This window comes from Myxocyprinus asiaticus, chromosome 1, assembly GCF_019703515.2.
Source record: "Myxocyprinus asiaticus isolate MX2 ecotype Aquarium Trade chromosome 1, UBuf_Myxa_2, whole genome shotgun sequence".
Classification (NCBI taxonomy): domain Eukaryota; kingdom Metazoa; phylum Chordata; class Actinopteri; order Cypriniformes; family Catostomidae; genus Myxocyprinus; species Myxocyprinus asiaticus.
The window spans coordinates 31,472,588-31,544,676 of NC_059344.1; positions in this window are offsets into that span (position 1 = coordinate 31,472,588).

The window sequence follows — 72,089 nt, forward strand, 5'->3', positions numbered from 1 at the left end:
TTTTTCCCACTGTAACTATTAACTCAGGAAGTCCCATCAGTCACATGATTAACGACCTCCTGCTGATAGAAGCTAATGTGTGCTCCGTTTCTCACCTACTGGCCAGTGATTATGTAAATGAAGCTCAAACCAAAAAATCAGTGCAAAAATCGGCTATTGTGGTGCCGGCTTAAATGATTAGTTCACCCAAAAATGAAAATTCTCTCATCATTTACTCACCCTCATGCCATCCCAGATGTGTATAACTTTCTTTCTTCAGAAGAACATAAATGAAAATTTTTAGAAGAATATCTCAGCTCTGTACAATACAAGTAAATGGGTGCAAAAATCTTGAATCTCCAAAAAGCACATTTTGTCATAAAAGTAATCCAAATGACTCCAGTGGATTAAATAATGTCTTCTGAAGTGAAACGCTAGGTGTGTGTGAGAAAAAGATGAATATTTAAAACTTTTTTAACAATAAAATTTGTGTGGCATGCACGTTCACGAGGGTGGAGGTCAGTGTTGGGCAAGTTACTGTAAAAAATTAATTCATTACTTACTTAACTACTAATTACATCTACAGTGTAATTAGATTACTGTACTAATTACTAAAAGTAATTGCATTACTTATTACTAATTACTTTCTAAAACCCTTATCAACCTCGACCAGATGAAAAATACAAGGATAGACATGAAACTGTTCTTTTAATTCTTTTAAATAAATCATATAAAATCAAATAAATTATTCATGAACTGGCCAAAGAATTTAAGGGGGGTGCATTAAATTAGAAAACATATATTTTAACATTAGACGTTAAATTTTGATTTTAAATTCACTATTGCTTTATATAGAATTGTTCTATAGTCTATACAGTATTGAACACAATTACATCAGAAGTAACTGTAATTAAATTATTGAAAAATTAAGAGCAATCCCTTACTTTACTTTTTTCAATGAAAAAGTAATTTAATTACAGTAATTAATTACTTAGTAATGCATTACACCCAACACTGGTGGAGGTCACCCAGCCTCTCGCATGATGCAAGCGCATTGGCAAGTTCAAGCAAGAACTGGCGCATGAAACACAGCAAATACAGAAGCGCAGTTTTGTTTACAAAAGAGGAGGAGGAATGTTATACAGAAGCTGAATTGGCCTTTAATACATTAACTGATATAATTTAATTATGGTTATTGATGTTAAATTTATCCTGGTCATCTAGATTTATCATTTTCTAGTGGGATCATGCTTTAATAAAGACAGGTTGTAAAACTTTCAGATTTTATAATATACTGCATATCAAAATGAAAACTAAAATGTTTTTTTTTTTTTTTTTTACTTAGTTTTTGAAAATGTATATTAGTTTCAGTTTTTTCCAATTATGTTAGTTTTTTTTTTTGTTGTTGTTATTTTCTTTCTTTTTTTTTTTTTTCAGGTACCAGAAATTTTTTCATTTTGTATTTATTTTAGTGAATGAGTTTACATGCACAATCTTTTACAGTTTTCCTTTATCGAGGTAAGGTCATAAACAGTTTAAGTATACACCAAACAACACAGGTACATTTTTGTCCATTACCCCGATTTGCGTTGCATGTAAATACCTTTACTGACTTATTGGCTTCTTATTGGCTTATCCAATTGTTACAAGTGTTGAGGGCTTGACTTTTTATGTTTTGACGTCAAAAGCAGAGAATAACCTGATGATTTCAAGTAAACTTGGTTTTCTTGAATGTCAGATTTTTTTTGAATACACACATTTTTGGTAGTTATCAGCGTATTGGTGTGCTTGTAAACACACTTACTGTTCTTTAAAAGGTTAGTTCAATCAAACATTTAAATTCTTTCATTATTAACTCACCCTCATGCCATGCCGTATGACTTTCTTTATTTATCAGAACACATCTGAAGAAAAATAGAAAAATATCTCAGCTCAGTAGGTCCTTAAAATGCAAGTGGATGGTGCTCAGACTTTTGAAGCTCCAAAAATCACAGACAGTCAGCATAACATCCATACGATTAAATTAATGTCTTCTAAAGTGACATGATCATTTTTGGGGCAGAAAAGATCAATATTTAAGTACTTTTTACCTATAAATCAATGCTTCCTGTCATCAGCAGCATGCGCGTTCAGGAGAGCATTGAGTTCATGCGGTCTCTCGTGTGACGTATTTGCATTGGCATGTTATGGATGTAACCTCACGTTCTTCTCTCGGTTGAGACATCCAGGATAAGCACAAAAACGCACCATTGTGAAAAACATGCAGATACAAATACAGATCTAAACCTAAAGTTGAGTTCTCACATGTCTCACGTGACTACGTCACATGTGCATACTGCTGCTGACAGAAAGCGTAAATTTATAGATAAAAAGTACTTAATTATTGATCTTTTTCGCACCAAAAGTGACGCAAAAAAGGACATTCATTTAACCGCTGGAGTCATATGGATGACATTTATGCTGACTGTCTGTGATTTTTGAAGCTTCAAAAGTCAAATCACTATCGAAATGCATTTTAAGGAACTACTGAGCTGAAATATTTTTCTATTTTTCTTCAAATGTGTTCTGGTGAAGAAAGAAAGTCATAAACACCTGGGATATCATGAGGGGGAGTAAATGTTTTTATTTGGGTGAACTATCCTTTTATCAATTATTAAATTAAAGGATTCCTACACATTCATTGACGCAATAACAGTCATCACTAATCACTCTTAATTCCAGAGGTTTATTGCAGTTTATTTCACAGCAGAAAGATGTTTGTCTGAACACAAAGCACAATTCTGAGAGGACTCTGTTTACATTGGCCTTATTCTGGATCGCTCTGCTTTTAAACACTAGCTATCCACATTTCGTCCTCCAGTGAGCAGAGGAAGTCATGAAAATGTCAGTGGTTTTGCTTGATTAATGAAGACCCAACCAGATTTCTGACATAGCGCTGACAGTCTCAGTGGCTTAATGCAGATACATGAATCTTTTCATCGGACCATTTAATAATTCTCTGGCTCGTATTGCCACTGGCTTGCTCCTTTAATTGCAGCTTGAAACCTTCTGACAATTTCTGACATTATTCATGTCACCGAGCAAGCTCTCCTAAAACTAAACGGTCAAAGTCAGGTATAGGGGGAATGAGCATGTCAGGTTGGTGAGAGTTAGCTACAACTGATCCGTTCTGCATAGGGGAATTGCTATAATTTGAGGGGGAAATTGAAGCTGTGAGCGTGAAATTGCCCCTCATTAATCATGTAGAGCCTTTTGAGGAGGAAATTTGTAAATTAATTCCCAGTCCCCAAAATATCTCTTGGTCTACAGGCACAAGCTGCCTAAGGAAATAGATCCTTAAATGTTTCCGTGTTCACTATGATTTTTGTAATACAGGGGTTGCCTGACCACCCTGTCAGGAATAAATCCAATTCCACCCAAAGAACTAATTTTGGTAAAAGCTGTACCACTGGTAATATATGTTCTTTATAGGGGAAACCGGGGCTAGTTGTCACATGGAGAAGTTGTTACAAAGGCTATATCTTGGGAGGTGTGTCCCACCTTAATGTTCACATGAAACCTATGCCACTGGTTTCATGGCAGGTTCTATTGTGACAACAGTATTCACAAAAGGTTAATGTGTATTCAATGAACTGTATATATTCAACATCTAGTTGAATTCATATTGGACTTTCATCCACACCACAAGAGCTCTAATCCAATGACATAATCAAAATGATTTCACATTATGGAAGTGAAATATATAAGGAAACTTTGATTAACACTACCAACTCCCTCCTTGCCTTTAAGACAGCTTACAGAAAACGTCATGGTTACTTGTGTAACCTCCGTTCCCTGATGGAGGGAACGAGACATTGTGTCGATGTAGTGACACTAGGGGTCACTCTTGGGAGCCCGAGACACCTCTGGTCTTTGATAAAAGGCCAATGAAAATTGGCGAGTGGTATTTGCATGCCACTCCCCCGGACATACGGGTATAAAAGGAGCTGGTATGCAACCACTCATTCAGGTTTTATGCTGAGGAGCCGTTATAAGGTCCGGCCATTTCAGCGGGTAGTTCAGCATTGTGGCAGGAGGGACACAAAGTCTCGTTTCCTCCATCAGGGAACGGAGGTTTCACAAGTAAACATGACGTTCCCTATCTGTCACTCACTCAACATTGTGTCGATGTAGTGACACTAGGGGTCCCTATAGGAAATGCCACAATTGGCTGAACTGTGTTACGTGAACTGGCAGTGTGTGGTGGGCAGACTACTGTGTGCCTCATAGCCAGCACACCAAGTCGACACGTAAACTCCCCCAACATAGTTATGAGTGTCGAACGGCCCTTTGGGGACAAGTCGACTACCCAAAAGATAGAGACAGGCTTAACCCAGTCGTTTTCCACTCCCTAAGAAAGAAGGGGGATTATCCGACTGGGCCGCCATGTCTAGTCAGGGGGTGTCCCTCCCAAGGGGAAGACACCGCGGAGACCACACCTCGCCCAAAGAGGGGGGGGGTATTTAAGTGGAAAAATATGTCACATGGTTTTTCTGACCATGTGGAGAGTCTTCAAGGTAGATCCTTCCCAACGGGGAAGGAGTTACTACAAACATGGAGACTGGGGCAGAGGGGCTCTGCCCTAAGAAGATGCAGTTTGCCAACAGGGAAACGAACTAGCAGAAGATATATATCACATGGGGTTAGCCTTACAGGGAACCGCCACATGTGGAGCACCTACCCCAGAACAGGACTCTTAGTTAGCATGTGTACTGGGTCGGCAGCGAGTCTCTCCAAAAACTCGACTGCCACTCGGAGGAAGTCAACCAGGGAACAAAGTTTGTGAACACTACTGGGAATTAATGGCGCACATCTTCAGCTCAAAAGGAGGTGGAAGGCACTATGTGCAAGTGATACACCCGGCCAGCTATCCCGGGCTTATCCGCTTGTGTTGCGTGCTGCTACCTGGGACGAAACCGGTTCCACCCGGAGGTTGTAGAACCTTGCAAAGGTGTTGGGTGTTGCCCAGCCCACTGCTCTGCAAATGTCTGTTAGAGAGGCATCTCTGGCCAGGGCCCAGGAGGCCACTACACCCCTGTAAGAATGGGCTCGTAGCCCTACCGGGGGCGGCATGTCCTGGGCGAGATATGCCATAGTTATGGCGTCAATGAGCCAGTGGGCAATCCTCTGCTTGGAGACAGCACTTCCTTTCCGCTGTGCACCAAAGCAGACAAAGAGCTGCTCAGAGATTCTAAAGCTCTGCGTGCGATCCAAATAGATGCGCTTGCAGGTCACCTACCCTCTTAATGGAAGTGAGTGCAGTCAGGAGGGCAGTCTTCAAGTGCCTTAAGCTCGGCTGAATGCAAAGGCTCAAAGGGGGCTCTCTGTAGACCCTGAAGAACTACAGAGAGGTCCCATGAGGGAACGAGGCACGGTCTGGAGGGCTTCAGCCTCCTGGCGCCTCTTAGGTACCTGATGATCAGGTCGTGCTTCCCTAAGGACTTATCATCAACTGTGTCGTGGTGTGCTGCTATGGCAGCAACGTACACCTTCAAGGTGGAAGGGGACAGCCTCCCTTACAACCTCTCCTGCAGGAAGGAAAGCACTGATCCGACTGCGCATCTCTGGGGGTCTTCGCGTCGGGAAGAACACCACTTAGTGAACAGATGCCACTTAAAGGCATACAGGCGCCTCGTAGAGGGGGACCTAGCCTGAGTGATCGGCGGTGGTAGACCGCTTAGGTCTTCCACGTTCTGTCCAGGGGCCAGACATGGAGATTCCAGAGGTCTGGGCATGGGTGCCAGAGGGTGCCCCATCCTTGAGAAAGAAGGTCCTTCCTCAGGGGAATTCGCCAGGGGGGAGCTGTCGCGAGGAGCATGAGGTCCAAGAACCATGTCTAGGTAGGCCAGAAGGGTGCTACCAGGACGACCTGCTCCTCGTCCTCCCTGACCTTGCACAGGGTCTGTGCAAGCAGGCTTACTGGGGGAACGCATATTTGCATAGGCCAGGGGGCCAGCTGTGTGCCAGCGCGTCTATGATGAGGGGAGCCTCGGTGAGGGCATACCAGAGCGGGCAGTGGGAGGATTCTTGGGAGGCGAACAGGTCCACCTGTGCCCGTCCGAATTGACTCCAAATCAGCTGGACCACCTGAGGGTGGAGTCTCCACTCTCCCCTGAGGGTAACTTCCGTGATAGCGCATCCGCTTTAGTGTTGAGGTTGCCTGGGACGTGAGTGGCTCGCAGCGACTTGAAGTGCTGCTGAGTCCAGAGGAGGAGACGGCGGGCGAGTTGTGACATATAACGAGAGCGCTGACCGCCTTGGCGTTTGACATATGCTACTGTTGCCGTGTTGTCTGTCCGAACTAACACGTGCTTGCCCTGGATCAATGGCCAGAACATCAGCAGGGTGAGCAAAATTGCCAACAACTCGAGGCAGTTGATGTGCCAATGCAGTCGCGAACCTGTCCAGACGCCGGCGGCTGCATGCCCATTGCAAACAGCGCCCCAGCCTGTTTTGGAGGTGTCTGTCATGACCACAACATGCCTGGAGACCAGTTCTAAAGGAACACCTGCCCATAGAAACGAGAGGTCGGTCCAAGGGCTGAAAAGACGGTGACAGACCGGTGTGATGGCCACGCGATGTGTCCCGTGGCGCCATGCCCATCTCGGGACTCGAGTCTGGAGCCAGTGCTGAAGCAGCCTCATCTATACCTGAAGCCCTAGAAGCTCTATGGTGTGAGAGCACCAGGTCCCTGTGTGCGCACAATATGTCTCGAGAGTGAGCTAGGTTTAGCCAGTCGTCGAGATAGTTGAGAATGCGAATGCCCACCTCCCTTAACGGGGCAAGGGCAGCCTCTGCGATCTTCGTAAAGATGCGAGGAGACAGGGACAGGCCGAAAGGGAGGACCTTGTACTGATACGCCTGACCCTCGAATGCAAACCGCAGGAAGGGACTGTGTCAAGGAAGGATCGAAACGTGGAAGTACGCATCCTTCAGGTCTACCGCCGCGAACCAATCTTGATGCCGGATGCTCGCCAGAATGCATTTTTGCGTCAGCATCTTGAACGGGAGTCTGTGTAAAGCCTGGATCAGTACTCGTAGGTCCAAGATTGGCCGCAACCCACCGCCTTTTTTCGGTACGATGGAGTAGGGGCTGTAAAACCCTTTCTTCATCTCGGCTGGAGGGACAGTTTCTATCGCGCCCTTCCGTAGGAGGGTAGCGATCTCCGTGTGCAAGGTGGCAGCATTTTCACTCTTGACCAAGGTGAAGTGAATACCACTGAACCTGGGCGGGCACCTGGCGAACTGAATCACATAGCCGAGTCAGATGGTCTGGATCAGCCATCGCGACAGATTGGAAAGAGCGAGCCACGCGTCCAAGTTCCGCACGCGGGGGACCAAGGGGAAAACGTCATTGGACGTACCGGCAGATTGGGCCTCGCGCCGGGGCGGAGCTTGAGGTGCCACACCACATCGTAGCCATGCTGAGTCTAGGGACATCGAAGCACTTACCTGGCTTCTTGTGACCACCCCCGGAACAGCATGGGATGGGGGAGGAAGAGGCCTGTCCTCGTAACCCGTGGAGACTGCCACATTGGGGGCGGCTGTGTGCCACAGCTGGGTGCTCAGGGGCGGAAAGGCCACCGCTGGAGCGCCAATCCTGCAAGAAAAAACCCATGGACGGGAGTTGTGGTGACGGCCGTGCACACCGGGTATGTGACCCAGGGAGGAAAGAAGCCGTTCTTTTGCTGAACTGTTGGGTACCGCAGCCACTTGGGCATGCGCCGAAATCAAACATATAGGCAACAAAAGATTTTCCGCCCAGCCCTCCACCGGTGGATGGAGTGGTCTTTTTACCAGCTCCATGTGAGTGGTTTCCCTCGTCGCTGGGTCGCCCATCTCAGGGGCGGGCTGCGGAGGAGCCGGTGCAGTCGCCGCAGGGGGAGGCCCTTGGCGATGAGCAGACGGGGTGCGGGATCTTGAGCCGCGCCAGGGCAGGATGTGCCGGATTGCCTCCATCTGCTGCTTCACCGCCGAGAACTGCTGGGCAAAGTCCTCGACAGTGTCGCCGAATAGGCCTGCCTGGGAAATGGGGCAGCAAGGAATCTTGTCGGCCTCGCCATCTGGACCAGGTTGAGCCAAAGGTGGTGCTCCTGGACCACTAGTGTGGCCATCGTCCGCCCGAGAGACTGATGCAGTTCCTGCATCAAATCTGGGGCAGAACTACCCTCGTGCAGTTCTTTCAACGCCTTGGCTTGGTGGACCTGCAGGAGAGCCATGGCGTGCAGGGCAGAGGCGGCTTGTCCAGCAGCGCTGTAGGCTTTAGCCATCAGGGACGACGTGAGCCTACAGGGCTCGGACGGGAGCTTAGGGCGTCCGCGCCAGGTGGTGGCGCTCTGCGGGCATAGGTGCACTGCGAGTGCCTTATCCACCATGGGAATCGCCGTATAGCCCCTGGCCGCCCCGCCATCGAGGGTAGTGAGAGCGGGGGAACTGCGGAATTGGGGCCGGGCAGTAAAAGGTGCCTCCCACGACTTCGTCAGCTCCTCATGCACTTCCAGGAAGAATGGCACTGGAGCGGGGCGTGGCTGCTTTGAGCGGCGCCGCGAGCCCAGGAACCAATCATCAAAACGCGAGGGTTCAGGGGAGAGCAGAGGGTTCCACTCTTACCCGACGCTCGCGGCCGCCCGGGAAAGCATGTCTGTCATTTCGGCATCGGCCTGTGACTGGGCAATCGTCCCCGAAGGGGGAAGCCCAGCTGAGGCTTCTGCGTCTGACTGAACAAGCCCGCTCTCCGATGCTGTGCTCGAGAGCTCATCATCTTCGCGGGCTCCGAACAAGAAGCCAGACTCGCTGTGAGACGAGCCGGCGAACTCATCTGGAAGCCCGTTTGGGGCAGACGAGCGTGCTGGGGAATGGGAGGTCTGCGGGGGGATACCCGGCAGAGACAATCCCCTTGGGGTCCCCAAATCGCCCCCACTGCTAGCCACGCTGGCCTCATACCCGTAGGTAGAAGGACCGAGGCGGGGAGCCGCTGGGGTGGCTTGCTTTCTTACGAAAGCAAGCCGCGACCGCAACGTTGCCATGGTCATGTTCTCGCAGTGAGAACATGAACCATCCACAAATGCTGCCTCCGTGTGGGTCGCGCCCAGACACGACAGACTGCGATCATGACCATCCGAAGTTGAGAGATAACAACCGCAACCAGGAATAACACACAATCGGAAAGGCATCTTTAAAAAGACGCGTCTTTAAAAAGACGTTCCGTGTGTGCCGCTCTTTTAGAGAAATATATACTCTTTTAGAGGAGGAAAAGCTCTTTCAGAAAATATACTCTCTTGTTTTTCTGCCGAAGCGCCCAGGGGCGTTCTCTGCAGTGCACCAGTGCAGAGGAGGGAGAAGCCGCTGAAATGCGCCGTCAGATCCAGCAGAGGTGAATGAACAGTAGTATTCAGCTCAACGAGCATGACCGTTCGGCTCCGAAGAGAAAATCTGAATGAGTGGTTGCATACCAGCTCCTTTTATACCCATATGTCCGGGGGAGTGGCATGCAAATACCACTCGCCAATTTTCATTGGCCTTTTATCAAAGACCAGAGGTGTCTCGGACTACCAAGAGTGACCCATAGTGTCACTACATCGACAAAACGTCGAGTGAGTGACAGATAGGGAACATGGTAACATTTTACAATAAGATTGTATTATTAATATTAGTTAACATGAGCATTAGTTAACATGAAACAACAATAAACAATACTTTTACAGCACTTATTTCTCTTGGTTTATGTTAATTTCAACATAAACTACATTTTTTAAATTAAAAGTTGCATATGTTAACAAAAGTTAATGGATTCTGAACTAACATGAACTAATTCATATTTTTATATATTAACATTAACCACTGGTTGTTAGTTCATGATACACAATGCATTAAATGCTACCAAAGATAACCTTACTAAGTGTTACCAAAAACATTATATAAAAGAAACAAAGAGAGAGCATAAGAAACAAATGACACCGGGACAATCAATTATGCAACACTGACATGCAATGAAAGTAGTGTGCAAAGTAGTGCACTGGCAGCCTGACACCACAGATATGTGAAGAGAGTGTATGTGTTTAGTTAAACCACGCTGCTGCCCAGACCATGTATAAGTGATGAGAATGTAGGCCTCACAGACCTTACATCCCCTCGGCCAAACTGTCAATCAAAGCTTCCTGACAGCCTGTGGGAATTACACAAGCTACATTTTCCAGCGCTATCTACAGCATCTGGTAATGCTACTACGAATATATATTGAACTTATTATGGCAGTGTACAAGTGTGTGTGTGTGTGTGATGGAGGTGTGTGTGAGAGAAAAGAGCCTAAGGCAGTGAAGCATACTTTGTACAAATTAAAGCACAATACTCAGCATGTAATTTCTGGAATGTAGAAAGGACAAAAAGGTGTGAAGGTTCAGAGAAAGAGAGAGAGAGAAAGAGAGAGACAGAGAGAGAGAGAGAGAGAGAGAGTGGCAATAAGTGAGTGAGAAAAGTAATGCGATGAAACATTAATGATGATTTTGTTTGTGTTCATATGCGGGCGAGAGAGTATGGGTAGGGGTTTGTGTAATCAGCACATTTTAATCTATTGAAAAGGTTTAAACTGGTATGTCACACACAGAAACCACACCTTGCTATTTAAATCTATACTATATTAGTGGAAATACTAGTAGTGTGATGTTTCAAGGTGAGTTTAGTATGTGGTGATCATGTGTGTTCCTTAACAAACAATAAAATGAGAGCACAATGACCCGTACCTCTATTCCACTGTGTGTGTGTGTGTGCGTGCGTGTGTGTGTGTGTGTGTGTGTGTGTGTGTGTGTGTGTGTGTGTGTGTGTGTGTGTGTTTGTGTGTGTGCGCGCAAGGGTATGTCTGTCAAGACAACTGAACTGACACAATCTCAGGAGGTGGATGGTTTCACAGGATAAGGGTGACAGTTTCTTGTTTCAGCCAAGTTAGATCGGTGTCACACTAAATTAAGTCTGGCAAAGACTCGCACGCCACTAAATCAGAACATAAAATTTCTGAGTTGCCAAATGTCGTTCCAGCACCTCTTGAATGACATAATGTGATAGGTGGCCTACATTTCTGTTCTCCTGAATTTAGCTGGAGGGAGAATAAATAGCAAAACATAATGGGATACCATGTTAGTTGCTGTTTGCAAGACTGTCACAGCAATCGATACTTAAAATACTTTCTCAATTTAATGCAGAGATAACAACGAATAAGCCAACAAAGGGAGTTGGAGTGTTTGGAAAACCTGTTTGGAAATGGTCACTGACCATGTTTAAATGCACTAAAGAAAAGGGTTTTTGCAGAAAGTGGCGTTCTGAATCATCATGTAAATGAGAACGGCATTTAAGGGATTAAGAGAGAATGGTTGAACACACCTAGGTTTCTCCCGGAGAACACGGCTTTAATGTGGTCATGTAAGCTCATGCGCAGCGTTGTTACAGGTTTTGAGGAGTGCGCATGTGCGTGAACAGAGCGGATAACAAACATCATAGGATAATAAGTCAATAAGCCCAACAATAAGTCAATACAGTGGAAATAATTCACTTTAAACTATACCCATTTATACACACCAATGTAAAATATCGACTGTCCCTCACTTTCGCGTATATGCGCTCATACATTGGAAGAATCCCGGAGATTTACATAAGAGGGAAACCCCACTACTGCAGTGCAATTCCGCTGCAGGTATCGATGGAAAGTTAAGGAAACAAACACAAAAATAACTAAATAAATAAAGCGATGCAACAAAGAATAAAATAATGAAGTCTTCCTCGGATGCTATGTTTGTTATTTACACAAGCGTTGCATGGAAATTACATTGCTGTGGAGAAAGCTGCTTACTGACCAAGCCGCATGTACAGTTGCAATCAAAATTATTCAACCCCCCCTGACCAGCAATACATTCTGGTGATGTGAATTAAAACACTTTAACTAAAACCTCAGTAAACAGCCAAAGTAAGTTTTTAATACACATTTGAGTGATTTTGAGAAAAAAGAGTTCAGTTTACCCAAATTTAAAAATTAAAAATAACTAATTCTCTCCACAAATGTCATGTCAAAAATATTCAACCCCCAAAGTCAATCATTTGAGGAGCATCCTTTCTCCTTAATAACAGCAAATAAATGTTTCAGGTAAGTGTTCTCAGGCTTCGGACACCTCTCTATTAGAATTTTTACACATTTCTCATGAGAAAAAGCTTCCAGCTCATTGACATTCTTTGGTTTCTGTGCTGCCACTGCTTCCTTGAAATCCCAACAAAGGTTTGCAATGGGATTTTAATGATGGACTGAAAGGGCCATTTAAGGACATTCCACGACCTATCTCTGAACCAGATTTTGGACATCTTGTTTGTATCCTTGGTGTTATTGTCTTGCTGGAAAGTCCAGTGATCAACAAGTTTCAATTTACACACTGAAGGCATCACATTTTTCATGCCAAAATGGCCTGATACCTGAAAGAATCCATGGTGTCAGTCACATAGTCAGGATAGCCATTTCCTGCAGCTGCAAAACACACCCATAACAGGAATGACCCACCTCCATGCTTGACTGTGGGGATGGTGTCGTTCTTGTCATCGCCTTGTCATCTTACTCCAGACGGGTCTAAAACTCATTTTCAGTTTAGTGTCATACGTCTATAAAACCTTCTTCCAGGACTCCACAGGTCTTTCCTAATTACTTCTTGAATATTCAAGTCAACATTTCCCTTGGTGAAGTTTTGCTTTCTTCCACACCCCAAGAAGGTTGCTGTTGTACCATATTTAAAAAAATTTATGAATGGTGCTGCCAACTTTGTCTATTGGAAATTGAAGTGCCTTGAAAATGTACTTTTAGCCATGGCCTTTCTTGTGTAATAAAATAATCTCCTCTATTAGCTTTTGAGACAGCTTATTTTTAATTGCGTTTGTTGCATAGAAATACATTTTTGCTTACAATGCTAAACTTACATTTTAAAACATAAAATACATTTAAAATACAGTATCTTCTTTTGTGTTCTGCAGAAAAAAAGCAAGTCAAATGGGTTTCTAATGACATGAGGATGAGTGAATAATGACAGAATCTGTTCTCTCTGTTCCAGCTTGTTCCTTTCTCCTTCAGGACTCGCTACTTTGTTTGCCTTATGTGTTGTGTGGTGGTATGAGATGTGTGTGTATGTGTTCAATTGTGTGGTTACTGCCTCATCCCACACCTGTTCTTCTCTCTTGACCTCTAAATGACCTTTATGTTTTCAACCAACTTCCCCTCAACCAGCAAAAGGCTCAAATGCTCTCTCCAGCTCTTTAGCAGTTCTGCAGCTGCTACAAAAACAAACAGCAGTAGGGGAGCAGGAGCAGGTGCTGAAGGTTATGTGGGCTAAAATTCTGAACTGAGCGAGAGGAAGCCCAGTGTAGAAATGTACCCACACAGTGGGAATAAAAGCCAGGCTAACAGTCACACAGTAGAGTTCACCTCTAAATATCACAGGTCACTGAATGCATGGCAAGCTGTGTTTGTTTTCACCGAAATCCTCGTGCAAATCACACATAAACACTGGCACCAGCACTCTGTTAGAAGGCAGCTCTCTGGTGACGGACAGGAGTTTTGATTTGAAGTGAACCGTTTCATGACTGTGTACATGCGGGTATGAGACTTTCCAAGCAGACTGACCTTTATCATGAAAAACAAGATAAGCATCTCCAACCCTTTCCTTCCCTTCATAGTGTTTTGATTACAGTGGTTAAATTAGAGTGACTTTTGTATGGGTCGGACACGGCTGCTAAAGCACTACAGCATTATCTGAGTGCCAATCAGCGAGCAGTCTGGGCAGGAGAGGAGAAATGATGGTAGACACATGTCCCATACAACAAACATACTTCATTACAGGACACACTTACAGTACCAGGAAGTGAGTCACTTTCATTGAATGGTGTTGAATTAAAATTCACTCATACATATTTTCAGAATGCTAAGGTTAAATGGAAGCAATAAATCTGTAGAAGAATTGCAAGCAAGACATTTTCATAATGTAAAATATATGTATAGAATGTTTGTTCCATTTATGATTGCTTATTTTGTTTACAACATTTAGTGAGGAATGATGCTTGCTCAGATCTAATCATCTCTGATCAGACAAACACCAAGGACACTCAATAAGCACAAAAATGTCTGTTGACTTTCAGTCTCACAAAAACTATACGGGCTGCCTGTACAAACCCCCACATTCAAAAGACTTCAAGCATCATTGTATCGTTTTCATCTGTGAGCTCACTTTAAACCTGCAAAGATAATGTCCCTGCACTGATGTTGAAACATTAGAGTTGGGAAAGAGATTGCTGGGCTCTGGGAAAGTGAAGCATCTGTTTAGATTCCAGACCAAAGGAAGAAATAGAAAAGAGAAAGATGTGAACAAGAAACAGACTGGTATAATCAGCTGTCAAACTATTGTCCTTTAAAATAAAAATAATAATATTGTTATTATAAAAAAGTATAAAAAGGTATACATTCATTTTTCTTATTTAGACATATTTAGTTTCTCCATTTTAATATTTAATGCAAATAAAAACGTCCTGGTTACTTTCGTAACCTCCGTTCCCTGATGGAGGGAACGAGACATTGTGTCGATGTAGTGACACTAGGGGTCACTCTTGGGAGCCCGAAAAACCTCTGGTCTTTGAAAAAAGGCCAATGAAAATATGGGCGAGTGGTATTTGCATACCACTCCCCCGAACATATGGGTATAAAAGGAGCTGGTATGCAACCACTCATTCAGGTTTTGTGCTGAGGAGCCGAGACAAGATCCTGGCCATTTCAGCGGGTAGTCCAGCTTTGTGGCAGGAGGGACACAATGTCTCATTCCCTCCATCAGGGAACGGAGGTTACGAAAGTAACCAGGATGTTCCCTATCTGTCACTCACTCGAAGTTGTGTCGATGTAGTGACACTAGGGGTCCCTATACGAAACGCCACAACTAGCTGAACTGTGTTACGTGAACTGGCAGTGTGTGACGGGCAGACCACTGTGTGCCTCATAGCCAGCGCATCAGGCCAACACGTAACCTCCCCCAACGCTGTTCTGAGTGTCGAACAGCCCTTCGATAACAAGTCGACTGCCCAAAAGATAGAGACAGGCTAGCCCAGTCATGGCCTCTTATCCTCTTTTTTTCTCTCCCCAAAAAAAGAGTGAAATTTGTTAACAAACTGGGGCCACCAGGTCTACATCGGGGGGGTGTCACTCCCAAGGGGAAGACACTGTGGAGACCACAACCCACCCAGGGGGGGGGTTATTTTGAGTGGAAATACGGAGCACCTACCCCAGTACAGGGCTTAGTTAGCACATGTCCACCCGGAGATTGTAGAACCTTGCAAAGGTGTTGGGTGTTGTCCAGCCCGCTGCTCTACAAATGTCAATTAGAGAGGCGCCCCTGGTCAAGGCCCAGGAGGTGGCATGTCCTGAGCATGATATGCCATTGCTATGGCGTCAATGACCCAGTGGGCGATCCTCTGCTTGGAGACAGAACTTCCTTTCCGCTGTCCACCAAAGCAGACAAAGAGCTGCTCAGAGACTCTAAAGCTCTGCGTGCGATCCAAATAGATGTGTAAAGCGCGCACCGGACACAGCAATGTCAGGGCTGGGTCTGCCTCCTCCTGGGGCAGCGCTTGCAGGTTCACCGTCTGATCCCTAAATGGGGTCGTGGGAACCTTGGTCACATAGCCCGGTCGGGGTCTCAGGATCACGTGAGAGTAGCCTGGACCGAACTCCAGGCATGTTTCGCTGACAGAGAATGCTTGCAGGTCTCCTACCCTCTTGATGGAAGTGAGCGTAGTCAGGAAGGAACTCTTTAAAGAGAGTGCCTTAAGCTCAGCTGACTGCAGGGGCTCAAAGGGGGCTCCCCGTAGACCCTGAAGAACTACAGAGAGGTCCCATGAGGGAATGAGGCACAGTCTGGAGGGATTCAACCTCCTGGCGCCTCTCAGGAACCTGATGATCAGGTCATGCTTCCCTAAGGACTTACCGTCCACTGTGTCGTGGTGTGCTGCTATAGCGGCTACATACACCTTTAAGGTGGAGGGGGACAGCCGCCCCTCCAACCTCTCCTGCAGGAAGGAAAGCACCGATCCGACTGTGCATCTCTGGGGTATTCGTGTCGGAAAGAGCACCACTTAGCACACAGATGCCACTTCAAGGCATACATGCACCTCGTAGAGGGGGCCCTAGCCTGAGTGATTGTGTCTACCACTGCGGGTGGTAGGCCACTTAAGTCTTCCATGTCCCGTCCAGGGGCCAGACATGGAGATTCCAGAGGGCTGGTCGCGGGTGCCAGATGGTGCCCCGTCCCTGAGAAAGAATGTCCTTCCTCAGGGGAATTCGCCGGGGGGGGGGGCTGTTGCGAGGAGCGTGAGGTCCGAGAACCACGTCTGGGTGGGCCAGTAGGGTGCTACTAGGACAACCTGCTCCTTGTCCTCCCTGTCCTTGCATAGGCTCTGTGCAAGTAGGCTCGTCTATACCGAGAAGTGCCTCGGTCAGGGCGTACCAGAGTGGGCAGTGGGAGGATTCTCGGGGAGCAAACAGGTCTACCTGTGCCTGCCCAAATCGACTCCAAATCAGCTGGACCACCTGAGGGTGGAGTCTCCACTCTCCCCTGAGGGTTACCTGTCATGACAGTGCATCCGCTGCAGTGTTGAGGTCGCCCGGGATGTGAGTGGCTTGCAGCGACTTGAGGTGCTGCTGACTCCAGAGGAGGAGACGGCTGGCAAGTTGTGACATACAACGGGAGCGTAAAATGCCTTGACGGTTGATGTGTGCCACCGTTGCTGTGTTGTCTGTCCGAGGTAACACTTGCTTGCCCTGGATCAATGGCTGAAACCTCCGCAGGGCGAGCAGAACTGCCAACAACTTGAGACAGTTGATGTGCCAACGTAGCCGCGGGCCATCCAGGAGGCAGTGGCTGTGTGCCCATTGCATACAGTGCCACAGCCCATTTTGGAGGCGTCTTTCATAACCACGATGCACCTGGAGACCTGCTCTAGGGGAATGCCTGCCCGTAGAAATGTGAGGTTGAGCTGAAGGCCTGAAGAGGTGGTGGCAGGCCACGCGATGTGTCTCGTGGCACCATGCCCATCTCGGGACTCGAGTCTGGAGCCAGTGCTGAAGCGGTCTCATATGCATCAACCCGAGCAGAGTGGTCACTGCTGAGGATGCCATATGCCCCAGAAGCCTCTGAAACAGTTTCAGTGGAGCTGCTGTCTTCTGTCTGAATGCCTTCAAACAGGTCAGAACCGACTGTGCACGCTCGTTCGTGAGGTGCGCCGTCATCAAGACTGAGTCCAACTCCAAGCCAAGAAAAGAGATGCTCTGAACCGGGAGGAGCTTGCTCTTTTCCCAGTTGACCCGAAGCCCTAGTGGGCTGAGGTGCAAGAGCACCAGGTCCCTGTGCGCAAACAACACAACCCGAGAGTGAGCTAGGATTAGCCAGTCATCAAGATAGTTGGGGATGCGAATGCCCACTTCCCTTAACAGAGCAAGGGTTGCCTCTGCAACCTTTGTGAAGACGTGAGGGGACAAGGACAGGCCGAAAGGGAGGACCTTGTACTGATACACCCGACCCTCGGATGCAAACCGCAGGAAGGGTCTGTATCGAGGTATAATCGAGACGTGGAAGTACGCGTCCTTCGGGTCTACCACTGTGACCCAATCTTGATGCCAGACGCTCGCTAGAATACGTTTTTGCGTCAGCATGTTGAACGGGAGTCTGTGTAAAGCCCAGTTCAGTACTCGTAGGTCCAAGATTGGCTGCAACCCACTGCCTTTCTTCGGTACAATGAAGTAGGGGCGGAAAACCCCTTCTTCATCTTGGTCGGAGGGACAGGCTCTATCGCACCCTTCCGTAGGAGGGTAGCAATTTCCACGCACAAGGTAGCGGGGTTCTCGCTCTTCACCGAGGTGAAGTGGACGGCGCTGAAGCCTGAGGTGCCACGTCGTGCCGTGGCTGTGCTGAGTTCAGGGACATCGAAGCACTTACCTTGCTCCTTGTGACCACCCCGGAACACCCTAGGACGGGGGAGGAAGAGGCCTGTCCTTGTGACCCGTGGAGACCGTCACATCAGGGGCGGATTTGTGCCACAGCTAGGCGTGCAGGGGCGGGGAGACCACCGCTGGAGCGCCAATCCTGCCGAAATGGAATGGTGGACGGTGGTCGTGATGACGGCCGTGCACACTGGGTATGTGACCCAGGGAACAAGGAAACCATTCTTTTGCTGAACTCTTGGGTACCGCAGCCACTTGGGCATGCGGCAAAATTAAATGAAAAGGTAACAAAAGATTCTTCTCCCGCCCTCCACCGGGGGATGGAGTGGTATGTTTACCAGCTCCAGAGCAGCGGGTTTCCTTGCCCCTGTGTCACCCATCTCAGGGGTGCTGCGAAGCCTTTCTCGGGTTCTTGGCCGCTGGCCGTGAGACAGGTGGCGTCTGCTTCCTGTGGCAGGCTCCACGCCAGGGCCGGGCCATGGGGGCGGGCTGCGGCAGAGCCGGTGCAGTCACCGCAGGGAGACGCCCTTGGCGACGAACAGACGGGGTGCGGAATCTTGAGCCGCGCCGGAGCAGGATGTGTTGGATAGCTTCCAATTGCTGCTTCACCGCTGAGAATTGCTGGGCAAAGTTCTCGACACTGTCACCGAACAGGCCAACCTGGGAAATGGGGGAACCAAGGAACCGTGCCTTGTCGGCCTCTCCCATCTTGACCAGGTTGAGCCAAAGGTGGCGCTCCTGGACCACCAAGGTGGACATCGCCCGGCCGAGAGACCGCGCCGTGACCTTCGTTGCCCGGAGGGCAAGGTCGGTCGCTGAGTGCAGTTCCTGCATCAATCCCGGGGCGGAACTACCCTCGTGCAGTTCCTTTAGCGCCTTGACTTGGTGGACTTGCAGGAGAGCCATGGCGTGCAGGGCAGAGGTGGCTTGTCCAGCGGCATCGTAGGCCTTGGCCGTCAGGGACGACGTAAACCTACAGGCCTTGGATGGGAGCTTCGGGCACCCGCGCCAGGTGGCGGCGCTCTGCGGGCATAGGTGCACCGCAAGCACCTTATCCACCAGGGGGATCGCCAAATACCCCTTGGCCGCCCCCCCATCGAGGGTAGTGAGGGCGGGGGAGCTGAAAAGTAAATTTTACGGTAAAATGAGTGACCCCTAGTGTCACTACATCGACACAATGTCAAGTGAGTGACAGATAGGGAACTCAATATCTAGAGGGTAAATTGTGCTTTGTTTATAATGAAATTGAAAAGCGTTCTCTCAGATTTTTATTTCAGCAAAAACAACACATTCATGAAAAGTATATCTGTACCCATCTGCAGTAATAATCCTACTAATAATACTGATAATCGCAGTATTACAATACCTGTCAAAACATTTTGTTTCACGCAGGCAACAAAATGTTATTTTATTTCTAAATGTTTGCCTCAAATTTAATATAAAATATAAAAGTTAAAAAAAAAGTACAAATTAAATTATTATTTTTATCTTGAAGTCTGTCATTTCTGCACCACTAGCGTCACCAAACAGAATTGCAAAAATAAACATTGTTGTCAAACCGCTTTTTCGAACACCACCCCAATCAGCCATTGATCAAACAAACAGCTAGTCTCACAACTCACACCATTGGTTGAGTCAGTGTTGTTGTGTCGTGCTGGCTGGGCTGCTCAAAACTAACAGATACTGATACACTGATACAAAGTGTTTACAGTTTTCGAGGAAGTCAACCTACAAATGGCTTAATTATAGTTGTCTCTGCACCATAAGCTTCAGCTTTAACCCTAAAATGCATGGCCGTTTTGCCAAACATAATTACACACCTTGGGACTTTAGCGACCCGACACTTACATCTATCACAAATGGATCTACAAAATGTCCAGATACTTTAAAGTTTTCAAAGCATTTTTATGACAATTAGAAAATAAAATAAAATGCATTCTGGTTTATTTTGGTGTTTCATTTTTCATATTTCAAAGAGATGCAACAACTGATAGATCAGGATTTATTCCTTCCAGGCTGAAATTTTATTAGACTCAACTGGCTGTCAAACGCATAATAAGCTACACATAACACATAAACTACACATAAGTTACACATTTGTATTTTCTCAGGCACTTATTGAGTCTAAATAGATGCACAACTTACATAATTTCTTACAGAACTTACACAACATACAAATACATCAAAATGACAATAGAAATATCATACTGTTCAAGTGTTGTACTTGCTATAGTTTACTTCCATGATGCTTCTTTTTCAAATTGCAATGTCAAATGTAAATCAAGTCAATTATTGAAACAACAGCACCACCTTGAGGAACAAATAACATGTATCATATGTATGTGTACATGCGTATGGGATACTACTGTATTTTCTGGAATATAAGTTGTGTTTTTTTTTTTCATCATCTGCAAGGTCCTACGATTTATAGTCCGAGGCGACTCGTATACTCAATTTATTAATGTCGGTCGTTCAAATGCACCCACACCAAAACACATATGCTTCCACTCAAACAGATGAAAACATCAGTCATAGAGATGGTGGAATCATGCTGTGGGTGTTTTTCAGCAGCAGGGGCTGGTGACTGGTCAGGATTGCAGGAAAGCTGAATGCAGCAAAATACAGAGATATACTTAATGAAAACCTGGTCCAGAGCACTCAGGACCTCAGACTGGGCCGAAGGTTCACCTTTCAACAGGACAATGACCCTAAGCACGTCGCATCATACCCAAAAAGACTGTAAGAGGCTGTAATTGCTGCCAAAGGTACTTCAACTAAGTACTGAGTTAAGGGTCTGAATACTTATGTCAATGTGATATTTCAGTTTTTTCTTTTTAATAAATTTGCAAAGTTTTTTTTTTTTTTTGCTTTGTCATTATGGGGTATGGAGTGTTGATTGATGTGGGAAAAAATTATTGAAAGCATTTCAGCATAAGGCTGAAACATAACAAAATGTGAAAAAAAGGGGTCTGAATACTTTATGAATACACTGTATATATATATATATATATATATATAGTATACAGTTTTTTTTTGTTTTTTTTTTTTTGGTGTTAGACAATTCATAAGAGAAAGGTTGAGGAATACTAAAGAAGAGGGGGCACAATGCCAAAAAATGGATAATGTAAAAGAGATGGAATGAGGTCCCTCAAGACCCAATGTATGCATTAAAGGGTTAATTAATTTTTAAAGTATGTTTCACACAGGCTTTTAGTCATTTATCATTACAGTCATTCACAGAATTGTCTTTCCTGACAGATAGAGATGTAAAGAATTTCCTTCATTTTTCATTTCCTGTTGGACAACTCAAATTTGAGAGCATTTGTATGTGTGTGTGTGTGTGTGTGTGTGTGTGTGTATGTGTGTGTGTGGGGGGGGGGGGGGGGGGTTCAATAATTACTGTGCAGGCAGTGCTGACACTTACTGATTGGACAGGAGTGCCTGTACAGGAGATTGCAACAAATTCACCCTGACAGCTCTGCTTCTATTACTTACAGTAAGCTGCCAAAATACTGTAATTGGAGTAATGGACAAACTCATATGCAGACTCATCTCTCTCAAAATTACTCACACACATAGTATACATACTGAATGTGCAGTACACATATGTTAAGTGATGCACAAACTATGATCAGTATTTACTTAGATGTCCAATTGAGTAATACCTTAAATGTATGTGCTGCACACTTGGAAAAAAAAGCTACCTTTTAAGTTACAAGGGCCAATAGTTGGGTGGTACACTCAATGGGACCTTTTTTGTACCTAAAAATGTATAACTCGTTTTGAAAAACATAATTCTACACTAAGGACCTATTGTTTACCTTTAAATGTACATTAATATGTTTTATTCCTCTGGTATCCATTTTTTTCTCCTTAAGGGTACAAATACGTATCCAAAACAACAGTACCATCCCAGTTACGGCTTTGTACCTTAAACTGTACCTTTTTCATGAAAGTGTAAATGTATACACAATTTCAACATAATCTTGGGCTGACAGAGATTCGGGGGGCTCGTTCATTGTCGGGCTTGAAACCAGCAACCTTCTGCTTTCTGGCCCTGATCTGTAGTCACAATAGAACCATACACACTCATAAAACACCACAGTGTAAATATATTTATTTATTTAACTATATTGTCATTGTAGTTTATCACCACTAAGTTTTGCTCACTGTTATCACATATCTAATATTCTCTGTGGTTTGAATCTTAAATAGTTCAAGGACAGGCTGTGATATGTTGATGCTAATGAATGTAAGAAAAGATAAGACTTGACAGAGAAAAGGATGAAGTGTTTGGCTTGACGGCTTGACATTAGAGATGTATAAAGCAATGACCACTGCCTGTCAAATAATCCTGAGCAAAAGCAATATTTGCACCTTCATCCTGTATCCCGCAGTCTTTTACCTCCAGACACCTCGTCTGTGTTTGAATTGCTAATGCGCTCACAGTCTTCTGAGCTAAGGCTCCCTCAGAATTCCCTATTCCGTTAAAAGGGCTGCCAGGCTACAAGCAAGCTAGATTCCATCAAAACATACAGGCTGGTTAATACAACCTGAAAAAAGGGTATGGTACACAAGATAAGCCAAAATTCCCAGAGAAAAGGTGATGGCTGTGATGAGCTTCAACAAATACATAAAAAAGATACTGAGAAAGCCCAGGAGGGCACTAACATCACCACCGCACTATCAAAGTGTAAGCATTTTCAAAACTGATATGTCAGAATGCTTAAGCACACCGTGGATAAAGTTAGTCCATGAATGACCTTATTGTTAACAATATTTAGTACAGCGTTCACATGATGTGCCACAGAGCTCTTCAACCCCAAAAGATTTACTGTGTTTTGATTCACTCCCTCTGTCTCATAAAAGCTGAAAATATTCCAACATGAGTGTACTGCAGTATACTGTAAGACTAGCAGCACTGGCACTTGTCCAGAAGTACAACAGCTGTTGATAACAAAGGATGAAATAAGTTCTTACTCTTTGTCTTTGGGTGTCTACCTGTGTTCATTTAAGTCAAGTTAAACCAAGTATTTCCAGATAGTATATTGTCAGTCAAGGAGAATGTTACACTTTAAAAAGAGACACAGAATGTGACCAATATTCAAGATTATGCGGATTACAAAAGGAAAAACTTTAATGAATATCCCAGTCCATCTATTCAGTAACATTAAATTGGTAGTGCCTCACTTTAAAGCTTAAAAAAGGACCCAAAAGTATCATAAAAGTAGTCCATGTGGCTTTTAAAGCTGTTAAAAAAGCACAGTTTTCTTAATTTGTATTTTTTGTTCTGTTATTTTTTATTTATTTCATTGCTGTTTTTATTGTTATTACTGACTGTTTACTAGTCTTGAATAATTAATTGAGAACTTTAAACAATTCTTACATAAATAACAAATTAGTTAGTGTTATTGTTTGTTGAGGAATGGAAACTGGTATCAAGAATCGTCAAATTTCACTACCGACTACATACATTTTAGTATTATGATGACAATGTACAGATTGTGCATGGTAGATCTTGCTGGAATAACATGATGAAAAAGTAGATCTCATTCCACAGAACTGTGACCCCGCTGCTGTAAATGATTGCGATGGAGGCTTTTCTTTGTTTGACTACCGTACGTAACATAATATAACTACCATATGACAATAGCCTTATCCTTTTCTCAGCGCAGTTTACATTTTTGTTGCAGAGAATCGAGTTGACTGCATAGTATTAGGTTGGACATCTGCCGTAATTTTAGAAAATATACAACAGAAACTTTTACGTTATTTGAGCATGTAACTATTACTTAAATGTCTTTTTTTCTCTCTTGACAAGTATTTTTTTTACTTGGACAAGTGAATGACCAATGTACTTGTCCAAAGGACAAGCACATGACATTGCTTAATGTCAAGCCCTGGACCGTCCCCCAGCATGACAAAAAAGATATCTGAAAAAGCGTCACATTTTCATCAAGATTATTTTAAGGTCTATGCATCATCTCCACTGATCAGTGATCGTGTCCCATTGTATTTTGACTCCTTTCGGGGTTTTTTTTTTTTTTTTGTGAGCATCTGCTGTTTTTATATATTTTAAAATATTTTATATATCTGTATTTTATAATTGGTATGTGAGTGAAACAATATTTGTTGTATTATTATCAAGACTTTCCAATCTGTTTGATGTTTTGACCTTATGTTTGACAGTATGGTGTACAGTAAATAATCATATTTCATGAATTATGAAAATTTTAATTTGTTAGCACCTCTTAAACGGCTATATGCAGTGTAAAGGTTCTAAGCTTTAACACAACACCCATTGTGTGTTTGTCAAGCAAGCAATTATTTAATTATTTATATTATTAAGCTATTTATTTACTTATTTATTCATGGTGCATCAAAGTAAGCCACAATCTTTATTTATTATTATTTAGTGTCTCAAAAGCAAGCATACTGTAACGATGCTGCTGACGCTGGCAATGACAAAGATGATGATGTAGGAACCCAAGTGCAGTTTATTTCCCAAGTGCAGTTTATTTCCAAACGTGATAACCAGTAACCCTAACTATAAATGTGAACAAAACAAAACATGAATGACATAACTAAACTTAACTTGCCATGACATGATTTGACTATAAACATAACATGGCATGGCATGGCATGGCATGGCATGGCATGGCATGGCATGGCATGGCATGGCATGGCATGGCATGGCATGGCATGGCATGAACTATCCAACAATGTTACAATCACAATACCTGACAAAGCACAATGGGAAAACATGAGGGCTTAAATACATGGACATGGGGGAACACATGACAAAGATAACCAATGAACAAACAGAACTGATAACAGTATAACAAGACAATAAACCAATGAAAACAAGACACATGAACATGGAGGGAAAACAGGACATCACATGACTAGGGACACATGACATGAAACAGAAAATAAACTTTTCAAAATAAAAGACATGAATCAACAAAATACACATGACACATACAGTCTATGCCTGATTTATATGATTTGTCTCTCTGCATGACAGGCAACATGTATAATAAACAATATGCATCTAAATACTACAGACTTTGATTAACTTGTTTTTAATGCTACAATAGTTTAACAAATACTTTTGAATGAAATGTACAGTTATTTCAATAATTAAGGCACTTTATCTCAATACAATAGCATTTCGGCTGTGTACTTGCAGACGCACCAACGCAGAACTATAAATGCTAACCACCGAGTTGGCCACTATATGCAGAGCCTACGCTGTAGGTTTGACGCAGAAGTATAAACCTGCCTTAACTCCAATCCACATTTCTCTATCACTGTTGCAGCTTGTCCTGTTTTCAAATCACTTCCAGGGTCTGCTTGTCATCCATCGCTACAATGCTCACTAATGACACACCAGGTCGCTGACATGCCTTATCAGTTTTACCGGCATGCGTTACAGGCCTCTGCATGTAATCAGGGCAGTTTTTCTCTCTCCTTCATCAGACAGAGCGTGACTGTCAACAAGAGGGGAGAGCAAGCAAAGGCACGGACCCTCATCACTGCAAAACTAGCATAAAACTGCCTTCTGTTACAGATTTGCCAACACTTTTCATTACCTGCCATTCAAAGAGCCGTATTTATGACGACAGAGGGTCAGAATGTGTGTACAGGCTTTGTGTATGATTGTATGTGTGGGTGCACATGTTTGTGAGCATATTACTTTGTTGGTTTCAGGAACCAGGAAGGACACCTGATTTAAAGGGATACCATAAATGAACAGTCTGTAACCATGAAAGTACTTACCATCATGTTGTTCCAAACCTTTCTTCTGTGGAACATAAAAGGTGATGTTAGGCAGAACATTTTGGGAATGACAGCCTCAGTCACCATTCAATTTCACTGGAAACCGGTGAATGGAAAATGGCAAACGATGCAACAAAAGTAAATGCTGACTGAGCAACATGATCACACAGAGGTCAGTGTGTTGTTCCCGATACTTCCAGTACTCTAGGATCTGCCACATTATACCGACTCACTGACAAGTGCCATCTCCTACCAGACATGTTTGCATCGGCTCCAGCGTGTTTACCTTTCCCCGACAGGATGCATGTCATGTTTGCAGTGTGGGAAACCCCGGTTCGTATACCGTGTTGAAACCAGGAAGTAATCACATTCGCATAATCAGTGACAAGTGCAATTCGGAGGTTTAATTTTTCCCTCTAACATTACATTTTTACACCACTGATGGTTAGGTTTAGGTTTGGCTTTTGGGTTGGGGGATACAGCATATAAAACATGCATTCCTCTTCACTGTATTACTGCCTGCAGGCTACACTTGAAAACAGCTCGCTTCACAATTTGCTTTTGGCGCCCCTCCGTGGGATTTACACCTGGGAAATGGAGCTCACATGTGCCCATATGCCCAACAACACTTATCGCTCTGGCCACTGGGGGCAGTGTTCTGCATTTCGGTAAGCTCAGACCAATTTTAGCTAAAGAAAAGTCAACCTTCTGTTTTCGATTTCACTGTTAGATCAATCTGGACTAATGCCATCATTCTGCCTCACATCTCATTTTGTGTTGCATGGAGGAAAGAAAGTCATACAGGTTTGAAACAACATGAGGCTGAGTAAATGATTAACAAATTTTCATTTTTTGGGTGTACTATCCTTATAAGACTATGGGACAGATGCTCTAAATAGAGCATTATGTGAATTACTGTATCTCTCATTTGCATCATGTGTATTAGCCTACCTGTTGTTTAACGTGATTGACATGGATAACAGGTGCTAAATGAACAGATTACTCAACAATAAAGAAATGTTTTTCACTTTCCAGATGGTCCATAGCATTGAAATAATGAGCCACAATTGACTGATTACACATTTCACACACCTTTAACAAGCACACCCTAATTTCTGACAACACCTAAAATCGTATTCCTAATATTTCCATTACTCTATTGATAGTACTATAATTATATTTATGCTGTGTTCTTTTGTAATGTTTAATGTGTGTGTTCATGTATATCATGTCTTTTATTTTGTATTCTAGTTTCTGTTTCATGTCACGCGTTCCCTAGTCATGTGATGTCCTGTTTTCCCTCCATGTTCATGTGTCTTGTTTTCATTGGTTTATTGTCTTGTTATCCTGTTATCAGTTCTGTTTGTTCATTGGTTATCTTTGTCATGTGTTCTCCCATGTCCATGTATTTAAGCCCTCATGTTTTCCCATTATGCTTTGTCAGGTATTGTGATTGGTAACGTTGTCACATGTTCATGTCAAGCTATTTTTATGTCAAGTCAAGTTTTAAGTCAAGTCAAGTTAAGTTCATGTTTATGTTTCACATTTGTAATTAGGTTTTCTTTTTGTGGATATCACATTTGTCAATAAAATTGCACTTGGGTTCATGCAAATTGCACCATCGTTACAGAATACCTGACCTACAATGAACCCAGCAATCCAGCTCCTCCGCCTACGTCAGGGGAATCGTCCCCTGGAGGACTATGTGGAGGACTTCTGCGCTCTGGCCTGCTGGGTGGACTTTAATGAGGTAGCCCTCGAGGACATTTTCCGGGCAGGTCTGTGTGAGCCAGCTTCCTCCCTGATGCCTGACAGTCAGAGCACCTACAGCCTGACTCGGTATATCGACCTTGCCCTTCTAATGAGTGGTTCACCATTCACTGTGGGGGAGGCGGACCACGAGCCAGCATCCCACGACATGGCCGCCGAGCCAGAGTTCCTCGTCATGGTCACTGAGCTAATGGCATCTTTTGCCCCGGATCCTCAGCCTGCTCCATGCCACGTCACAGCAACACCTCAGCCTGCTCCATGGCACGTCACAGCAACGCCTCGGCCTGCTCCATGGCACGTCACAGCAACGCCTCGGCCTGCTCCATGGCACGTCACAGCAACGCCTCGGCCTGCTCCATGGCACGTCACAGCAACGCCTCGGCCTGCTCCATGGCACGTCACAGCAACGCCTCGGCCTGCTCCATGGCACGTCACAGCCACGCCTGGGCCTGCTCCATGCCACGTCACGGCCACGCCTGGGCCTGCTCCATGCCATGTCACGGCCACGCATGAGTCTGCTCCATGCCATGTCATGGCCACATCTGAGCAGTTGGACCTGGAGATGGTTCCCGCCCTTGCACCCACCCTTAGTTCTCCTGAGCAAGCATGGGGAACTTTCAACCCTCCGACCCCGCCTGGACCCTCCGAGCCCTGGACTCCGCCTTAGCCTGTTGGTCCCTCAACATTGCCTTGGCTCTGCGTTCCCTCAGCTCCACTGCGGTCCTTCAGCCTGTCGGCTTTGCCAGGGTCCCTTGTCCCTCCGGCTCCTCCTTGGTCTGTCAGTCACCTGGCTCCGCCTTGGCTCTTCAATCCTCTGGCTGCGCCTCGTCCCTCCGATCTATCAGCTCCACCGGGGACCTCCTTCCCTACGGCTCTGCCTTTGTCCTCAGCCCCACCGGCTCCACCTGTCTTCCGATCCCCCAGCTCCACCTTGCTCCTCCCAGCCATCAGCTCCACCCTGGCCCTTCGAGTCTTCGGCAACTCTCTGGGCACCAAGTTCCATGGTGTCGCCCTTCAAGTCTCTCACAGCTCCACTTTCCATGGCTCCGCCCCTCAAGTCTCTCACAACCCCACCTTCCACAGCTCCAACCCTCAAGCCTCTCAGGGCCCCTCCTTCCATTGACACTGCCCTGGTCCCATGCCCCACGCCCTGTCTCGCCAGGCCACGCCCCATGCCTCAAGACCCCCCCCCCAGCTCCTTACAGAACTTTGGAACTATGTCATGTTATGTGGTGTTTTGGGGTGTCGGGAGCTGGATATGGGAGCTGGGGGGGGGGGATATGTAATGTTTAATGTGTGTGTGTTCATGTATATCATGTCTTTTATTTTGTATTCTAGTTCCTGTTTCATGTCATGTGTTCCCTAGTCATGTGATGTCCTGTTTTCCCTCCATGTTCATGTGTCTTGTTTTCATTGGTTTATTGTCTTGTTATTCTGTTATCAGTTCTGTTTGTTCATTGGTTATCTTTGTCTTGTGTTCTCCTATGTACATGTATTTAAGCCCGCATGTTTTCCCATTGTGCTTTGTCAGGTATTTTGATTAGTAACATTGTCACGTGTTCATGTCAAGCCATGTTTATGTCAAGTCAATTTCATGTTTATGTTTCACGTTTGTTATTAGTTTTATTTTTTATTTTTTTGGATATCACGTTTGTCAATAAAATTGCACTTGGGTTCTTCATGTCGTTGTCTTCGACATTGCCAGCAGCCATCGTTACATCTTTCAGGTACTTTGCAGTTTATACTGGACTTGAATTCAGTATTATTGTAAATACTGCAGACATGGCTGATTTAGTTATATATATATATATATATTTAGTTTTTACCCCTTTTCTTTTCTTTTTTCTTTACTTTTTTCACGCCTGTCTACATCTTGAATTTCTACTGTGTGCATTCATTTTCTCCTCTGTTTTACACAGATTATTGCATCAGTCTCAAACCTCTGCTGATCAGGAACCACCACAACAACAGAAAACAATTGCGTGAGGGATTCATTTCGATCTCAAACTCTCACCGCACAAGAACAACCATAACAACAACAATTGTGGTAAGTCATGGCATCCGCTCATGTTATCGCTTCGTGCATTGCATGCCACGTTTAATATAGCTTCTTTCGTCAGCAGTGAGGGTTTCACATGTGATAAATGTAAGGAATTAGTCAGGTTGACGGGGAAGGTTAATGAGTTAGAGGCACGCATCCAAACGCTAATGGAGGTCAGTGAGAAAGAGAAGCCAGTATATAGTGTTTCGGATGCGGGTAGAACAGCGAGCAACACATACACTTTGGTTCCGGCTGAAGAGCCCCCGCAGCAGGGTGTTTTGGTGAGGTCTTGGCAGCATACTCGCTCAGCAAAGTGACACCACTCTCCTGTTCCTGTTAGGCTTAACAATCAATTCTCCCCACTTAGTGATGCACCCACTGAGAATCATGTTAAAAACACCCTTGTTATAAGAGATTATATTGTAAGGAATGTGGAAATAGAGACTCTAGCCACTATTGTTAAATTCATTTCGGGGGCTCCGGCATCTGACATCAGATCAAATTTACAAGTGCTGGCTAATGTTAAACATTGATTTTCTAAAATTGTTGTTCATGTCAGCACTAACGATGTCCAGCTTCACCAGTCAGAGATCACTAGAGATGATGTTAAGAGGTGTGTGAACTTGCAAAACCAATGTCAGACACTGCAATATGCTCTGGCCCCCTCCCTGTTCATCATGGTGATGATGTTTATAGTAGATTAGTATCACTGAATGGCTGGATGTCTGAGTGGTATCTGGAGAATAGCATAGGATTTATAGATAATTGGAAGAGTTTTTGGGGTAGACCTGACCTGCTAAAGAGAGACAGACTCCATCCCTCCAGGGAAGGTGCTGCTCTCCTCTCTAGTAATTTGGCTCATAGTCTTAAAAGTGGCTGGGGCTCAGGTCAGGAAGCAGAGAAACTGTCTAATCCGAATGTCTGCTAGCTGCCTTGAGACTTCACACAGGTCACATAAACTACAACACATAGAGACTGTATCACCTAGATATCACATAGAGACTGTGTATGTTACCCGAACTACCAAACACAAACCCCTCACTAAATAATTTAGAAAAAATAAAGGTAGGGCTACTAAAAATTAGATCTCTTTCAACCAAAGCACTAACTGTAAATGAAATTATTACAGATCATAGTTTAGATGCACTCTGTTTGACTGAAACCTGGCTTAAACTGGATGAATATATTAGTTTAAAGTCTGCTCCCCCAGGTTATTGTTATAAACATGAGCCTTGTCTGAAGGGTCAAGTAGGAGGTGTTTCTACAATTTACAGTGAAGTTTGAGTTACTCAGAGGACAGGATATAAGTTTAAGCCTTTTGAACTAATAATGCTTAATGTGACCGTCAGATATAAATAAAATGTCTGTCGTCTTTTGACATTGCTACAGTATATAGATCATCCAGGCTGTATTCTGATTTCCTTTGGTGAATTTGCTAATTTTCTATCAGATCTAGTAGTTACCATGGATAGAGCTTTAATTGTTGGTGACTTCAACATTCACATAGATAATGAAATGTCACGATCCTGCCATTTTGATCTTGTTTTATTCTTGTTGTGGCAGGGTCGTGACAGTTTCCTCTACCTCTCACTCAGGTTGTCAATGTGCTTGTATTTTCTTCTCTCCCTCGTGTTTCCCCAGGTCTCAGCAGCGCAGTTAACATTGCTATGGCAGAGCTGATTAGCGCTGCTTGTGTTTATGGGCAGCACCTGGTTTAAATTTTCCTTCCCTTTATATTCTCTCCTTTGTCGGGTCTTTTTTGTCAGAACGTTGTGTGTTGTTCGGTCGTGTCATTCAGCATGTCAAAGTTTTCTTTTGTTTTGTTGTTTTTGGTTTCTCCCTTGTGAGTTTTGTTTCCTGTTTAGTCCAGTTTATCTAGTTGGTTTGTTTTCAGTTCTTATTTTGACTTTTACTTTTTTCCCTCGTAAAAGTTTTGTTTGTATTTTGTTGGTTTTTGTTTCTCTAATAAAACGGCTTTTATTGCCACTCTGCATCTTGGGTCCTTCCTCAAAATACCCTGACAGAATGATCTAACCAAACTTTGGACCCAGCGGAGGCATGAGGGGTGTTTTATTGAGCCCAGCTCCAGCCCTTGAGGAATCGATCTCCCAATGCCTCGCCCTGTTGCCTGATCCCTTGGCCTGCTTTTAGCACAGTTGTCCTGTCGATGTCTTTACTGAGGAGTTGGTAGATGCGGTCTCCGGACAGGGTATTGTTGAGATCATCCTCAAGCTAATACTCTCATGATCCTACCATTTTGATCTTGTTTTATTCTTGTTGTGACAGTTTCCCCCACCTTTCTCTCAGATTGTCCTTGTGTTTTCCCTCATGTTTCCCCAGGTGCTGCTCAGCAGCGCAGTCAGCGTTGCTATGGCAGCACTAATTAGAGCTGCTTGTGATTATGGGCAGCACCTGGTTTCAGTTTTCCTTCCCTTTATATTCTCTCCTTTGTCTTGTCTTCCTTGTCAGATCATTGTGTTTTGTTCAGTCTCCACTTCGGTCATGTCGTTCAGCTTGTCAAGTTTCATGTCGGTTTGTTTCCTGTTTTATTTATTGTTGTTGTTTTTGGTTTCTCCCTTGTGTTTTGTTTCATGTTTAGTCCAGTTTATCTAGTCGGTCTCTCTTCAGTTATTATTTTGCCTTGCTTTTATTTTTCTCCCTCGTAAGAGATTTGTTTGTATTTTGTTGTTTTTTGTTTCTCTAATAAAATGCCTTTTATTGTCTCTCTGCATCTTGGGTCCTTCCTCAAAATACCCTGACAGAAAATGACACATTGGGATTAGCATTTATCAATATTTTTAACTCTCTTGGAATCAGACAATATGTGACAGGACCAACTCATCACCATAATCATACGCTAGATTTAATTCTGTCATATGGAGTTGATGTTGATAATTATAGAAATTCTGCTGCAGAGTGATGACATCTCAGATCATTACCTCGTCTCTTGTATGCTACAACTGTCGTGGAGTACTGAGGACTCTTTTCCCTCTTAGTAAGAAAACTCTTGAAGTCAGGAGTTCCAGGTGTCAAATGTTAGAGTTTATTGAGCAAACCAACAAACCCGAGATGTCAGCTGAGATCTGACTCTCTCGGTCCAAAGCCTCATTCTTTATACAGTTTGTTATCTTGCATTACCTCATGCACGCACCTATCTTTTTAATTTTTGTAGTCAGTGGGTACCGTCCGCCACCATTATTTCACAGACCTTCTGACTTCTTTTTAATGGTGGAAACCTGACTTTTAGTTCATTTTTAAAAAATAACCTTATAAATTCATTTATTATGAAAGTATACATTTTGAGTAAATAGAATATAACAGTCTAATACAGTCATTCTGACCACTGGCTGTGTTAATCTTTAACTATTAGCTGTGTGTCTCAGTGCTTTAGGAATGCACTCGATCTGCTTTGTACCACTGTACCATTGTTTTTGCTACAGCTGAGTGCACTGTGTGTTTCTTGCAGTGTAAGCACTTTTTAGGCCTCATATTCTCTCTCCTGGGTCACATAAAGTCCAGACTATTCCATATAAATACTTTTCTATGTTTGATATATAAAAATACACTATGATATAGAAAAATATACAATCAGCTAATGTCACTCAATCTACATTGTAGATTGGTGTCTGTAGCTACAGACAGGCACTTAAATCTGCCAGGTCAGTATATTTTTGCAAACTCATAGAAAATACCCACAACAATCCTAGGTGTTTATTCAATACTGTAGCTAAATTGGTTAGGAATAAAGCCTCGACTGAACAAGATATTCCGTTGCAGCACAATAGTAAAAACGTCATAAATTTCTTTACTGATAAAATTGAAATCCTCAGAAATAAAATTGGAATTATGCAATCGTCTGTCACAGAACCTCAGTGTCTCATTTTCCTCACGAGCAACTTCAATCCTTTGCTGTCATAGGTCATGAAGAGCTAACAAAACGTATTGAAACATCAAAAGCCACAACATGTATATTAGTCCAATACCAACTAAGCTCTTAAAAGAGGTATTCCCTGTAATCTCAGAACCTCTTAATATTATTAACTCCTCGCTATTCTTAGTACATATCCCAAGAAACTTTACAATGGCAGTTATCAAACCACTTATTAAGAAGCCACAACTTGATTCTGGAGAATTGACTAATTATAGACCAATTTCAAATCTCCCATTTATGTCGAAAATACTAGAAAAGGTAGTGTTCTCCCAACTATGTTCATTTCTACAGAGAAATGGTATATATGAACAGTTTCAGTCAGGATTTAGGCCCCATCACAGTACAGAGACTGAACTTATCATACTTGCTCTTATCATCTGATCACGGCTGCACTTCTCTTCTAGTGCTTTTATTGCTACCTTCGACACCATGGATCATGACATATAGGCTTGAGAATTACGTTGGCATTTGTGGATTTGTATTAGCATGGTTTAGGTCCTATTTAGCAGACCACTACCACTCTTTAATTTCAATTGTCAAATCAAACAAATGCATGGAGTTCCACAGGGATCAGTTTTAGGGCCTCTGTTTTAAGTTTCCACTGTTATGCAGATGATACCCAACTTTATATTTCTTCGAAACCTGGCGAGTATATCAATGAAATCAAAGACTGGATGGCCAGAAATTTATTTCTACTCAATTCCAACAACACAGAGATACAAATTATTGGACCAAAAACCTCTAAAAATAAGCCGCTAAAATATAATTTGACTCTCGATGGATGTACTGTTACATCGTCTTCTACAGTGAAGAACTTGGGTGTTATATTTGATACCAATCTGTCCTTTGAAAATCAAATTTCCAATGTTTGTAGAACAGCATTCTTCAACCTTAGATATATTGCTAAGTTACGAAACATGCTCTCAGTTGTGATGCCGAAAAACAAATTCATGCATTCATGACCTCAATACTAGATTACTGTAATGCATTACTGGGAGGATATTCTGCAAGTTCAATAAATAAACTTCAATTGGTTCAAAATGCAGCAGCCAGAGTGCTGACTAGAACCAAGAAATATGATCATATTAGCTCCATTTTATTGTTGTTACATTGGCTACCTGTTAAATTTTGTATTAATTTTTAAATTCTGTTAACTACATACAAAGCTTTGAATTGTCTATCTCCGCAGTACTTAAGTGACCTTCTACCGTGATTCCATCACGTTCATTACGATCACAAAATTCTTGCCTGTTAATAGTGCCTAGAATATCAAAATCCACAAAAGGAGATTTAATTCAAATGAATGTTATTTACAGGTATTTTTAAAAGATGATTTTTTCCTCTTTATTATTAATAAGCATGTTTATTACAACCTTTTAAGTGAAGGTACAAGCTGAATAGTCGGTTAAGAGCTAATCATTAACCGCTGCAATAATCGACCTAATAGTCAAATAATCGTTCTAATAATCGTTAGATTAGTCGATTATCAAAATAATCATTAGTTTCAGCCCTATTTTCAAATGGCCTTTGATTTAATCTCAAAACTCTCACATTATATTACATTTTGCTAATGGCAGCATACTTTAATATGGTACCGAAATTAACAACAAGATGATATCGTACCGTTTTAATTTTTTTTTGGTATCGCGATATTTCGTTAGTACCGGTATACTGTGCAAACCTAATCTGCATTTAATGAAGCCTCAGTCTTTCCATCTTTCATTTCCCCTCTTATTCTTCTGCTGACTCAATAATACCTCCTCATCTCTCTCTGTATTAATATTATGCTTCTTAATTTTCTTTTTTCCATCCTACCTCTCACTCTTTCAATATGGTTAGATCTAAAGCTACAGTACTTAGAAACACTGATGAGCATGATGCAGAAACAGGCTAACGGACCACAAGGAGAGGGCCGGAAATGTTTGGGCATTGGGGGGGAAAATGTTTAATGTTCACAGCAGTTCTGTTTCATATCCCTGAGCAGCAGCTGCCAAGTTTTCTTAATGGGCTTATCATGTTCTCAGACACTGGGTGTCTTTTTGTAGGGTGATAGCTGGGGCCAGGGTATAATATTACTCCTCTGTCTACTGCATACTTGACACCAGGCACACTAGCTGAGTAGGTGGCTCTCTGTAAAGAGGTAAAGCATTACTGAAGCCCAGCAGTGCATGGTTAAATCCAGAGCTACTAGATTCACTATTGACCACAGTGATGCTATTAACCCTGTGGGCAAAACCTCTCTGTTTGGAGGCTTTCCGTTAAATGCCCGCATTGAGCTGGACATATTGATTATATTTCTGTTCCACATTTACATCCTTACCATATAATTGAGCAGGTTAAAGTCTAAAGTCCTGGCGTGTTATCTCATTTTCACTTGTTTTATCGACTCTCAGAATTGCCTCTTTAATAAATTTATGAGAAACATAATGGTGTGTACAAGTGAGTGTTTCTCTTCATGTTATGAAGAACACACACACACACACACACACACACACACATTCGGCCCATCTGCCAGGTGATGCTTGGTCTCCTTAGCAATCATACCTCACTGTGGCTTGTCCAATCTGTCCCACCACAAGCAGAGTGGCAACAAGCCAGATACCACTAGCTTATTAACAAACTCAGCTAGCAGTAACTATCCACAGCTTTTAACCAAGTTTATGTATATAGTAATTAAATCCCCTTTAATAAAAAAAACAAAGGATTCTTTCAAACTGTCTGCATAGCACAATAAAAAAATTATGTGTGGCAATTACTTCATCATTATTGTAGTAATTTTATTTATTATCCAATTTCTCATTGCCCTTGACCAACAATCTGTACCTTTATGACCAGGTGTTGCATCTCAATGGATGTTGTGCTAAATATGGTGACTCAGCAGGTAATAAAGAGTGCCAAGATACACAAAAGTGAGACCTTGACAGTAGCATTATTGATGTCTGTTGTTATCTGATCAGAGTGCCATAACTGTCACTGATCCCAGAGCAGTAATAGCAGATCTGAAAACCAGTGAGGATTAACAGTGTAAAGGGAGCAGATAAGTGAACAGTGGACATACACATCCAGAGAACAATACAATGTACATGTAACGATTATACAAAGCATCATAAGACATTGTAAATAGTTGTCTGCCTGTCGATGTGGTCATATAAGTATTTATTGGTTGATATGGGTTCATACTTAGTTAACTGTCATCAATAAAGATATTTAATATACCATAATTACAAAATTAAGTAAAACACACACACATTTTCCTTAGTTATCTAAATAAGGCCAATATACAGTATGTAAAACTGTATACAGGCTAGACTAATATAAAGCTACAGTATTTTTAACAAATTTTATTTATGAATCCATTTCCCAATTAAGGATGTTCCCAAAAGTCCCCAAAGAGAGGTTTTGCCAGATTTAGATCACTAGATCCCCAAAGTATAGCTAAGCATGTACACAGGTCATATTTTGCCTGTGTAATGCTATATAAGGAAAGTCTACAACACCACATAAATATCCTTGTTTTTGGCATACATTCAAATATCTAAGGGGAGGTACGTACTGGAATATTCCCTTGTGGAATGATACTTCAGCTCAGAGTCAACAGATTGTTAATTTCCTCTATTTCCTTCAAAATCAACGAACACTGACTCTAGCCCACTCCCACACAACACTCACAGAAGCTAAATATAACATCTTTCGACATGAACATGAGGCATCAGACCATTGGGGGCTCTCAGACACTTCCCAGACATCTGTGGTTTTGAATTACAGCATGTTTAGATACATGCTACGCAACATTAAAAAACAAAAAGAGCAAATTATAGATTTGAAAAAAAAAAAAAACCTTAAATCCTGCTGCAATCCGACATGGCCTGCAGATAACCTGAGTGAATCTATAGCTTAGCTATTAGAAAATTCCCTTTCAGGTCACTCTGCGGCTGTGTTTGTTATGCCTCCAGGCAGCTATTTTCTATGGATACAAAGAGTTTAATTTCTGCTCCTCTAGCGGCATCAAACATACTGTAATTGCAAATCTGATAGTTTCTAAACAGGTTTCCCAAAAACTTCTACTGTCCTTTGTGTCCCATTCCATCTGCTATTGTTAAAAAACAGGTAGATCAACCTACCGATCGAAACTATTGCCATTGGTTGAGCCAGAAGTTCAGACAAACAGAGCGATTTATTTATTTATTTTTAAAGGGTAACAGAACGTCCTGGTTACTTGCGTTACTTGCGTAACCTCCGTTCCCTGATGGAGAGAACGAGACGTTGTGTCAATGTATTGACACTAAGGGTCACTCTTGGGAGCCCGAAACACCTCTGGTCTTTGATAAAAGGCCAATGAAAATTGGCGAGTGGTATTTGCATGCCACTCCCCCGGACATACGGGTATAAAAGGAGCTGGTATGCAACCACTCATTCAGGTTTTATGCTGAGGAGCCGATATGCGGTCCGGCCATTTCAGCGGGTAGTTCAGCGTTGTGGCAGGAGGGACACAACGTCTCGTTCCCTCCATCAGGGAACGGAGGTTACGCAAGTAACCAGAACATTCCCTATCTGTCACTCACTCGACGTTGTGTTGATGTAGTGACACTAGGGGTCCCTATACGAAATGCCACAACTGGCTGAACTGTGTTACGTGAACTGGCGGGGTGTGACGGGCAGAACACTGTGTGCCTCGTAGCCAGCGCACCAGGCTGACATGTAACCTCCCCCAACATAGTTATGAGTGTCGAACGGCCCTTTGGGGACAAGTCGTCTACCTAAAGGCTAACCCAGTCGTGGCCTCTTTTCCCCTTCTTTTTTTCCACTCCCTAAAAAAGAAGGGGGATTATCCGACTGGGCCGCCAAGTCTAGTCGGGGGGTGTCCCTCACAAGGGGAGGACACCGCGGAGACCACACCTCACCCAAAGAGAGGGGGTGATATTTAAGTGGAAAAATACGTCACATGGTCTTGCCGACCATGTGGAGAGTCTCATGGTAGATCCTACCCAACGGGGGAGGAGTTGCTACAAACATGGAGACTGCGGCAGAGGGGCTCTGCCCTTAGGAAGACACAGTTTGCCAACAGGGAAACGAATTAACGGAAGATATACATCACATGGGGTTACCTTACAGGGAACCGCCACATGTGGAGCACCTACCCCAGAACAGGGCTCTTAGTTAGCACGTGTACTGGGCTGGCAGTGAGTCTCTCCGAAAACTAAACTGCCACAGGTCTCGGAGGAAGTCAACAAGGGAACATAGTTTGTGAACACTACTGGGAATTAATGGCGCACATCTTCAGCTCAGAGGAGGTGAAAGGCACTATGTGCTAGCGATAAACCCGGCCGGCTATCCCGGGCTTATCCGCTTGTATTGCGTGCCACTACCTGGGACGAAACCGGTTCCACCCAGAGGTTGTAAAACCTTGCAAAGGTGTTGGGTGTTGCCCAGCCTGCTGCTCTGCAAATGTCTGTTAGAGAAGCACCCCTGGCCAGGGCCCAGGAGGCCGCCACACCCCTGGTAGAATGGGCTCGTAGCCCTACCGGGGGCGGCACGTCCTGGGCGTGATATGCCATAGCTATGGTGTCAATGAGCCAGTGGGCGATCCTCTGCTTGGAGACAGCGCTTCCTTTCTGCTGTGCACCAAAGCAGACAAAGAGCTGCTCAGAGATCCTAAAGTTCTGTGTGCAATCCAAATAGATGTGTAAAGCGTGCACCGGACAAAGCAATGACAGGGCTGGGTCTGCCTCCTCCTGAGGCAATGCTCGCAGGTTCACCACCTGGTCCCTAAAAGGGGTCGTGGGAACCTTGGGCACATAGCCCGGTCGGGGTCTCAGGATCACGTGAGAGTAGTGCGGACCGAACTCCAGGCATGTTTCGCTGACAGAGAATGCTTACAGGTCTCCTACCCTCTTGATGGAAGTGAGCGCAGTCAGGAGGGCAGTCTTCAAAGAGAGTGCCTTAAGTTCAGCTGACTGCAAAGGCTCAGAGGGGGCTCTCTGTAGACACTGAAGGACTACAGATAGGTCCCATGAGGGAATGAGGCACGGTCTGGAGGGATTCAGCCTCCTGGCGCCTCTCAGGAACCTGATGAAGGACTTACCATCCACTGTGTCGTGGTGTGCTGCTATAGCAGCAACGTACACCTTCAAGGTGGAAGGGGACAGCCGCCCTTCCAACCTCTCCTGCAGGAAGGAAAGCACCGATCCGACTGCGCATCTCTGGGGGTCTTCCCGTTGGGAAGAACACCACTTAGCAAACAGACACCACTTAAAGGCATACAGGCGCCTTGTAGAGGGGGCCCTAGCCTGAGTGATTGTGTCTATCACCACAGGTGATAGAGCGCTCAGATTTCCGCGTCCCATCCAGGGGCCAGACATGGAGATTCCAGAGGTCTGGTCGCGGGTGCCAGATGGTGCCCCGTCCCTGAGAAAGAAGGTCCTTCCTCAGGGGAATTCGCTGGGGGGGGGGGCTGTCGCGAGGAGTGTGAGGTCCAAGAACCACGTCTGGGTGGGCCAGTAGGGTGCTACCAGGATGACCTGCTCCTCATCCTCCCTGACCTTGCACAGAGTCTGTGCAAGTAGGCTCACTGGGGGAAACGCATATATGCGTAGGCCAGGAGGCCAGCTGTGTGACAGCGCATCTATGCCGAGGGGTGCCTCGGTCAGGGCGTACCAGAGCGGGCAGTGGGAGGATTCTTGGGAGGCGAACAGGTCCACCTGTGCCTGTCCGAATTGACTCCAAATCAGCTGGACCACCTGAGGGTGGAGTCTCCACTCTCCCCTGAGGGTAACCTGCCATGACAGCACGTCCACTGTAGTGTTGAGGTCGCCAGGGATATGAGTGGCTCACAGCGACTTGAAGTGCTGCTGACTCCAGAGGAGGAGACGGCGGGCGAGTTGTGACATACAACGAGAGTGCAGACCGCCTTGGCGGTTGACATATGCTACCGTTGCCGTGTTGTCTGTCCAAACTAACATGTGCTTGCCCTGGATCACCAGCCGAAACCTCCACAGGGCGAGCAGAACTGCCAACAACTCGAGGCAGTTGATGTGCCAATGCAGTCGCTGGCCCGTCCACAAGCCGGCGGCTGCGTGCCCATTGCAAACAGTGCCCCAGCCCTTTTTGGAGGCATCTGTCATGACCACAACACGCCTGGAGACCTGCTCTAGGGGAACACCTGTCCGTAGAAACGAGAGGTCAGTCCAAGGGCTGAAAAGATGGTGACAGACCGGCGTGATGACCACATGATGTGTCCTGCGGCGCCATGCCTATCTCGGGACTCAAGCCTGTAGCCAGTGCTGAAGCGGTCTCATATGCATCAACCCAAGTGGGGTGGCCACCACTGAGGATGCCATATGCCCCAGGAGCCTCTGAAAGAGTTTCAGTGGAACCGCTGTTTTATGTTTGAACGCCTTCAAACAGGCCAGCACCGACTGTGCGCACTCGTTCGTGAGGCACGCTGTCAAAGAGACTGAGTCCAACTCCAAACCGAGGAAAGAGACGCTCTGAACCGGGAGGAGCTTGCCCTTTTCCCAGTTGACCCAAAGCCCTAGTCGGCTGAGGTGTGAGAGCACCAAGTCCCTGTGTGCACACAACATGTTCCGAGAGTGAGCTACGATTAACCAATCGTCGAGATAGTTGAGAATGCAAATGCCCACTTCCTATAACGGGGAAGGGCTGCCTCTGCGACTTTCGTGAAGATGCGAGGGGACAAGGACAGGCCGAAAGGGAGGACCTTGCACTGATTCGCCTGACCCTCGAATGCAAACCGCAGGAAGGGTCTGTGTCGAGCCCAGACACGAAAGACAGCGATCATGACCGTCTGAAGTTGAGAGGTAACGACCGCAACCAGGAATAACAAACAATCGGAAAGGCATCTTTAAAAAGACGCATCTTTAAAAAGACATTCCGTGTATATATATACTCTTTTAGAGAAATATACTCTTTCAGAAAATATACTCTCTTTTTTCTGCCGATGCGCCCAGGGGTGTTCTGTGCAGTGCACCAGTGCAGAGGAGGGAAAAGCCGCTGAAATGCGGCATTAGACCCAGCAGAGGTGAATGAACAGTGAGAATTCAGCTCAACGAGCATGACCGTTCAGCTCCGAAGAGAAAATCTGAATGAGTGGTTGCATATCAGCTACTTTTATACCCGTATGTCCGGGGAAGTGGCATGCAAATACCACTCGCCAATTTTCATTGGCCTTTTATCAAAGACCAGAGGTGTTTCGTACTCCCAAGGGTGACCCCTAGTGTCACTACATCGACACAACGTTAACACAACCTATTAATGACTTTTATTTTAGTGGTCTCTGAGCATTAAACTGTGAAAAGTGAAAGTATTTTACCATTGGAAAAAATATATACAGTCCACCATTAAATCCTATTGTGGTGTTCAGATGAAGTATTGATATGAAGTATTCTACTTGCACTTATCAATTGATAGTTTAACTTGAGCATGCAGCTAATGTACACCGATCAGCCACAACATTAAAACCACCTGCCTAATATTGTGTAGGTCCCCCTCGTGCCGCCAAAACAGCACCAACCCGCATCTCAGAATAGCATTCTGAGATGCTATTCTTCTCACTACAATTGTACAGAGCGGTTATCTGAGTTACTGTAGACTTTGTCAGTTCGAACCGGTCTGGCCATTCTCTGTTGACCTTTCTCATCAACAAGGCATTTCCGTCCACAGAAGTGCAGCTCACTGGATTTTTTGTTTTGTTTTTGGCACCATTCAGAGTAAATTTTACGGACGGTTTTGTGTGAAAATCCCAGGAGATCAGCAGTTACAGAAATACTCAAACCAGCCAGTCTGGCACCAACAATCATCCATGTGATTATCTAATCAGCCAATCGTGTGGCAGCAGTGCAGTGCATAAAATCATGCAGATATGGGTCAGTAGCTTCAGTTAATGTCCGCATCAACCATCAGAATGGTGAAAAATGTGATCTCAGTGTTTTGGACTGTGGCATGATTGTTGGTGCCAGGTGGGCTAGTCTTGGGAGCCCGAGACACCTCTAGTCTTTGATAAAAGGCCAATGAAAATTGGCGAGTGGTATTTGCATGCCACTCCCCCGGACATACGGGTATAAAAGGAGCTGGTATGCAACCACTCATTCAGATTTTCTCTTCGGAGCCGAACGGTCATGCTCATTGAGCTGAATACTACTGTTCATTCACCTCTGCTGGATCTGATGGCGCATTTCAGCGGCTTCTCCCTCCTCTGCACTGGTGCACTGCAGAGAACGCCCCTGGGCGCTTCGGCAGAAAAACAAGAAAGTATATTTTCTGAAAGAGCTTTTCCTCCTCTAAAAGAGTATATATTTCTCTAAAAGAGCGCACACACGGAACATCTTTTTAAAGACGCGTCTTTTTAAAGATGCTTTTCCGATTGTGTGTTATTCCTGGTTGTGCTCGTTATCTCTCGCCTTCTAACGGTCACGATCACTGTCTTTCGTGTCTGGGCACTGCTCACGTGGAGACAGCATTCGTGGATGGTCATGTTCTCATTGCGAGAACATGTCCATGGCAACGTTGCGGTCGCGGCTCGCCTTCGTAAGAAAGCGAGCCACCCCAGAGGCTCCCGCCTCGGTCCTTTTACCCACGGGTTTGAGCCCAGCGCGGCTAGCACTGGGGGCGATTTGGGAACCCCAATGGGACCGCCTCCGCCGGGTATCCCCCCGCGGACCTCCCATTCCCCAGCACGCTCTTCTGCCGGCTCGTCTCACGGCGAGTTCGACCTCTTATTCTGAGCCCGCGAAAGTGATGAGCTCTCGAGCGCAGCATCGGAGAGCAGGCTCGTCCAGTCAGAAGCCTGAGCTGGGCTCCTCCCTTCGGGGTCGATCGTCCAGTCACAGGCTGACGCGGAGATGACGTCATGCTTTCCCGGGCAGCCGCAAGCATCAGTTAGAGTGGATTCACCGCTCTTCCCTGAACCCTCGCGGCTCGGTGATTGGTTCCTGGGCTCGTGGTGCTGCTCAAAGCCACGCCCCGCCCCCGTTCCTTTCTTCCCGGAAGTGCATGAAGAGCTGACAAGGTCGCGGGAGGCACTTTTTACTGCCCAGTCCCGATCTTTTCAGCTTCCCCGCCCTCACTACCCTCGATGGTGGGGTGGCCAAGGGTTATTCGGCAATCCCCCGGTGGATAAAGGCGCTCGCGGTGCACCTATGCCCACAGAGCGCCGCCACCTGGTGCGGGTGCCCAAAGCCCCCGTCCAAGGCCTGTAGGTTTACGTCGTCTCTGACAGCCAAGGCCTACAGTGCTGCTGGACAAGCCGCCTCCACCCTGCACACCATGGCTCTCCTGCAAGTCCGCCAAGGCGCTAAAGGAACTGCACGAGGGTAGTTCCGCCCCGGGATTGATGCAGGAAATGCGCTCGGCGACCGACCTTGCTCTCCGAGCGACGGAGGTCATGGCGCGGTCTCTTGGGCGGACGATGGCCACACTAGTGGTCCAGGAGCGCCACCTTTGGCTCAACCTGGTCGAGATGGGTGAGGCCGACAAGACACGATTCCTTGCTGCCCCCATTTCCCAGGCGGGCCTATTCGGCAACACCATCGAGGACTTTGCCCAGCAGTTCGAAGGTAGAGCAGTAGATGGATGCTAGCCAGCATATCCTGCCCCGGTGTGGATCAAGATCCCGCACCCCGTCTACTCATCGCCAAGGGCGTCCCCCTGCGGTGACTGCACCGGCTCCGCCGCAGCCCGCCCCTTCGGCCCGGCCCCGGCGTGTAGCCCACCGCAGGAAGCAGACGCTACCCGTCTCGCGGCCGCCCAGAACCCGTGAAAGGCTTCAAAGCGCCCTTGAGACGAGCAACCCAGGGACAATGAAACCTGCTGCTCTGGAGCTGGTAAGCAGATCTTCATCTTTTTATTACCTTTTGCATTTAATTGCGCTGCATGCCCAAGTGGCTGCAGTACTCAAGAGCTCAGCAAGAGTGGTTTCCTTGTTCCCTGGGTCACGTATCCGGTGTGTACGGCTGGCATCACGACCACCCCTGAGCGCCCAGCTGTGGCACAAATCCGCCCCCAATGTGACCACGGGTCACGAGGACAGGCCTCTTCCTCCCCCGTCCCAGGCTGTTCCGGGGGTGGTCACAAGGAGCCAGGTAAGTGCTTCGATGTCCTTAGACTCAGCACGGCCACGACGTGGTGTGGCACCTCGAGCTCTGCCCCGCCGCGAGGCCCCACCTGCCGGTACATCCGATGACATTGTCCCTTTGGTCCCCCTTGCACGGAACTTGGACGCATGGCTTGTGCCTTCCAATCCATCACAAGGGCTGGTCCGGACCTTCTGACTCGGCTGTGCGATTCACTTCGCCGGGCATCCGCCCAGGTTCAGCGGTGTCCACTTCACTTTGGTGAAAGACGAAAACGCTGCTACCTTGCGTGGAGATCGCTACCCTCCTACGGAAGGACGCGATAGAACCTGTCCCTCTAGCTGAGATGAAGAAAGGGTTTTACAGCCCCTACTTTGTACCGAAAAAAGGCGGTGGGTTGTGGCCAATCTTGGACCTGCAAGTACTGAACCGGGCTTTACACAGACTCCCGTTCAAGATGCTGACGCAAAGACGCATTCTAGCGAGCGTCCGGCATCAAGATTGGTTCGCGCCGGTAGACCTGAAGGATGCGTACTTTCACGTCTCGATCCTTCCTCGACACAGACTCTTCCTGCGGTTCGCGTTCGAGGGTCAGGCGTATCAGTACAAAGTCCTCCCTTTCGGCCTGTCCCTGTCTCGTGTCTTTACGAAGATCGCAGAGGCTGCCCTTGCCCCATTAAGGGAGGTGGGCATTCGCATTCTCAACTATCTCGACGACTGGCTAATCTTAGCTCACTCTCGACGTGTTATGCGCACACAGGGACCTGGTGCTCTCACACCTCAGCCGACTAGGGCTTCGGGTCAACTGGGAAAAGAGCAAGCTCCTCCTAGTTCAGAGCATCTCTTTTCTTGGTTTGGAGTTGGACTCAGTCTCCTTGACGGGGCTCCTTACAAATGAGCGTGCCCAGTCGGTGCTGGCCTGTTTGAAGGCGTTCAAACAGAAAACAGCGGTTCCACTGAAACTTTTTCAGAGGCTCCTGGGGCATATGGCATCCTCGGCGGTGGCCACCCCGCTCGGGTTGATGCATATGAGGCCACTTCAGCACTGGCTCCAGACTCGAGTCCCGAGACAGGCATGGTGCCACGGGACACACCGCGTGGCCATTACGTCGGTCTGTCACCGCCTTTTCAGCCCTTGGACCGACCTCTCGTTTTTACGAACAGGTGTTCCCCTAGAACTGGTCCCCAGGCGCATCGTGGTCACGACAGACACCTCAAACGGGCTGGGGCGCTGTTTGCAATGGGCACGCAGCCGCTGGCCTCTGGACAGGTCCGCGACTGCATTGGCACATCAACTGCCTTGAGTTACTGGCAATTCTGCTCACCCTGCGGAGGTTTCGGCCGTTGATCCAAGGCAAGCACGTGTTAGTTCAGATAGACAACATGACAACGGTAGCATATGTCAACCACCAAGGTGGGTTGCGCTCTTGTTGTATGTCACAACTCACCCGCTGTCTCCTCCTCTGGAGTCAGCAGCACCTCAAGTCGCTGCAAGCCACTCACATCCCGGGCAACCTCATCACTATGGCGGACGCGCCGTCACAACAGGTTACCCTCAAGGGAGAGTGGAGACTCCACCTTCAGGTGGTCCAGCTGACTTGGAGTCGATTCGACAGGCACAGGTGCACCTGTTCGCCTCCCAAGAATCCTCCCCACTGCCTGCCTCGGCATAGATGCGCTGGCACACAGCTGGCCCCCTAGCGTTCTCAAATATGCGTTTCCCCCAGTGAGCCTGCTTGCACAGACCCTGTGCAAGGTCAGGGAGGACGAGGAGCAGGTCATCCTTATAGCACCCTACTGGCCTGCCCAGACGTGGTGCTTGGACCTCACGCTCCTCGTGACAGCTCCCCCCTGGCAAATTCCCCTGAGGAAGGACCTTCTTTCTCTTGGGAAGGGGCACCATCCGGCACTCACGCCCAGACCTCTGGAATCTCCATGTCTGGCCCCTGGACAGGACGTGGAAAACCTAAGCTGTCTCCCTCCTGCGATGGTAGACACGATCACTCAGGCTAGGGCTCCCTCTATGAGGTGCCTGTATGCCTTTAAGTGGTGATGCATAGTCAGATCAGTGCTTTCCTTCCTGCAAGAGAGGTTGGAAGGGAGGCTGTCCCCTTCCACCTCGAAGGTGTACATTGCTACCATAGCAGCACACCACGACACAGTCGACGGTAAGTCCTTAGGGAAGCACGACCTGATCATCAGGTTCCTAAGAGGCGCCAGGAGGCTGAATCCCTCCAGGCCGTGCCTCGTTCCCTCATCGGACCTCTGTAGTTCTTCAGGGTCTACAGAGAGCCCCCTCTGAGCCTTTGCAGTCAGCTGAGCTTAAGGCACTCTCCTTGAAGACTGCCCTCCTGACTGCTCTCACTTCCATCAAGAGGGTAGGTGACCTGCAAGCATTCTCTGTCAGCTAAACGTGCCTGGAGTTCGGTCCAGGTTACTCTCACGTGATCCTGAGACCCTGACCGGGCTATGTGCCCAAGGTTCCCACCACCCCTTTAGGGACTAGGTGGTGAACCTGCAAGTGCTGCCCCAGGAGGAGGCAGACCCAGCCCTGTCGTCGCTGTGTCCGGTGTGTGCTTTACGCATCTATTTGGATTGCACACAGAGCTTTAGAATCTCTGAGCAGCTCTTTGTCTGCTTTTGGTGCACAGCGGAGAGGAAGCGCTGTCTCCAAGCAGAGGATCGCCCACTGGCTCGTTGACGCCATAACTATGGCATATCTCGCCCAAAACATGCCGCCCCCGGTAGGGCTATGAGCCCATTCTACCCGTGGTGTAGCGGCTACTTGGGCCTTGGCCAGAGGTGCCTCTCTAACAGACATTTGCAGAGCAGCGGGCTGGGCAACACCCAACACCTTTGCAAGGTTCTACAACCTCTGGGTGGAACTGGTTTCGTCCCAGGTAGTGGCACGCAACAAGCGGATAAGCCTGCGATAGCCAGCCAGGTGTATCACTTGCACATAGCGCCTTCCACCTCCTTTTGAGCTGAAGACGTGCACTGTTAATTCCCAGTAGTGTTCACAAAATTTGTTCCCTGGTTGACTTCCTCCGAGCCCTGTGGCAGTCGAGTTTTCGGAGAGACTCGCTGCAGGCCCAGTACACTCGCTAACTAAGAGCCCAGTTCTGGGGTAGGTGCTCCGCATGTGGCGGTTCCCTGTAAGGCTAACCCCATGCGGTCTATATCTTCCGCTAATTCGTTTCCCTGCTGGCAAACTGCATCTTCCTTGGGCAGAGCCCCTCTGCCCCAGTCTCCATGTTGTGTAGTACACCAGTAACCATGACGTTCTGTGAACAGAAATGCCTTGTTGATGAGAGAGGTCAACAGAGAACGGCCAGACTGGTTCGAACTGACAAAGTCTACGGTAACTCAGATAACCGCTCTGTATAATTGTGGTGAGAAGAATAGAATCTCAGAATGCTATTCTGAGATGCTGGTTGGCGCTGTTTTGGTGGCACGAGGGGGACCTACACAATATTAGGCAGGTGGTTTTAATGTTGTGGCTGGTCGGTGTATATAAGAGATATATTGCATTTAAATCTAAGGGCGTTTTCAAACCTTTATATACACCATATATAACTGGTTTATTCATACAGGAATTACAATTATTTTTATTATTTTATTTGCAAAGTAAGTAAAATACAGAATTTCCATACTGAAACCAATGGTTTTATCATGGCTTTTTTGCACAACAACAACAACAACAAAAAATTCCATTTCATGCCTAGATAGTGTTTGATTCTGTCCAATGGTGGGAATATTTCTCTTTAAGAATCTTTCCACACTACATGTCTGTGGATAGAACTGACGACAACCATAATAGCATGCCAAGACAGTGTTTTTCTTCACATCAGGCATTTGCATGACAATACCATAAACAAGAAAACAAAGTCATCAGCCCAGAGATTGAGCTATGCACTGTAACCACTGTGTTAAGAGTATTCCTGTTATTGTTGCTGGGGGCCTCACTGGAGGTTTCAGAAATGCCCACACAAAGCAAGGTTTGGTTCCATTATCTGAAACCAAACCACAACACACACTGGGAAAACATAAATGTAGAGCTTTCCTCTTTTCTGATGTTAAGACAGGGAATTCTTTTTTCATTCTACTGGGTGTTTTCTCTCTGACAGCTCCTGGCAAGAATCCCCAAACCTCAGCACCTAACCACAATTTAACATTCTCAGTCACCCTCATGTCTCTTACTTTCACTGAATTGTTATGCATACTCTGGGCCAAGTCATGGTCAGAGCCAAAATATCCTTTTTTTTCTGCAGAGTAGAACTGACATATAATGGCATATTATTATAATTATTGTTATTACACACACGCATACAAATCCACTGCCACTCCTCTTTGTATCATTAGTGGGTGATTAAGGAGAATCAAATCGCTTTCAAGTTGCTTTAATCACACTAGCATGGGGCATTCTATGTCTGATTGAGGGTGTTAACTACTCACATTATTACACTTACCAAATGTTAAAAAGACAGAAGTGAGTAGCTTCAGGGTACATTGTGCTCTGAATTACAGCACGATCTATAACAGACCTCTTTAACTACTATGGTAACAAACTTCAGAGAAATATACAACAAAGGCAATAAGGGACAACTAAACTGAAAACTTGGCCATATAATGCATTTTCTCAATGTACATCACCAACATATCAACATATTGTTCATGTGTCTCACTTGTGTGTCAAATTTATAAAAAAAAAAAATAATAAAAAAAAGAAACCTTTGGCTGTACATTTTAATGGTGCATGGTTCATTCTTTGTCAGTACATTTGCTCTCAGTTCTGTATTTGAAAATTAAAATAAGGCCTGCTTCACACCGCAAGCGAAAGCAGCGTGTATTATTTCCGCTGCCATGTAGCAGGAGTGTCAAAGATGCAATAGTGAGAGAAGATTTTTGGTGCTGAGCCTATTTTTGATGCATGTGATGGTCTGAACTCAGCATAAAATACTGCAAAAATGCACTACATACCTATTTAAATATAACATTTTGCAATATAGCGTTTTAAGAAGCAACAGAAAATACTGGAGTGAACTACTACTGTTTGAATCAAGACATCTGTTGGGCTGGATGCAAGTTCTTCTCATAGTGACAGGCACACAAACACACTTTACATTCATTAAAACTGAATATATCCAGACTATTTAACCCTGTGAGGGCCATGGTTGTAATATTACAACAATTATTTTGAGCTATCCTAAAAATCTTTAAGTTTTCTTTTTTTTTTTTTTTTTTTTCAGACCACATTTAAATAATGGGTCATGTTGGTCTGCCTCTGAATCCTATTGGCCCTTAAAATGTATAAAGGTGCCGGACCATCTGACCCGAAGCTCACTCAACCTGCGAACTTTCTCGGAGCAACATAACCGGTTTTTATTGGATTGAATAGCTCAAGATTCAAGTAAGTAAAATGCCTTAAATCTTTTTTTAGTGATTATTACAGTGTGTACAACATGTAGATATTTAGCTACTGTGAAATTTGTTTAAAAAAAAAAAGATTTTGAGATTATTATATTTGTGTTGCTATTTTACAACACTGGTTGAGTCAGGTAGCATTTTTTCATGGGTGGGGGGGGCACATTGCACTTCTCACATGTGCCCAAATGGAAAACTAATACTAATAGAGACATCATGTTTTGATTATTCACTATAACTAAATTCTAAATGTGTTTTCTTTGTTAACATTTTGAATTTAGACCTGAATTGAATAAATTACTACATTCTAGTTGTAAAAAATTGCACTGAACTGGCCCTGGGCTTTGTTCGTTAGTCAGAAACAGTTGGGCAGAAACAGGTTCTGGATGTTTTTGAATGTTTTAGAGGATAGTTGTAGCATAATTCTGGGGCTTGTGAGAATGTGTGTTTTCTTTGTTAAAATTTTGAGTTTAGGCCAGAAATGAATCAGTCAGTAAATAATTTCTGGTTGCAGTATTTGAAATTGTATCTTGTCAGTAACACTTCAGGTGTGAAGTCAGTGTGCTTGGAATCCCTCCTCTAGCTCTCTCCAGTCCGCTTCACATGATAATATCACATGGAAATATGAATATTTTTAAACAATAGCAGTTTAGACAAACACTTATGTGCATGAGCCACATAAACACAAAAACATTCCCTCACAAAGAGGAAATCATAGGAGGCTCATGAACTGCCCATCTGGAGCAACCTGGTGTTAAGATCATTTAACATGATTTACGCAAGTAGGACATTTTCTTGGATCAACATGCTTTATTGTTCCTGGAATAACATTCCCAATATTATTTAGGGGTAGGTGTAGGGTTAAAGGGATAGTTTACCCACAAATGAAAATTCTGACATTTAGGCTACTCACACTTATGTTGCTCCAAATCTGTGTGACTTTCTTCCTTGGAATACTAAAGGGGATATTAGGCAAATATTAGCCTCAGTCACTATTCACTTCCATTGCATCTTTTTTCCATACAACACAAGTGAATGGGGACTGAGGATAACATTCTGCCCAGTGTCTCCTTTTGTGTTCCACGGAAGAAAGTCTTACTGGTTTGGAACAACATGAGGGTGAAAATGATGACAGAATTTTTTGATGAACTATCCTTTTATGTTGGGTTAATAGGGATGTTGATCCAGAAACATATTCTAAATGTGTGAGTTTAATAAACTTGCTTAAAGACAAATGGCAGGACTTCACAAAAAAATAAAATCACCAGTGCAAGCTGTCCGGACCTGGGATTGCACCTGCAACAAATACCAGATGCAGTGCTATGAATAAAACAGAATGCAAGTGTCTCGAAACTTATTTTTAACAGTTAAAGTTCTTTTTAACTTGACACAGCGTCAAAAGAGAAGTCCAAATAGCACGTTTACATAGGAAAACCAATTGAAAAACTCCACGGACAGTTAACCAATATGCTAACAAGCACCTGTACTGTATATAAATGCCTAATAGAAAGATAAACTTGGATTCATATGAATAACTTTAGTTAGGTTGACTCCCTGCAGAGTTCATCTCCTCATTGAGAGAAATGCATTAATACGTAAGTACCTATGAGAGCAGCCAAAAGCACATCATTCAGCTCTTCCCTCCCTTCATTAAATGGACAGGTGCTCAGGCCGGCCATAACACTAGCCCTGCAACCCAATCAGCTGCTAAGCCATTACCATGCCAGTGACCGTGACAAAAACACATCTGCTAATTTCCTCTGAGTGTCATCAGTATGTCAGCTGACGTCACAGCTCGGCAGTCTCTTCGTGTCAGAATGCCCTTCTCTCCCAGGAAGCATTAAAGAGAGGTGGGTCAATTGTGCTGCTCACACCTTGCAGTGAGCTCAAGCACTGCAAGTCTCCAATAACCATTTACTACATGCTAACAGGCCGCAGTCTAGATTAAGAGCCACATACTTTGAAGAGCACAGGATGCCAGAGCAGGGGCACCAGCTGCAGAATGACATTCAAATTATTATTAATTATTTCTAAATTATCATTTTGATTACAGTTGAAATGGTTTTGAAATAGCTTAAATAAATAGTTCACCTGAAAATAAAAACTCTGTCATAATTTACTCAACTTTCAAACCCATGTGACTTTCCTTTATCATGTGGAGCACAAAAGGATATGTTTTAATGAATTTCTCGGTTTGTCTTTTCAATATAATGGCATTGGATAGTATCAATTTAACGGGTCATGAAACATGTTTTTCTAGATGATAACTGATTTCTACGCATTGTGCATGATGCACAGTGATAACAAGCATTAATTTTAATCTCAATGGGAAACTGGGGAATTTAAAGGTTTTTAGAGAAATCTTTTAGTTTTGAAATCATCGTTGAGAAAATGTCATTTTCAAATTTTCATTGGATGTGACAAATACGTTTTAGATTTACACTAGATTTGACCACATACTGATCATTGCTTTCTCTCGATTTTTTCATGTGATGTGTGCATTCTCAGCCAGTCAGAGGCGTTAGTCGTGAATATGAAATTGCATGGTCCAAAAGCACAAGTTGCAAGTTTTCAATATATTTGTGCATTTTCTTGCGTGCAGTTATGAATTACAGCAAGTATTTGTCGGATACTTTAGTACTGTTGACTCCAGTAAAGTGAAATAAAACTGACTGGATGAGAAAGACAGTTGATGTGATCTCTCTTCTCTCCCTCACTCCACTGCTTACCACACCCACATTTTTTTCTTTTTTTAGGCATTTACCAAAACTGTGGTGAGAGCTGAACTGTGCTGAAACAGGATAAAAGGACAAAACTTATTGTAAAATTAGTCCATGCAACTTGTGCATCATTTACCAGTGCAAATCTTGACGTCCATTATGTATTCATTTTATCCCCAAATAGAATTTTCATTTTTGGGTGACCTATTCCTTTCAAAATGTCTTTAAAAATGTGCAACAGAATAAGCATGTGTCGTAGGGCTGGGCAATATGTGAAAAATATTTTATCGATATAATGATTTTAGTGCTATCCGATTATATCACCAGCCCCCTGCTGAGGGTCAGAGAATATTTTTGTTTTATTGATTTTGCTTTAAAAAATAAATTAATTTATTGAAACATGAAAAACGTAAACAAAAAGACATTTCTAAGTTCAAATGGCAATTTAAATAAAACAAAAAAAGCAATTAAAATGATCAAAAAATCTTATTTAACCACCTCCCCAAATCCAAATATTTACAGTCTCCAACAGCCCCATTTGCCATCTCACAAGCATCCATCAATAATATGCATGTTCCCCATAAACTGCTCTGTGGAAATAAAGTGAACTAAACTCACAGAACCTTCTGAGATGATCGGAGATCATTTCCAGCATTCTCATAGATGACATTATTCTTGCAAACAGTTTTCAGATGAATGAAACAGATAGATGAGCAAAATTACCCATGCATGAAATTCCTACATTTGGGCGAGTAGCTTACGAACTGGATTCAGCCTCGTCGCATTTGGCGGGTGGTGGGTGCTCATTTTAGACCCTGGGATACTGTTTAATATATAACTATATACAGTGCATTCAGAAAGTATTCAGACCCCTTCATTTTTTTCAAATTTTGTTATGTTGCAGCCTTATGCTAAAATGCTTTAAATTATATCTTTGATATAATCGATGTGGAAAAAAAAATAATTTAAAGCATTTTAGCAAAAGGCTGCAACATAACAAAATATGAAATAAATGATGGGGTCTGAATACTTCTTAATGCACTGTATATAATTTTATTATAACTATACTGTTTAATATATAACTTCCCAGATCCACGGTTTTGACATTTCCCGATATTGTCAATCATTGTTTGTCAATGAGTGTGCAAATCGGCATCGGGATATTTGTAAGATATCATCGATATCCGATTACATCGTCCTATCGCCTAGCCCTAATGTGTCATAGCATCACATAAAAAAGATTGAAAAAATGTGTCTCAAAAATGTACTGTAGAAAGTATTCCACTGTGCACAGGTTCATTGTAAGATTACACGTGTGTATATGTGTGTGTATGTGTGCGCTCTCGCCTGCATTAGCACTGTATCATAGCAGGGGGCTTCAGATTCTGGCAGACTGTGTGCCTTTCCTCACAGCTGTAGCACTGTAATTAAGACCTCTCTGGAAGTGACAACATGAACTGGAGACATAAAACTCTCTGTTGCCCACCTTCCCTCCAAGCTCAGCTGTTTCCTTCCTTTACTGTCACTGGCTGTATGTGCAAGTATGAGAGAAAGAGAAGGAGGGTGGAGTAGAGGGAGGGTTGACAGGTGTATTTATAGCATGCCAATGCATTAAATTGATAGATGTCACCTTGCTGCTGTAGTCCTGAGGGCACTGCACCAACTCTCCTCTACACTAACAAGCTGCAAAATGCTTTCAGGGAACACAAAGTGAGAAAGAGAGAGATAGAGAGAGAGAGAGAGAGAGAGAGAGAGAGAGAGAGAAAGTGAGAAGAAAATAGAGATGGTAAGATAGATAAAAGGACAGAGGGAAAAACAACAAGTGTTGCCGGTATTTAAATGAACAAACAGAGAGAAGAGGAGAAAACGAGAGCAGTTCTCAGTTTCACCTGCCTGACTGCTTGCGCTGCTCACTAATTAAAACAAAACTGCATCTCCCATAGCTCCTCTGTTTCCAGGAATAGTGTCGCTCTAACGATCAGGTAATTAGCGGCAAGCCACTGAATGTCCTGTCTGGTCACTGGGCTGTGGGGGATGGCTACTGTCTTGTGTTTTTTGGTTGTGTGAGAGAGAGAGAGTTAACAGAGAGGAAGACATTTAGAGTGGTGGAGGTCATTGGTGCTTGCGTGTTTGCCATAACTGTTCTCTCATGTTACATCTCTCAACAGTATTATAGAACACATAATGCCATAAACACATTAGAAAGCCTCTGTTGATTGGGAGAGAGTGAATGTGCGTTGAGCCATTGGTGTTGGAGCTGCTGAAATGAACGGCTGTCAGAATGATTGTGTTGACATTGCTTAAATTCAGCATGTCACCTGACCCAAGTCTCCTGAGGCCAGCTGGGTCTTGTCGGAGTATTGGGTGTCAGTACCTATGAGCTCTCTGAAAATACACTTATTCTAATTTGGAGGGTTGGAGAGGGTGATGTCCTAAGCCCGGCTGTATATGTCAAGACCCTGAACTGTCATGTCCACACCTCCAATGCTCACTTGGCTTGCACTTATAAATATATCTATAACAGCCATGAATACTTAATGAATGAATTAGTACCTAAATGTGAACTAGTAAGATCAGCAAGTACTTAATATCACTAATAAGCCATTAGCTTTAATAACACTCATTAAGGGTCTCATTCAATAGCCATGCATATGGATGTATTTGTGGATTAAACCTGTGTGTGAATATTTTTCACGTAGAAATCAAAGAGAAAGAAAGAGAGAGGGAGGTTAGAGGGAAGAGGCAGACAGAGAGGATACACTATCTCTGTGCTGACATGTGTCACCAGCCTCAGCTGCTTCTGAAACTCTGCTGCTGTCAGAGAGTTAGGGAAAGAAATGGAAACACAGCGATAAGCAGACAGAAAGAGACAGAGAGAAACAGAGAGAATAGAGAGTGCAGTTAAAGATGAGCATGGGCCACTGCAATACAAATATCACTAACAACCATCTGTTCGTCCATTTGTCCATTCACTACCTTTTCCATCTTTCCTCTTCTCCATGCTATTCCTGCCGTCTCTACCAGCTCACACAGCCATGAGTCGCCCAACACAGCCCACAGTGCAATGCCCAAACAATGTGCCACATTACTGCATCTTTTGGACTCAAAGTCACGTGTAATGATAGGCAGTATCTTTTGACTATGCTTTGAATTAGTTTGCTCCTCAAGAACATAAAAATTCTAAGGCTAATGCTTATTCTCAGTTAGAATTGCTATCCACCTATTCATGAATGTGGAAGTGTCCCCAGATTCATACCAGAAGCCAGTTTTCTTTTTACGATCTCTAGTGTTTTCATTTACATTGGCATTTGTTCTTAGCGGATAATGTGATGTTTACTGTAGATTTTAAATATGTAAAAATGTTCCCAAAAAAAGCATGGGTCTCCATAGTCCCAATACTTTAGAGTCGCAATGTTCGTCTTTTCACAGTGCCTAACCTGGTGTGGGTAGATGACATGAAGCGATGGCCATATACAGTATTTTGAGGTGCAATGACAGCCGACAACTGCACAAGTTGATCCTGAACTAATTTTTACTCCAACTTGCACTTAAAATGGTTGTTGTTCTCCGTCTGGAACAATTGTTTCATTAGTTTTTACCCTGCTTCTTATGGAGACCGGAACCAGGAAACAAACCAGCAGCAAACAGAATAATCATAGCACCGCCCAGCAGTTGGTCAGGAAGACTCTGGATAGTAGGGATGTGCTCGAAGCCGAATAATGACTAATAATGGATTAATCCGAATAATATACAAATATTCGTATTACTGATTATCCAAGAGGCACAAAGATAAAGCGACATTTTAAATAAACATAAAAAATTACAACGAATTTATGAATCTGTGCAGCCAATATTTATAAAGTGTGAATCTTATGGGTGTAGTCTCGACTCCGTTTGTGGTCTCTGTAAATTGTGCGTGTCTGGAGATTTTCAAGTGTAATACAATTTTGCTTGACACCTCTTGCATCCAGAATAATATTGTTATACATGAACAGACAAATAAAAATTCTGTTTCATGCAGATATTAATATCAGAAATACCAGGAGAAACCACAACATATTCCACAGTTAATGTAGCCTACAAATTCAGCTTCATCTGGTAAGAAAAAAAAAGAATAAAAAAAAATATTTTAAAATAAATGTATAATAGTAATAATAATAATAATAATAATAATAATTATTATTATTATTATTAATATCAGGCTATTATTATGAAAAGGCATATACAAGGCACATTTTATTAATAGAAACTATAAATGTAAGAGTAACATTTAAAAATGGGCATTTCATTTAGTTTTGACGCACTTCCGGGTTAAGCCTATCCAAATACAGGGACAGCTAATTTTGTCATATGAACAGATACAGATACAAATACAGATAATGGCATTGAAGTCATTGGAGTTTGGAACAAAATGAGGGTGAGTAACTGGTTACAGAATAAAACATTTTAGGTGAGCTATCCCTTTAAAAGGGTGGTTCACAGACAGCCTCAGATGGTTTTTATACTGGTCAAGTTTGCTCCAGTCCAAATCTGAGTGCGATTGTTTCCAGCACCTCGAAACATTGGTCTGGTTTCAGACTCTTTCAGATTCTGTCGAACCCCTGTGCTTTTCAGCTTGTGTCATCACAAATGTGCACATGATGGAGAACAAAACGTGGGTTGCTATATTTGTGTAATTTGAAGTATTATGCACACCAGAGTGAATGACACTTGTGCCTCTGTGTGTGGCATGCCATAATTCAGCAGATATGCATGTCCAGGAAAAAACTACATCTGATACTCGTCTTTTTTGAGGAGACAGTTGGCTGCGAGCAATGTTTTTGCAGCACTGCTTATGTTTCCCTGCCACTCATGGTGCATGCGTGTGTTTTTTTGAAACTGATGATGTCGTCATGCTTAAGCAAAAACGAATGCACAAGTTATTTTTCTTCCTGAACAAGTTCGGACCGAGTACAGGATGCTTTCTCACTCATGCAAACTGTGCCACAGTTCTTATGCAACCGAGCTCAGACCACCTCCTACAGGTAGTCCCGGGTTTGTGACCATGGTCCGCTCCCCAGTTTGCAAAACAGCTTTTAATTACCAATTTTTCATGTGAACTGTACTCTGTTTCGGATTAAACTGCCAGTGTGAAAGCCCCCTCGGTCACCAATCGCTTTCATTGCATCTTTTTTCTATACAAAGTGAGTAAAAGATGAGAGAATTGTCATTTTTTGGTGAACTATCCCTTTAAGATATGCTTAAAGGAATAGTTAACCCAATAATGAAAATGATCTCATCATTTACTCACTCTTATCCCATCCCAGATGTGTATGACTGTCATATGCTGAACTCTGTTGAGGAATATAAGAATAATTTCTCAACTCTGTAGGTCCATACCATGCAAGTGAATGGATGCCAAAATTTTGAAGCTCCAAAAATCACATAAGTCAGCAATAAAGTAAACCGTAATGGTTACTTGTGTAACCTCCGTTCCCTGATGGAGGGAACGAGACGTTGTGTCGATGTAGTGAGGTCACTCTTGGGAGCCCGAGACACCTCTGGTCTTTGATAAAAGGCCAATGAAAATTGGCGAGTGGTATTTGCATGCCACTCCCCCGGACATACGGGTATAAAAGGAGCTGGTATGCAACCACTCATTCAGGTTTTATGCTGAGGAGCTGATATAAGGTCCGGCCATTTCAGCAGGTAGTTCAGCGTTGTGGCAGGAGGGACACAACGTCTCGTTCCCTCCATCAGGGAACGGAGGTTACACAAGTAACCAGAACATTCCCTATCTGTCACTCACTCGACGTTGTGTTGATGTAGTGACACTAGGGCTCCCTATAGGAAACGCCACAATTGGCTGAACTGTGTTAGGTGAACTGGCGGTGTGTGGTGGGCAGACTACTGTGTGCCTCATAGCTAGCACACCAGGTCGACACATAACCTCCCGCAACATAGTTATGAGTGTCGAACGGCCCTTTGGGGACAAGTCGACTAAACAAAAGATAGAGACAGGCTAACCCAGTCGTGGCCTCTTTTCCCCTTCTTTTTTTCCACTCCCTAAAAAAGAAAGGGGATTATCCGACTGAGCTGCCAGGTCTAGTCGGGGGGTGTCCCTCCCAAGGGGAGGACACCGCGGAGACCACACCTCACCCAAAGAGAGGGGGGATATTTAAGTGGAAAAAATATGTCACATGGTCTTTCCAACCATGTGGAGAGTCTTCAAGGTAGATCCTACCCAGCCGGGGAGGAGTTTCTACAAACATGGAGACTGGGGCAGAGGGACTCTGCCCAAGGAAGATGTTGTTTGCCAACAGGGAAAGGAATTAGCAGAAGATATATATCGCATAGGGTTAGCCTTACAGGGAACCGCCACATGCGGAGCACCTACCCCAGAACAGGACTCTTAGTTAGCACGTGTACTGCACCAGCAGCGAGTCTCTCCGAAAACTCGACTGCCATAGGGCTCGGAGGAAGTCAACCAGGGAACAAAGTTTGTGAACACTACTGGGAATTAATGGCGCACGTCTTCAGCTCAAAAGGAGGTGGAAGGCGCTATGTGCAAGCAATACACCCGGCCGGCTATCCCGGGCTTATCCGCTTGTATTGCGTGCCACTACCTGGGATGAAACCGGTTCCACCCGGAGGTTGTAAAACCTTGCAAAGGTGTTGGGTGTTGCCCAGCCTGCTGCTCTGCAAATGTCTGTTAGAGAGGCACCCCTGGCCAGGGCTCAGGAGGCCGCTACACCCCTGGTAGAATGGGCTCATAGCCCTACTGGGGGTGGCATATCATGGGCGTGATATGCCATAGTTATGGCGTCAGTGAGCCAGTGGGCGATCCTCTGCTTGGAGACAGCGCTTCCATTCCGCTGTGCACCAAAGCAGACAAAGAGCTGCTCAGAGATCCTAAAGCTCGGTGTGCGATCCAAATAGATGCGTAAAGCACGCACCGGACACAGCAATGACAGGGCTGGGTCTGCCTCCTCCTGAGGCAATGCTCGCAGGTTCACCACCTGGTCCCTAAAAGGGGTCGTGGGAACCTTGGGCACATAGCCTGGTCGGGGTCTCAGGATCATGTGAGAGTAGCCCGGACCAAACTCCAGGCACGTTTCACTGACAGAGAATGCTTGCAGGTCTCCTACCCTCTTGATGGAAGTGAGCGCAGTCAGGAGAGCAGTCTTCAAGGAAAGTGCCTTAAGCTCAGCTGACTGCAAAGGCTCAAAGGGGGCTCTCTGTAGACCCTGAAGAACTACAGAGAGGTCCGATGAGGGAAAGAGGAGTGGTCTGGGGGATTCAGCCTCCTGGCACCTCTTAGGAACCTGATGAGCAGGTCGTGTTTCCCTAAGGACTTACCGTCGACTGTGTCGTGGTTTGCTGCTATGGTGGCAACGTACACCTTCAAGGTGGAAGGGGAAAGCCTCCCTTCCAACCTCTCTTGCAGGAAGGAAAGCACTGATCGGACTGCGCATCTCTTTTGGTCTTCCTGTTGGGAAGAACACCATTTAGCAAACAGACGCCACTTAAAGGCATACAGGCGCCTCGTAGAGAGGGGGCCCTAGCCTGAGTGATCGTGTCTACCACCACAGGTGTCCCGTCCAGGGGCCAGACATGGAGATTCCAGAGGTCTGGTCACGAGTGCCAGATGGTGCCCCGTCCCTGAGAAAGAAGGTCCTTCCTCAGGGGAATTCGCCGGGGAGGGGCTGTTGCGAGGATCATGAGGTCTGAGAACCATGTCTGTGTGGGCCAGTAGGGTGCTACCAGGACGACCTGCTCCTCGTCCTCCCTGACCTTGCACAGGGTCTGTGCAAGTAGGCTCACTGCGGGAAACGCATATTTGCACATCCAGGGGGCCAGCTGTGTGCCAGCGCGTTTATGCCGAGGGGGGCCTCGGTCAGGGCGTACCAGAGCGGGCAGTGGGGAGTATTCTTGGGAGGCGAACAGGTACACCTGTGCCTGTCTGAATCGACTCCAAATCAGCTGGACCACCTGAGGGTGGAGTCTCCACTCTCCCCTGAGGGTAACCTGTTGTGACAGTGCGTCTGCTGTAGTGTTCAGGTTGCCCGGGATGTGAGTGGCTCGCAGTGACTTGAAGTGCTGCTGAGTCAAGAGGAGGAGATGGTGGGAGAGTTGTGACATACAACGAGAGTGCAGACCACCTTGGCGGTTGACATATGCTACCATTGCCATGTTGTCTGTCTGAACTAACACGTGCTTGCCCTGGATCAATGGCCAAAACCTCTGCAGGGCAAGCAGAATTGCCAACTACTCAAGGCAGTTGATGTGCCAATGCAGTCGTGGGCCCGTCCACAAGCCGGCGGCTGTGTGCCCATTGCAAACAGCACCCCAGCCCATTTTGGAGGTCGGTCCAAGGGCTGAAATGATGGTGACAGACTGGCGAGATGGCCACGTGATGTGTCCTGCGGCGCCATGCCCATCTCGGGACTCGAGTCTGAAGCCAAAGCTGAAGCGGTCTCATATGCCTCAACCCGAGCGGGGTGGCCACCGCTGAGGATGCCATATGCCCCAGGAGCCTCTGAAAAAGTTTCAGTGGAACCGCTGTTTTCTGTTTGAACGCCTTCAAACAGACCAACACCGACTGGGCGTGCTCGTTCGTGAGGCAAGGAGAGTCCAAATCCAAACCAAGAAAAGAGATGCTCTGAACTGGGAGGAGCTTGCTCTTTTCCCAGTTGACCCGAAGCCCTAGTCGGCTGAGGTGTGAGAACACCAAGTCCCTGTGTGCACACAACATGTGCCGAGAGTGAGCTAAGATTAGCCAGTCGTCGAGATAGTTGAGAATGCGAATACCCACCTCCCTTAGCGGGGCAAGGACTGCCTCTGCGACCTTCGTGAAGATGCGAGGAGACAGGGACAGGCCGAAAGGGAGGAACTTGTACTGATATGCCTGACCCTCGAATGCAAACTGCAGGAAGGGACTGTGTCGAGGAAGGATCGAGACGTGGAAGTACGTGTCATTCAGGTCTACTGCCATGAACCAATCTTGATGCCGGATGCTCGCCAGAATGCGTTTTTGCGTCCGCATCTTGAACGGGAGTCTGTGTAAAGCCCGTTTCAGTACTCACAGGTCCAAGATTGGCCGCAACCCACCGCCTTTTTCGGTACGATGAAGTAGGGGCTGTAAAACCCCTCCTTCATCTCGGCCGGAGGGACAGGTTCTATCGCGCCCTCCCGTAGGAGGGTAGCGATCTCTGCACAAGGTAGCAGCATTTTCGTCCTTCACCAAGGTGAAGTGGACACTGCTGAACCTGGGCGGACTAAACTGAATCGCGTAGCCGAGTCGGACGGTCCAGATCAGCCATCGTGACGGATTGGAAAGCGCAAGCCACGCGTCCAAGTTCTGCGCAAGGGGGCCAAAGGGACAATGTCATCAGACATACCGGCAGGTGGAGCCTCGCGGTGGGGCGGAGCTCGAGGTGACACACCATGTCGTGGCCGTGCTGAGTCTAAGGACATCGAAGCACTTACCTGGCTCCTTGTGACCACCCCTGGAACAGCCTGGGACGGGAGAGGAAGAGGCCTGTCCTCATGACCCGTGGAGACTGTCACATCGGGGGCGGATTTGTGCCACAGCTGGGCGTTCAGGGGCAGGAGACCACTGCTGGAGCGCCAATCCTGCCAAATATAGTGGTGGACAGGGGTCGTGATGAAAGCCGTGCACACCGGATACGTGACCCAGGGAACAAAGAAACCGCTCTTGCTGAACTCTTGAGTACTGCAGCCACTTGGGCATGCAGCGCAATTAAATGCAAAGGTAACAAAAAGATGGAGAGGTCTGCTTACCAGCTTCAGAACAGCGGGTTTTGTCATCCCTGGGTTGCCCATCTCAAGGGCGCTTTGAAGCCTTTCATGGGTTCTGAGCGGCCGCGAGACGGTTGGCGTCTGATTCCTGCGGTGGGCTCCATGCCGGGGCCGGGCCGAAGGGGTGGGCTGCAGCAGAGCCGGTGCAGTCACCGCAGGGGGACGCCCTTGGCAACAAGTAGATGGGGTGCGGGATCTTGAGCCGCGCCGGGGCAGGATATGCCGGATAGCCTCCGTCTACTGCTCTATCGTCGAGAACTGCTGGGCAAAGTCCTTGACGGTGTCACCGAATAGGCCAGCCTGGAAGATGGGGGCAGCAAGGAATCGTGTCCTGTCGGCCTCACCCATCTCGACCAGGTTGAGCCAAAGGTGACGCTCCTGGAAACTAATGTGGACATAGTCCGCCCGAGAGACTGCGCCATGACCTCCATCGCTCGGAGAGCAAGGTCGCCGAGCACAGTTCCTTTATCAATCCCATGGCGGAACTACCTTCATGCAGTTCCTTTAGCGCCTTGGCGGACTTGCAGGAGAGCTATGGCATGCAGGGCGGAGGCGGCTTGTCCAGCGGCACCGTAGGCCTTGGCCGTCAGAGACGACGTAAACCTACAGGCCTTGGACGGGGGCTTTGGGCACCCGCGCCAGGTGGCAGCGCTCTGCGGGCATCGCAAGCACCTTTATTCACCGGGGGATTGCCGAATAGCCCTTGGCCGCCCCACCATCGAGGGCAGTGAGGGCGGGGAAGCTGAAAAGATCGGGACTGGGCAGTAAAAAGTGCCTCCCGCGACCTTGTCAGCTCTTCATGCACTTCCAGGAAGACAAGAACGGTGGCGGGGCGTGGCTTTGAGCGGTGCCGCGAGCCCAGGAACCAGTCATCGAGCCGCGAGGGTTCAGGGAAGAGCGGAGGGTTCAATTCTAGCCGACGCTCGCGGCTGCCTGGGAAAGCATGTCATCATTTCCGCATCAGCCTGTAACTGGGCAATCGTCCACAAAGGGAGGAGCCCAGCTGAGGCTTTCGCATCCGACTGGACAAGCCCGCTCTCCGATGCTGCGCTCGAGAGCTCATCACTTTCGCGGGCTCCGAATAAGAGGTCGAACTCGCCGTGAGACGAGCCGGCAGACTCATCCGGAAACTCGATCGGGGCAGACGAGCGTGCTGGGGAATGGGAGGTCCGCGGGGGGATACCCGGTGGAGGCGGTCCCGTTGGGGTCCCCAAATCGCCCCCAGTGCTAGCCGCGCTGGCCTCATACCCATGGGTAAAAGGACCGAGGCGGGGAGCCTCTGGGGTGGCTTGCTTTCTTACGAAGGCGAGCCCCGACCGCATCGTTTCCATGGACATGTCCTCGCAATAAGAACATGACCATCCACGAACGCTGTCTCCGCGTGAGCTTGCCCAGACACAAAAGATAGTGATCGTGACCGTCAGAAGGCGAGAGATAACGAGCGCAACCAGGAATAACACGCAATCGGAAAGGCATCTTTAAAAATACGCATCTTTAAAAAGACGTTCCGTGTGTGCCGCTCTTTTAGAGAAATATACTCTTTTAGAGAAATATACTCTTATTTCTGCCGAAATGCCCAGGGGCATTCTCTGCAGTGCACTAGTGCAGGGGGGGAGAAGCCACTGAAATGCGCCGTCAGATCCAGCAGAGGTGAATGAACAGTCGTGGGAATTCAGCTCACTGAGCATGACCGTTCGGCTCCGAAGAGAAAATCTGAATGAGTGGTTGCATACCAGCTCCTTTTATACCCGTATGTCCGGGGGAGTGGCATGCAAATACCACTCGCCAATTTTCATTGGCCTTTTATCAAAGACCAGAGGTGTCTCGAGCTCCCAAGAGTGATCCCTTGTGTCACTACATCGACACAACGTCGAGTGAGTGACAGATAGGGAACAGTAAGACTCCAGTAGTAAAATCAATGTCTTCAGAAGAGATGTCATAGATGTGAGTTAGAAACAAATCAATATTTATGTTCTTATTTACTATAAATTTTCCTCCCTGCTCAGTCAATCTCCACTTGAACATTCTTCTTCTTGTGTTTTTGGTGATTCACATTCTTTAAGCATATCGTCCCGTACTGGGCAGGGAGAAGAATTTCTAGCAAGAAAGGAGTTAAATAGTTAAATATTGTAACAAATCGTTGCTGAGATGAGACAGGAGATCTATGTGCAGGCTTTAATAAAAATGATGACAGTCAAACAACAAACGGGAGCTCAAAACAACAACAAACAATAACTGACAAAGGAATGCAAAAACTAGAGGGTATATATATATATATATACAAACAAAAGCTAATGAGGGAATGGAAAACAGGTGAGAACAATCAGGAACAGATGGCAGTGATGAGGGCAGTGTATGATGGCAAATGTAGTCCAGGGGAAACACTTCAAAATAAGAGTCCTAGGAAACATGAGACAGACATACTGTGACATAACACCCCCCCCCCTTAAGGGGCAACTCCTGGTGCCCCAAAGATGGCTGAGGAGGACAGGAAGATACTGGTGAGGAAGGAGACCCAGAAGATGACCAGGTGGCCAGGGAGGAGACCCCAGGGTAAGGATTGGGTCCGGAGGTCTGGGGGGCCGCCTCAGGGTAGAGACTGGGTCAGGAGGTCTAGGGGGCGGCCTCAGGGCAGGGACTGGGTCAGGAGGTCTGGGAGGTGGCCACAGGTCCTGGACTGGGTCAGGAGGCCTGGGAGGCGGCCACAGGGCCAGGACTGGGTCAGGAGGCCTGGGAGGCGGAGCCGTGAGAGGCTCAAGGACAGCTGGCAGCGACTGGGGAATGACCTCCATGGTCGTGAGCTCGGGCAGCGACTGGGGAACAACCTCCATGGTCGTGAGCGTGGGCAGCGACTGGGGAATGTCCTCCATGGTCGTGAGCACGGACAGCGACTGGGGAGAAGGTGTCCTTTTCCTTTTCTTTTTCTGGACAGCTGAGAGCGTAGTTACAGGAGCGGGCGAGGCGACAGGCATTGGCTCTGGGATGGTTGAGGCTATAGGCATGAGCACTGGCGCGTTGGCCGTGGCAGGCGTGGGTGCCGGCCCGTTGGCCGTGGCAGGCTTGGAGCCAGGAGCCGTGGAAGGCTTGGAGCAAGGAGCCATGGATGCAGGTTTTGGCCCAGGGTTCCCACCATAATCCACTGTGAAAGGGGAACCGCAAAGTTCCAGAGCCTTCTCAACATATTCACAGAGCGTCCAGTGAGGATCAGCTGGAGGCATCAGTTCCTTCAGTGAACTATTCAGACTGGTCCGGAAGAAAACCACCAGAGAGCGGTCTGGATAGTGCACTAAATTTGCTAGTTCTAAAAACTCACAGGCGTGATCCTCAACTGGATGGTCCCCTTGCTTGAGAAGCAGGATACGGCAGCCGCTAGATCCAGCGGCTAGATGTTGGTTCAGTTCTTCTGTAACGAATGGTTGCTGAGATGAGACAGAAGACAAGATTTGTGTTCAGCAGAAGAAAGATAGTCACACACATCTGGGATGGTATGAGAGTGAGTAAATTATTAGAGAATTTTCATTTTTGGGTGTACTATTCTTTTAAGAGATTTATTTATATTTAATGATAGGTTAAAATGAATGATGATTTAATGATAGGTTGCTAAAACTGTTTTGACCACTCATTTGCCGCATTCAATATGCTGCATCTTACTCTGTTTAAGGCTGTGATTAGACACATGATAAAAGATGAAGACACTCGAGTCAAGTGCTGACTTTCCATTAGACATACAAGTATACTCATCTCATGAGGTTGGAGTATCTCTCCAGCAGGGTTGGGAGGGTTACTTTTTAAATGTATTCCACTACAGATTACAAAATACATGCTGTAAAATGTCATTTGTAACGTATTCCGTTAGATTACTCAAGGTCAGTAACGTATTCTAAATACTTTGGATTACTTCTTCAGCACTAGTAGATTTTTTCACTTGTTTTAACTACAAAATACACATGTTAAAAATACATTCTCTGAAAAACCTAAATATCTTTATATTCTTATAAATTTTAAGGATTTTTATATATTTTTACAGGAAAACAATAAAAAATAATTATCAAGAATATGATTTTTGCCCTAATATCAAAGGTCTTACTAGAAAAAAATAAATTATGATCTAACGTGAATTTTTTTTTATAAAAAAATATGATCGTGCCTGGTAACGTGCATGTAAAATGTCTAGAAATAGCATTTTAACTTAGTGTAAAGCTGACAATTTACACAAGGTTTATTTCTATTTCTTCTGCTCCAAACTTACTTCAAACTTACTTCTCTGTCTGCTCATATGAATGTAATACATCACAAGAAAGTGTTTCACTGCTGTTCAAATGCACTTTGTATCGCACCATTTATATGTATAAATGTTTTCCATCTGAAAGGACTAAATATTAAATGAAACAAATGACAATAAAATGCAAAGTAATCTCTTCAGTAATAAAAAAATACTTTTTGAATGTAACTGTATTCTAATTACCAACTATTTAAATTGTAACTGTAGTGGAATACAGTTACTTATATTTTGTATTTTAAATACGTAATCTCGTTACATGTATTCCGTTACTCCCCAACCCTGCTCTCCAGTAATAAAGCGTCAAACAGATAATGTGCACTTGAGTATTACTTTATTTGGACAATAACCGCCTTCCCCGTGAGAGGGGAGGAATGCTAATGTACCATTAATTATGACCCTGTATAAATACCCTGCTCAAATGTTTCCTGTGTCTCCACCCTCTCTCTAACACACACACAAAGTCATAAGAAAACTTAGTGCAAATCACACCCCTTGCCAGTGTCCTGAGCTCGCAGTGTGTAACTGGTGTTGGAGAGCATGTCCTTTCCTTATCCATCAGAGGGGCCAGTAGCATGCTGGGGCACAGCCAGCAGCAATTATAGTTCCAAGAAATGTGCTTACGTTGAAGTCCCTCACCAAAAAGCATCTGGTATGGACACACACACACTCACACACTGAGGGTCATGTTTGTCTCGGGTGTGAAAATAAGATCCCTTGCCTCAGTAAATGCATTTTAGCAGCAGGGCAGTTTAAAGCTTTCCAGCTATGCCAGGACCTCTCAGCCTAAACCCCCTCGTTAGCAACAGGGGACCTCATATTTGCAGCCCAGTTTAACACCAGCTAGATTTACACTTAGCAGGCTGCCACCTCACCAGTTCCTAGCTTGGTCACCTCTTCAAACCTCTTTGTTTGCTGTTTGTGTGCTATTTGTAAAGTGTATGCACATTACTTTTTCTAGGACAGTGTTTCCCAAACTGGGTACACATACCCCTTTGGGTACTTGAGCTGACAATGGGGGTATGTGAATACAATTCTGAGATTTTGATTTCATCACTGTCTATATTAACATTCAACCCATGTATTTATCACTGGCAAAAATACTTTTGTGTGCCCTTTAGTGTAAAAACACCAAAATGGTTGTGTCATAAAGGTCAGGTAAATATGCAATGAAATAATCCTTTGCGGTTAAACCAAATGCATCTACTCATGCGTCACACGTCACACAAGTATCTTTTTTCACCAGCCCAGCACACTGCTAGGTGACAGCTTAGTGATAGCAAGTAAAATTGATACTTCACTGTTTTACCATACTCACAAAAGTCGTCCACAATTTTAGTTTGTCTGTTTTTTTTGTTTGTTTGTTTGTTTGTTTGTTTGTTTGTTTTTCTCAGTTTAAAATGTAATTTGTATTTCAGGTTAAATGCATAGATAGTTTTGATTCTGATGTTACAGTATAAGTTCATAAGCTTTGATGACAAGGGTCTGTCATCCGGTGCGGCCAAATAATTTTCCACATTCACGCAGTAATTTTCACTCACATTTGCTTGCACGCTAGAGACCTGTTTTTACATTGTTGCATGATGTTTTTTTCAGCAAATGAGCTCGACCTTGCTAACATTGTCAAATGTGACATAAAAAAGCACCTTGTGCTGACCACGCAATTGCACAGATACTTACCCGCAATGCTCGAAGTCGACCGGAAATGCCGTAGGCCCTACCTGCAATGATACGCAATTCCAGGCACAGAACGGAACATTATTCTTGCGTACCTCAACGCGATGACTGGGGAGTTTTCAAGTTAAGCATTTATATCATATCAAGCATACACATCTCAATCGATAAGCCATTTATTCAATATGTATGTCACGTTTAATGTGTTTTTGTTCATGTTTTGTGTTTCATGTCATGTGATATCCTGTTTCCCTCCATGTTCATGTGTCTTGTTTTCATTGGTTCATTGTTTGAGTTACTCATTATCAATTTTGTCTTTTCATTGGTTTTAGTTTATTAGTCTTGTTATCTTGTTTATAGTTCTGTCTGTTCATTGGTTGTCTTGTTACCCTTGTCCATGTATTTATACCCTCGTGTTTGCCATGGTCCTTTGTCAGGTATTGTTAATGTATCGTTGGTTGGTTGTCAAGTCAAGTCAAGTCCATGTTTATGTTTCTGTTCACAGTTTTTGGTTTTCACGTTTATGAATAAACTGCATTTGGGTCCTTCACATCATCATCGTCTTCCTCTGCCAGTCATTGCCAGCCGATGTTACAGAATACCTGACCGACAAAATGAACCCAGTGGATATCCTTATATGTCTACGTCAAGGAAAGCGATCTATAGACGATTACGTGGAGGACTTCTGCATCCTGGCAGACGAGGTAGGCTTCAATGAAATCGATCTCAGACACTTCTTTCGTGCAGGCTTGAATGAGCCAATGCACTCCTGGATGCCTGGCAGTTGGAGTACCTTCAATCTGGCTCAATATATCGACCTTGCCCTGTGGATAAGTGGTTCAACTTTCACTGTGGGGGAGGCGGATGATGAGCCAGAGTCCCATATCATGGCCACCGAGCCAGGGTCCCACGTCATGGCCGCCGAGCCAGGGTCCAACGTCATGGCCGCCGATCCAGGGTCCCACGTCATGGCCGCCGATCCAGGGTCCCACGTCATGGCCGCTGAGCCAGGGTCCCACATCATGGCCACTGAGCTTGCACTACCTTCTATCCCAGATCCTGAGTCTGCTCCATGCCATGTCACAGCCACGCCTGAGTCTTCTCCATGCCATGTCACAGCCATGCCTCAGCCTGCTCCATGCCATGTCACAGCCATGCCTCAGCCTGCTCCATGCCATGTCACAGCAACGCCTCAGCCTGCTCCATGCCATGTCACAGCCATGCCTCAGCCTGCTCCATGCCATGTCACAGCAACGCTTCAGTCTGCTCCATGCCATGTCACAGCAACGCCTCAGCCTGCTCCATGCCATGTCACAGCAACTCCTCAGCCTGCTCCATGCCATGTCATAGCAACGCCTCAGCCTGCTCCATGCCATGTCAAAGCAACGCCTCAGCCTGCTCCATGCCATGTCAAAGCAATGCCTGAGCCTGTCACAATAACACCTCAGTCTCCTTCATGCCATGTCACAGCCGAACCTCAGTCTGCTCCATTCCATGTCTCAGCCAAGTCCCAGACTGCTCCATGCCATGTCATGGCCACCGATCCAGGGTCCCACGTCATGGCCGCCGATCCAGGGTCCCACGTCATGGCCGCCGAGCTTGCATCACCTTCTACCCCAGATCCTGAGTGTGCTCCATGCCATGTCACAGCAACACCTCAGCCTGCACCATGCCATGTCACAGCAATGCCCGAGCCTGTCACAATAACACCTCAGTCTCCTTCACACTATGTCACAGCCGAACCTCAGTCTGCTCCATGCCATGTCACAGCCAAGCTTCAGTCTGCTCCATGCCATGTCTCAGCCAAGTCCCAGACTGCTCCATGCCATGTCACAAGTAAGCCTCTGCTCCACGGTCCAGGCCCGCCTCTGCTCCACGGTCCAGGCCTGCTTCTGTTCCACAGTCCAGGCCCGCCTCTGCTCCATGGTCCAGGCCTGCTTCTGCTCCACGGTTCAAGCCCGCCTCTGCTCTACAAGCCAGCACTCACACCTGTCACAGCCAACGAGTTAGCATACACACCTACCATGGCCATGTCAGGATCCTGCTATACCATGTTACCACGTCATGCCTTGTAGCCACGCCAAGCCACCATGGCAGCCATCCCTAGTGGGGGGAATATGTCATGTTTAATGTGTTTTTGTTCATGTTTTGTGTTTCATGTCATGTGATTTCCTGTTCTATAGTCATGTGTTTCATGTTGTGTGATTTTCTGTTTTATAGTCATGTGTTTCCTGGTCATGTGATATCCTGTTTCCCTCCATGTTCATGTGTCTTGTTTTCATTGGTTCATTCATTGGTTACTCATTAGCAGTCTTGTCTTTTCATTGGTTTTAGTTTATTAGTCTTGCTATCTTGTTTATAGTTCTGTCTGTTCATTGGTTGTCTTGTTACCCTTGTCCATGTATTTATACCCTCATGTTTGCCATGGTCCTTTGTCAGGTATTATTAATGTATCGTTGGTTGGTTGTAAAGTCAAGTTAAGCCATGTCAGGTCAAGTCTAGTCCAGTCTAGTTCATGTTTATGTTTCTGTTTCCAGTTTTTGGTTTTCACTTTTATGAATAAACTGCACTTGGGTCCTTCACATCATCATCGTCGTCTTCGTCTGCCTGTCATTGCCAGCCGACGGATCAGTATATGATTAATATAACATGTACAAAACATGTACAAATATAAAATGTTTAATATAAGGGAGATGTTTTAAAAAGATTATTGTGTTAAATATACATATTTTCAAAATACCATGTGTGAATGTTATCTTTGCATTAGAGACGGGGTACGTGAATGGATGTTAAATGTTTGGAGGGGTATGCCACTGTAAAAAGTTTGGGAACCACTGTTCTATGATGTGTGTTCTAGAGTTCTAGAAAATAGAAAAAGCTGAAGTTAGAGAGTCTGCATGGGAATACACAGGGGGTCTAGAGAAGGAGAGAATGAGTAAGAATATGTGAGATAGATTGTGTAACGTTTGTATTGGATGAATGTGAGTTAGTGTGTGCATAAAAGTGATTCAGAGGAATAGAGATCTCAGAGAACACCCCTTTAGACCCCTGTATTTTAAACTAGACAAAACAAAGTCTAATTTTTATCATCTAGGCCTAGGACAACCTTATTTTTCAAGACTCACTTAAACAAAGTAGAGAAAATGTCATTTTTATCATTCAGGGCCTTTCTATTTCTGTGGACCATCTACTGCAAAATATTACTGAAGAGTTGTAATAATGCTTTAGAGTCTTTTTTTTTTTTTTTTTTTTTCAAAAACAAAAAAGCAAGGCATCAGAAAATTAACCTTAAAATGGTTATGCAAAACAGGAAGATTTGTCAAGCCATTCTGTGAAAAACAGGAAAGAAAAGGCACACTTATAATGATTTAAGAATGTGTTTCTTTAACACAGGAACTAATTGGAGATGCATAAAAAAAGGTGTAAAAATAAATAAGAGGAAGCTCAAGCTATTCACATACACTCTTACAGACATACACACACACACACACACACACACACACACTGTGGCTTGGCAAGGGATCCAGCCTTTTGAGACTGTCCTTCCTCCTGCACCTCTCC